General features: G+C 37.1%; 1 protein-coding gene and 1 pseudogene across 2 annotated transcripts; one reads left to right on the top strand and one right to left on the bottom strand.

Annotated features, from left to right (window-relative positions):
• The first annotated feature begins 34,262 nt into the window (after positions 1-34,262).
• Positions 34,263-58,063, top strand: LOC149848373 (protein TIC 40, chloroplastic-like). The gene is made up of 14 exons (XM_089993772.1): positions 34,263-34,591; positions 37,853-37,964; positions 38,086-38,143; positions 38,245-38,262; positions 38,541-38,820; positions 47,142-47,236; positions 47,332-47,392; positions 47,667-47,745; positions 49,268-49,308; positions 49,416-49,461; positions 51,964-52,058; positions 56,623-56,726; positions 56,805-56,852; positions 57,578-58,063. Exons 1-14 carry the CDS (start codon positions 34,366-34,368, stop codon positions 57,635-57,637), a joined length of 1,323 nt encoding a protein of 440 aa, XP_089849898.1. The 5' UTR covers positions 34,263-34,365; the 3' UTR covers positions 57,638-58,063.
• A 5,410-nt stretch (positions 58,064-63,473) lies between these two features.
• LOC149848372 (serine/threonine-protein kinase-like protein CCR4 pseudogene) lies at positions 63,474-65,840 on the bottom strand (annotated as a pseudogene). Its single transcript, XR_016432756.1, has one exon. The product of XR_016432756.1 is annotated as a serine/threonine-protein kinase-like protein CCR4 pseudogene (transcript).
• Between the last annotated feature and the right edge of the window lie 6,249 nt (positions 65,841-72,089).

Below are 72,089 nucleotides of genomic sequence, written 5' to 3'. Positions count from 1 at the left end.
TTTTTGTTACAGTCTTCATATTATGCAGCATGTCTGCAAATCGATTGGCAGCCACCTTCTGCCACACCTTCCTTGCATCATTTTCTTCCATCGTAGTTGCGAAGCGATTCAAAGCCTACAAATATTTTCAAAAAGTTAATAGACATTACTTAAATAAATTAAATATGAAACACATTAACTATGAGAAACAACTGTATACCATGAATGAGGACCACAATCTGTCTAACACATCCTTTGGGTACTCTTTCCATTGAGCCACCGGTCCTGGTAGATGTTGTAGAAGTGAATTCCTAATCTCCCGTACTACTTCTTGTGGCTCAAACCTCGTGTTGCACATGAATTGGTACACAATAAATATCAATATAAAATATTTATAAGATATATAATAATTGAAAACGAAATACTTACGGTTGATTAGCGATATACACTATTTGAATGAGTCTTCTTGTGCCAGACTGAGAAGACTCTGCTTCCTGTGTTGGCTCATGACTTGTGTGATCAACTGGTGTAGGTGGGTCGTGTACAAGCGAAACATCATTTGTAAAAAAATACATTAGACTTTCTCATAATACGCATTTGAACTAATCAAGCATCCAATTAGTTAAATGATATACCTATCACAGGAGCCCGTGAAGATGAAGGTTGGACCTGGCTACTACTGGATGAGCGACCACTGTAACCTCCACGAACCATATTCTAACAAATAACATATGTCATATAATATATTCAAATAATTCACATCAAGTATTACAATACATTCAAGTCATTCACATCAAGTATTACAATAATTCAAATCATTCATATCAGGTACTGCAGTGCATTTAAGTCATTCACATCAAGCATTGCAATGCATTCAAATCATTCACATCAAGTATTACAATGCATTCAAATAATTCAAATCATTCACATCAAGTATTGTAATAATTCAAATCATTCATTGCATAAATTACAATACATTCAAATAATTCAAATCATTCACATCAAGTATTGCAATGCATTCGTATCAAGTATTATAATATATTCAAATAATTCAAATCATTCACATCAAGTATTACAATGCGTTCAAATAATTCGTATCAAGTATTACAATACATTCAAATAAATTTTTTAATCATTCACATCAAGTATTGCAATACAACTCATTCATTCGCATCAAGTATTACAATAATTCAAATAATTCAAATCATGCACATCAAGTATTACAATGCATTTAAATATAGGTTTGTATTACAAGATTTTGCTCACTAGCTTGAGAATTCTTCCTCGTCACTTGTTTGACTTTCTTTTTCTTCCTCTTTTTCTTCTTCTTTATTGTTTGCCCATCCACTTGGTACATCATTTGGATCACATTCCTCTATGAATGTTTCATCGACCAATGGAGATATGACATGCATATCATGTGCAACATCGTGACCATGAGCAAAGTCATAGACATCATCTGATTGATAGTAATCGTTGTCTTCAGCTAACTCATTTTCTTGTAACTGATCATACTCAGAGTATAGTTTGGACTTCACCTTGCAAACTGCCCACCATTCATTTCTATCTGACTTTTTTATACTCGGATATGAAGTATAATAAACTTGTTGAGCTTGCAAGCCTAATATGAATGGTTTATATGTTCCAAACCTGGATTTATGATTCACCTCCACAATGCCTGAAACTTTGTCGATTCTTGTTGCAGTTGGATCAAACCAATGACACTTGAATAAAGTTACCCTGTTATTTATGCCTAAGTAAGTCAACTCCATTATTTCCTCTATAACACCGTAGTAATCATGTTCATTTTCATCGTAGCTGCTACCCTTGACACACACGCCACTATTCATCGTTGATTTGTTTATACCGTAATCTTTTGTATGGAATCGATAACCATTTACGATATACCTGTTGTAGCATTGCACAACTTTGGTCGGACCATTTTCTAAATCACATGTTCCTTGATCTTTAACATCACCATGGCGGACTTACGCACATACATAAACAATGATTGTGATCACGATCAATTAAGTAACTTAGTGTTGTTTATAAGTACAAAATTTATGTTAGCTTCTTTACCAACTGTTTCAACCACTCCACAAACTTAGTTTCACGTTCTTTTTGTACTTCTGCATCAGTGAGATGTGAAACTTCTCTTTGCAAATCCAGATCAAATCGTCTGCAAACCACAAATACTTATATTATCGAGCCATGTATCCACATATAAAACATAAAATAATTTATAATTGTGTTGCGTCTACATATACTTACTCGATGTATGGGTCGATCGTTGAGCAATTAAAAAGAATATAGATGTGTGTTGCGTCTTACTCTCGGTCTGTCAAGAGCCTTGATCGGCAACTACCAAATGCATGCCCAAGTGGTTGAAATATCGACAGCTTGTCAGCTACAGTTACTTGTTTTCCATCATCGTTACGGGGCAGGCATGTGTAACGTGTTGGAATATGAGGTTCAAAGTACATAGATGAGAAATTTGAAATCTCTTCTAAAGTGTACGCCTCACAAATAGAGCCTTCTACTCTTGCTTTATTACGAATCTTTTTTTTTAGGTCGAACATGCATCTGACAAAAATATATATTTTAAATTTTAAATATCTGTCATTAAAGAGACAAATATAAAAAAACATATACCTTTCAAATGGGTACATCCATCGATATTGCACAGGGCCACCAACCTTTAGTTCATATGGCAGATGTATGATCAAATGTTCCATAACATCGAAAAATGCTGGCGAAAAGATCTTTTCTAGCAGACAAACTGTGGTGATGACAGAGTTCTCGAGATTCTTTACATCTGATACTACGACCTCCGATGCGCACAATATTCTGAAAAATCCGCTCAACTCAGACAATACCCCCCATATAGGTTTGTCTAACATATCATGGAATGCTACGGGTATCAATCGTTGCATAAAGATATGACAATCATGGCTCTTCAACCCATATAACTGTCCATCGTCAATCTTCACAACCCGAGCAATATTAGAGACATATCCATCTGGAAATCTCAATTATCTCAACCATTGACATACATGTTTTATTTGATCAGGTCTAAGCACGTACTTTGCCTTTGGTTTCAGTACTTTGCCATTATACTCTTTGAGTTCCAATTCTGGTCTTTTACATATTAATTTTAAATCCATACGGGCCTTCGGATTATCCTTCATTTTTTCTTTAACATTCATTACTGTATTGAGCATATTATCAAACACATTTTTCTCCACATGCATCACATCCAAATTATGTCATATCAATAGGGTCGGCCAATACGGTAGTTCCCAAAAAATAGATTTCTTCATCCAATTGTGATCCTTCCCAAATCTACGAAAGGGTGTAGGACTGCGGGCATCTGTTAATACATCTGGAAAGTATCACAATCTTCTTAGAATCTCTATGCTAAACAATCTTGAGGATGGACCTTCCGTTTCAATTGTGCCTGCTTTAAACGCATTCTTTTGTTGTCGAAATGGATGGTCGCTGGGTAGAAATGGATGATGGCACTCAAACCAGCAAGGCTTCATTCCATGCCTCAATCTAAAAGCTTTGGAATCCTCCATGCAGTACGGACATGCCAACCTCCCATGTGTGCTCCAACCAGATAGCATACCATATGCAGAGAAGTCACTGATTGTTCATAGAATAACGACCTTCATGTTGAAATTTTGTTTTTGGTGGGCATCATACGTGGTAACACCGTCATCTCATAGTACTTTTAGTTCATTAATCAATGGTCTTAAATATACATCAAGATTTTGGCCAGGTGAGGTCAGACCAGGGATCAACAGAGACAATAAAAGATTTTGTCGTTTCATACACAAGCTTGGTGGAAGGTTGTATGGAGTTACAAATACTAGCCAGCATGAATATGGAGTTGATCTACCCCCAAATGGATTAAATCCATCTATACATAGACCGAGTCTAACATTTCGCACTTCCATTGCGAAGTTCTGATGAGTACGATCAAAGTGCTTCCAAGCTTCAGCGTCAACAGGATGCGTGATCTTGTTTTCATCGTGTCGAGCTTTATTTGCATGTCATCTCATGTGTTTAGCTGTCCTTGAAGACATATACAATCGCTGCAATCTAGGAGTGATAGGAAAGTAGCAGAGCGACTTGTATGAAACTTCCTTTGATCTCGTGCTACCATTGCCTCTTGTCTTTGGCTTGAACCGAGAATGCCCACATGACGGGCATACTATGTTGTTTTCCTGCTCCTTGAAATACAATATGCAGTGATTTGGACAAGCATCAATCTTTTTGTAACTCATACCCAGAGCGTTGACCATAACTTTCGCACGATAGAAATTTTGTGGCAATTTCTCATCTTTGGGCAACATACTCTTCACAATCATGCACAAACGGTCAAAACATGATTGACTCAAATTATACTCGGACTTCAAATTCATTAGTTGAAGAACTGCAGACAAGATAGTGTGACTCTCGCAACCATTCCAAAGTGGCTCATCAGCATCTCTAAGTAAATCATAAAATCTACTAGCTGCATCGTTTGGTGATTCTTCATCTACGGCAGTTCTTACATCACTAGAACTCATAGCAGAACCCAGTTCTGTTCCTGCAACATCAAATATCAAATTCGTATATGGATTATCGTGCACCACATTCACCCGTGCATCAAAATTGTTTCTAAATTCTTCTTCATGAAACGTTCAGTTCTGATAATCACTCACAAAACCCTTCCTGTATAGGTGATGTCTAACGCTATGAGGTTCTACAAATCGATTATTCTTACAAATCTTGCAGGGACACCTAATCTGACCTGTGTGATCCACTGTACTGACACTTGCTGTTGCAAATTCTATAAAATTGTCAACACCATCCATATATTCATGCGATAACTCATTGTCCACTATCCTACGGTACATCCATTAACGGTTTGTAGTCATTTTCTTATGATGTTACGAATAATAGCCTAACGAATTAAAAGAGAACAATCAGAATGCTACGACGAAGAAAATATCAAATTTATTATGCAATATATAATGTCATGCAATAACAAGAATTTTGATGCATGCATTAATAACTTAATATTTTTATATGCAAACTATTAATGACACGATACAATCATTTGAAACATGCATTCATTATACAATTTCACATGGAAGTCATAATCAAATTGAAAGTAATTACATGCAAGCATGAATACAATTACATCAAACATTGCAATAAATCGTAATCATTCATATCAAACAAATGACAAACATGTACCTGCAGCAAACACACTTCAATATCTCACTAACTACTACCATGCTTAGCATGGACTCCGTACTCCAAAAATAAGAACACTTCAATATTCATACATTAAAATCATGCTCAGCATGATCTCCGAACTCCAACAAAGCAACCATAAATATCAACAACTAAGTGAGTGTGTGAACAATAAAGTGTTACATCTAATAAATTAAATAACATGTGATACGCGTGCATCACTTACTTACCACAGGTATTTACCCGATTTGCATTGTTTTTGTCACTTACTTACCACAGGTGACAGAGCACGAGCTGGTTTCGTTGAAAAATCTGCACAAAAAAACCCAGTTTTAAAATAAAGTCACCACAAAAAAAAAGAGGTTGTTCCGGCAAGGGATCGACTCTCCTGCTGTTCCGGCAGGGGGTCGACCCCCTTACGGAACATAGGGAGTTAACTGACCCCATGTTCGGGCAGGGGGTCGACACCCAGCCTTTCCGCCAGTGAGTCGACCCCCTGCCGAAACAGCAGAGGGTCGCCCCCCTGCTTGATCAGGTAGAGGGTTGACCCCCTGTCGGAAAGGCAGGGGTTAAACCCCCTGCCGAAACAGCAGGGGGTTAACCCCCGCGTTTCCGGCAGGGGTTAACCCCCGCGTTTTCCGGTAGGGGGTTAACCCCCTGCGTCTTCCGGTAGGGGGTTGCCCCCCTGCCTGAAAACGCGGGGGGGGGGGGGGGGGGTGCCTTCCTTTACCTGTCTCCGGGGGTTGGGACCGACGAACGGCGAGAGCAGCGAAAGAAGAAAAGGAAAAGCTGTCTGGGATTAGGATTATTCGAAAATTAGCGATGGCTTAGCAACATATTAATTCCGTCGCTAAGCCAATATAAATCAAATTTACGGAAAGAGCGACAGACTATATTTCGTCGCCATGTCCGTCGCTATGTAGCGATAGACTAGATTTGGTCGCCAACTTCGTCGGCAAATGGTGCGATCGTAATGACAAAACATTACATCACAAAATCCGTCGCTAAGTAGCGACGGACTATATTTCGTTGCTATTTTTGTAAAGTTCATTAATTATAGCGACGGATGTTTGTCGCTCGTTAATCCGTCGCTAACTAGGGACGGAAAGATTCTGTCGCTAACTAGCGACGAAAAGATTATGTCGCTAACAACGTGTTTTCTTATAGTGACGGCCCACAGTTCGTGTGGGTGCACATGTGCATGGGCCCGATGCGTCAGGTGTCCCAGAGACTCAAATGTCCCCTGTAGGTAATGTGTTCCATTCACCCTATGGATCCCATAAAAGTTTTTTTTTTTTTACTTTTTAACGAGTCAGCTTAGGCTGGGCTCATGTGGCTTGGGCTTGCATGAGCTCGAGCTAAGCTCGATTGGCTTGAGCTAGACAAGCTGAACCCGAACAGATGTACGTGTATACACACACAGGCGTAACAATGGACCACCAAGCATCAGACAGAGGCGTCAGACGTGCATAAAAAATGTCAAAAAAGTATCTTTAGCAGTTATCACTACTGCACTAAAGACCTAAGTTTGGGCGATAATAAACAACATACCTAAATTTAGGATATTGCTAAAACCCCACCAAAGTTTATGCTTCATTAATCAAAGAGAATTGAACATATTAGGTCCCTTTTTTTGTGAGGTCTCGTTAGGTCTCATAGTTTTAAGTGTTTTATGATAGATGCGTTTAACATGCACAATTTAGTAGGAATTGACTTTTGAATCATGTTTTTCGACAAAAAAATATATTTTTATGAGCCAAAAAAAATGATGCCTTCATAGCCATTTATTTTTGGATTACCGGAAAACCTGTACCGGTGATCCAAAAATAGTTTCCTACTAAACAAAACCTATAGATCACATATATGGTGTTAGATGTGAGGAAAAAAATACTTAAATTATGATTTTTGAAAGGGCCTAACGACTCTAACGAACAAGGGCCGGGGGGCTAAGGAGCGTATTACTAGGGATGGTAGTGGGGCGGTGCGGGGGACAAGGTCTCCACCCTCACCCCACCTCAAGAGTAGAACCTCCATCCCCGCCTCCATCTCCGGCGGGGATGGATTTTAACCTCCACCCCCACCTTCATCCCCGTTTCATGTCCTACATCCCTGGTTCAAACGGGGATGAGGTGGGGTGGGGATCATGGCGGGGAAAAGGGTACATCCATCCCTGCCTCCATCCTCGAACGGGGATGGATTTAAACCTTCGTCCCTGCCTCCATCCCTGTTTGATGCCCTTCATCTCCGGTCCAAACGGGGCGAGGCCCCGCTTTCCCGTTCCACTGTCATCCCTACGTATTACTCTAAAAGTAATGATTTATGCCCAATTAACTTAGGTTATCATTAACACAAGTTGAGTTAATAAAATAAAATTATTGATTTACCCTTGTATTTTCAAAAAAATACCTGACTTTAAAAAAAAAAAACACCTAAATTTTTATCGAAAATAAAAAACACATACTAGTCCACCAGCGGTTTAGCCTCCTCAAGAGAGGATGACAGGTCGATACCGTATGAATGGTCTCCGCCTTGCAGCCACCTTACACAGGCAGCACTGCCGCCGGCAGTTATTGATTTTTTCAACGAGGGTTTCATGCGAAGGGGGTTTTCCCTAGTGAAGGGGTTTCCTGATGAAGGATGTTCCCCTTCGAGAGGGGTTTTTCGTTAACATCTCTCTCTGTTTTTTTTCTTTATCGAGGAGGTTAAGACCCACCAGATTTCGACGATGGCCTCCCTCTGATTTCACCCTTTTCACACTACCGTCGCCTATTTTCCTCAGGCAGCACCACTGGGCACAGCCAGCAGTTTCGTGTGGTTTTTTGGCAGTGGTCTTTCACATGATCGGTGTTGAGTCTACACACACCGGTAACCTTGCTCAAATGCTAATGTAAGAAATTTAGGATCGGGGTGTGCGCAATGAGGGAGGAGAAAACAGACAAAAAAATAGAAAGATTTGAAAAACTGCCTGCAGTCAAGGGAGAATAGATCTTGTTCAGGATGATTCTCACTATATAAGGGCAGATAGTTAAATACACCTCCCTTGGGTCATTTATCTACTATGAATGGTCATTTTAATAAAGTTTTTATTTTAAACTTTTTGTGTTTTCAGGAGTTACTAGCCCACTATTTGTGGCTCTTTGGATTCGCACATGCCCGACCTTATGGCCAATTTGGATCTGATATCCAAATCCAACAAGTGTAAACCCGTGGCGCACCCCTTGCCCCATGGAGTCACCCTGCTTCAGCTGAGAAAGGGCTTATCCCTTGCCCTATGCAAGGAATATGACACTTATGGGGATGAAATCCTGACCACTCCTCTAATACAGATAATGTTGAGCACGACTCTCTCAAGAAACCAAAAACTGGAAAAATCCAACTCGATCTTAAGAAACCAAAAATGATAATCTGGAATAATCTAGATACAAAGAGTCCAGATCAAAAAGGAGATTCATGAGCCAACCGATCATTTGATAGTTTGATGATATCAGATTATCAAATATGGTAGTTCAGTTGTAACCATTTTTGATAAAGATTATCGTAAACGATAATCTAAAAATATTCTAGAAAATGTAAACCGTTGTGATCATTTTTGTGATAAGGATTACCATAAACGATAATCCATAACTATATATTGTATTATCGCTTTTTTGATGTTATAAATAAAGTGCTCGACCTCTCGGTGGACAAGAGAGTAGAAACCAAGCTTTTCAATATCGTTGTAGTTTTTTTATGGTATCAGAGCTAGCAACCTCCAATGAGTCGTCAATGGCCTCTTTATCTTCTCTTTCCTCTTTCATGACCCAATGGAATGCAATCACCAGTCTAATCTCGATAAAACTAAATCGAGACAACTACTTGTTGTGGAGATCCCAACTTGAATCAGTTATGATCAGCCAGGACCTCATCAAGTTTGTCAATGACTCTTGTCCTCAACCAGATCCCTTCATTGCCGCGACAAATGGAGGTAAGATAGAAAATCTAAATTATCCTATTTGGATTCGTTCTGATCAATTGGCTCTCAGCTGGATCGAATCTATTGTTTCTAAAGTTGTTCTCGATCAAATCATGAGAACAAAAATGCTCGCGAAGCCTGACTTGTTCTGAAAAAAAAGCATATGGATCTCAATCTCTTTTGCGACTCATGCTTCTGAAGAAAGATCTGACTTTTATCAAGAAAGAGAGTATGGATATATTGTCTTATTTAGACCGTATAAAGTTTCTAACCAACTCTCTTATTCATCTCGTAGAAGATGAAGAATTAGTTTAAATAACTTTGAATGACCTTCCTGTTGAATACAAAAGTTTTGTGACTTCCATTTCTACTAATTCGTCCATATATTCCTTCATAGATCTATATGATCTATTTCTTAACCAAGAAAAATATGTGCTTTTAACTCATGCCAAGCCTTCTGAAACGACAAAACTTCAGCAAACTGCCTTCAGGGGTAGAGGACGTGACCGTAGTTTCTATCGAGGTCATGGCAGAGGACACAAAAGAAATTTCCCTTCAAACATGTCTAATAGCAACTCTGTTTCTCAAACCCAAGGTGGTCGTGGGACTGTCACTTGCCAATATTGTGGAAAACGAGAACACTCTACAAAAACGTGTTGGGATATCCTTAAAGTATTCTCTGCCATGTCTCTTCAGCAATCAACTGATGACTATTGGTATCCTGACATTGGTGCTACGAATCATCTAACTATGGATGATCAACAATTCTCCTATAAATCACAATATCATAAGGGTGAGCAAATCATGGTTGGCAATGGTAAAATGTTTTCTATCTCGCACACTGGTAATCTTATTCTGCTAGCTCATAGCTCTTCATTTGATTTAAAGAATGATCTTCATGTTTCTATTATTGTGAATAACCTTTTATCTATGGACCAGTTTACTGAAGATAATAATTGTATTTTTTAATTCACTACTTTTTAATTCCTTGTTAATGACTGACAGACAAGCAAGATTTATCTCAAGAGACCGAAATCCAGTGCTAGACTCTATCCAATTAAATTTGATAATCATATGCAGGTGGCAACATATACAGGCATAATAACACCTTTTGATATATGGCATCAACGTCTCGGACATGCGAACAAGAAGATCATTTCTTATTTAAACTCTCGTCATTCTATTTTTGTTAATAAAAATAACAAAATAAAAGAGTGTGAGAGTTGTCTTATTGGCAAAGCTCACAAACTTCCTTTTAGTCAATCTTGCACTTCTACAACATCTTCACTTGAACTTTTACACGCCGATGTCTAGGGGCCTGCTCCAGTATCTTCACGTGAAAGATTTTGCTTTTATCTTCTCATAGTGGATGATTTTTTTCAATTTTCATGGTTTTTTTTGTTACAAACTAAGTCTCAAGTGTTTGAGTGTTTTAAGTCTTTCAATCATGTTACTAAAAAGCAACTTCAACTCTCTATTTGTGCTTTTCAAATTGATAATGGAGGTGAATTTACCAATCATGATTTTGAAAGCTTTTTGCAGGATCATGGCATTCTTCATCTATTTTTGTGCCCATATACCTTAGAATAGAACAGACTTGTTAAGTGCAAACATCGACATGTCGTTGAAATCAGGCTTAGTCTGTTACATACTTTCTCCCTATCATATACCTTTTGGGTCGATGATTTTCACATTGTTGTTTATGTCATTAACTGTCTTCCAATACTAGTACTTAATCATAAGACCTCGTATGAACTTCTATTTCATAAACCGCTCGGCTGTAGTCATATTTGTGTCTTTGGTGCACGTTGCTATCCTCTGTTAACTCCCTATCATACCTCAAAATTCCAGCCAAAGACTACCCTATGTATTTTCCTTGGCTATGCCTTTCGTCATAAAAGCTATCTTTGTTTCGACCCCTCCCAACTTTATACCTATATTTCTCGTCATGTTTACTTTGATGAGTCCATCTTTGGACCTTTTTCTTCATCTCCTCGTTCTCTATCACTCAATTTTTTCAAGTGGGGTCTTTCTCCTACTATTGTCTTACCATCTTTCAATCATCTTCTGTCACCTCTCTCTCAACTGACGGTTCCCCTTGATATACCTATTCCTCCTACTTCACTTGCTTTTTCTTCTCCTATAAGCCCTATTCCCAATCTGGCTGACTCTTTTTCGCCAGTATCCTCTACTTCCCATCTTCCTAAAGTCGTTGTGAATCTCTCATCTGATCATACTCACCCCATGATCACTCGCTCTATGAACAACTCTCTTAGACCCCATGTGTTCACCACTACCTGCTATCCCCTATCTCTTACTTGCTTTAGGTCTGCCCTTCTCACACCCGAACTTACTTTGTTTAAACAGGCTAACCTTGACCCCAAATGGCGCACAACTATGGAAAATGAGTTTCATGCACTTAAAATTAATCACACTTGGCACCTTGTTTCTCCACGTCCTTATTACAACATCATTGGGTCCAAATGGATTTTTCATATCAAACAACATGTTGATGGCTCTATGGCTTGTTACAAAGCTCACTTATTTGCTAAGGGTTTCCATCAAGAGGAAGGCGTTGAATTTTTTAAAACTTTTAGTCCAGTTGTGAAGCCGACCACCATCCCTACTGTTCTTTCTCTTGCAGTCTCGTCAGATTGGCCTATACACCAATTGGACTTTAATAATGCATTTTTAAATGGTCTCCTTTTTTAAGATGTTTATATATCACAACCTCCAAGATTTGAAGATCCTTCTTTTCCTCAGCATGTATGCAAGCTGGATCGAGCCTTGTATGGTCTCAAGCAAGCTCCATGTGCCTGGTACCAATGACTCAATTTGTATCTTCAATTTCTCAGGTTTCACATCTCTCTTTATGATGCTTCAATATTATTTATCTTTCAAGATAGAGGTTTGGTTATTTATTTACTGGTTTATGTTGATGATATCATAATCACTGGCAATTCTACCATTGTCATTAAGCAACTGATTCAACAACTCAGACTTGCCTTTTCCATCAAAGATCTTAAACCCCTAAATTATTTTTGGGCATTAAAGTTCATTATGCTTCGTTCGGGCTTCTTCTCTGCCAGCGTGCCTATGCACTTAATTTACTTCATTGCGCTTCTATGGATAATGCAAAGTCTATCTCTACTCCTCTAAGTGCCTCCACTCGACTATCTAAAGATGATACACCTCATTTTCATGGCTTCACTTTATATTGAAGCATTATAGGCGGTCTTCAATACCTCACCATCACGCGACCTGATATTGCCTTTACAGTCAACAAGGTTTGTCAGTTCATGCACCAGCCCATGGTTGCCCACTAGTCTGTTGTCAAACGGATCATTCGCTATATCAAGGATATCATTTATCATGGCATGTTCCTCTCACGATCTTCCTCTCTCCAGCTTAGTGCCTTCTCTGATGTTGATTGGGCTGGTATCCTTGATGGTCGCAAGTCTACAAGTGGTTTTGTTGTCTTTCTGGGTTCTAATTTTGTTTCTTGGTCATCTTGCAAGCAACGGATCGTAGCTCGATCCAACACTGAAGTTGAGTACAAGTCTCTTGCTTGTGTTGCGTCTGATTTTCTTTGGCTCAAGTCTCTTCTCACTGAACTAGGCTTTGCCCCTACTTCTCTACCCATTCTGTGGTGTGATAATCTTGGAGCCTTATATCTCGTTACGAATCTAATTTTTCATGCATTACAAAACATATTGAAATTGATTTTCATTTTGTTCGGGATCATGTGCAAAAGGAGCATCTTCAAGTTTGGTTTATCGCCTCCTCTAATCAGCTGGCTGACGGTCTTACTAAACCTCTTTCCTTTTCGAGGTTTGCTTTTATTCATGACAAGCTCAACGTCGTTAACCTCGTGTTGAGCTCACAGGGGCATGATAAAGATAATGTTGAGCATGACTCTCTCAAGAAACCAAAAATGATAATTTGGAAGAATCCAACTACAAAGAGTCCAGCTCAATCTCATGAAACCAAAAACGATAATCTAGAAGAATCCAAATACAAAGAGTCCAACTCAAACAGGAGACTCATGAGCCAACTGATCATTTGATAATCTGATGATATCATATTATCAAATATGGTAGATCAGTGGTAACTGTTTCTGATAAAGATTATCGTAAACGATAATCTGGAAATATTCTAGAAAATGTAAACTGATGTAATCATTTTTGTGATAAGGATTATCATAAACGATAATCCATAACTGTACATTGTATTATCGTTTTTCTGATGTTATAAATAAAGTGCTCGACCTCTCGGTGGACAAGAGAGTAGAAACTGAGCTTTTCAATATCGTTGTAGTTTTTTCATCCTCTACTGACCAAGGCCCCCTCCACTGTGCCAAACCCCTTGGGACCTATTTCATTGTGTTTTAATCTAATCTTTTGTAATTGTTTGGCTCATGCAGGAACTGTGTTTGGTGCCTATGAGGACAACGGGTCTAAGTCAAAATAAAAAAAGACCATCCCTTAAATCAGTAAACATGATTGTATTTTGATTTGGTCCTGATATAGAACACAAGCTTGGATACATAGTGAATGTTTGCTCTGGCATAATTTTAGGTAAGCGTGTAAATGCATTAGCTAATTTGCTCAGACTAAGGATGATCCTCAGTTTCGCTCGCATTTAAATTCAACATGTTCTGTTTTCATCTTATACGTCTTCAATAAAGCTATTAACTATTTGTCATGGTCTGATCTTTCATTGGGTAGCTTTGTATTGCATATTTTTCAATCATCAATGCTTAGTTCAGGAGTTGAAGTGATTTGGCCATTTTTATAGAAATAATGTGGCTTTTATCATATAAGTGCACTGGCAGACGATACCTCAAAGATAGTATCCACATCTATTGTTGCATTGAGTGCAAGAATATTAGATGCTAATCAATGAAGATAACTAAAAATGGGTACATATTTGAGCGTTCCTGCTGCATTTGCAAATCCCCTCATTCTATTCACCTGTGGTATAAGCCTATAACCCTCATTCAATTACAAGGGTGTTGTCTGTTAAGCCTACTTGTTTGGTTTTTGACACAGGTTATGGTCATATTCTCATATGATTCTTATAATTTCATTTTTCTATTTTTTTGGGGTTTTTAATGTCAGTTGAAGATGGTCTCTCATTTGCCTTTGCTTAATGTCTGTCTTTTAACTTGTCAGGAAGAATTGTTCATTGATGACATTCACAGTGGGGTTGGTGCTGTAAGATGCTAAGTGGCAAGAAAAGTGGCAAGGGGTAATCCCACGGAGTTGTATGCTGCCAGGACAGTGATCGTAAGTACCAGGCAGAGCCAGTTCATGAGGGTGGTTTCTCCATGTAAATATCAAAAAAAAAGATGTGAAGCAGCCAGAACCTTTCTACTGCTGAGAGCAACAGGAAACTAGCAGGGAAAACCAAACCCCCTTTTGTAATTGATGAGGTTAGTCGAAAGTTTGACACAAAATGGGGTCCAACTTATGGGTTTCATTTTCTTGTTAATTTGGCATTGCATTTTCTCATTCCAGGGATGTAAAGTGATATAAACAAGTGATTGTCATGACATTCAAAATTATTGGTCAATGAATCCCACTGCATCTGAGTATGTGCCAAACTAGCTACCTTTAAGGTGGTTACTAATCCGGTCATGCATCTCAATTCCATGTAATTGATCAGGTAGTAGGCTTGAAGCATGTTTTATAATGTCAATGTGTTTTTATCACATTCATGGGTGAGTTTGAATCCCTCAGATCTTGAGGTTCAAGGGTGACTGGATTAGAGATCCGAGGATACCTCTCCCTCTCCCTTTATTTCAGGGATCTCAAATCCCTGAAAGGAGTGGATTTGAGATCCGGCATTCGCATGTCTTGGATATTTGGTCTCTCTCTCTCTCTCTCTCTCTCTCTCTCTCTCTCTCTCTCTATATATATATATATATATATATATATATATATATATATAGGAAAATGAGAATCTACCCGACTCCATCCATGCCCGACCAGTACTAGATGGGTTTTTTTTGAAAATTTCGATATATTTTCGAAATTCTAACCTTACATATGTGTTCTAAGTGCTTGTTTTTCATAGGAATTGGGTCTTGGATCATTTGATTACGATGCATGGATAGTTTTTATAAGGTTCCAAAATCAACGATTTGCACTTTTTTTAAACTTTCAAGGTTCCAAAAATCTTTTTTTATCCAAAATGCATGATCCAAGAGTCTATTTCTAGTGAATCGATCATGCAGAACACATCCATAAGGTTGGATTTTGGAAAAAAAAAACCATTGGGTATGAGTCGGGCAGGGATGGGGTCCGGTATATTACCACTGCTCTCTCTCTCTCTCTCTCTCTCTCTCTCTCTATATATATATATATATATATACCATACATTGGTACACACTCTTGTTTATATAGATCTAGCCACCCAATAGTAGATTTAACCATACAAATATGTTTATAATGGTTTGTTTACTATGTTAGAAGGGTTTATCATGTCTAATACATCATAAGATCTTATTTTTCAGACAATGAAAATCATCTAATCACATGGTGTGCCCCAAGTTTTAGTTTGCCCTCGTGTGCCCCATGGTCAAGCATGCCTCTTTCATTCAGTCTGACTCTATAGATGTGTTCTACATAGTTTGTTTGGTAGGAAATCATACCTTGGATTACCAACAGGAGCTCTACTTGTGTGGTAGGAGAAATTAGTGCAAGTCACCTTGTGTTGGGACTTGGGACGTTGTAAGTTTGAATCCCTATGGTATAGTTGTATAACTGGTAAGGATCTACCTAACCCCAGCTTTCTCTCTTGAAAAAAGAAAAAAAAATCATCTAGGATTGTGTTTTTTGGAAATAAGATCATGATTTTTCAAGTGATGAAATTTTGGTGAATTGTGAGCCATTGATTTTTCTCGACTTCAAAAATTCTTTTTGTGTATCACAATGATATGATTCAAAACATGTTTTATATTAAACAAACTATGTAAATCACATCTGTAGGGTTGTTTTAACTATTTAATAATTTGATTGGGCAATTTAGAGCTGGGGCACACTAAGACTTAAGGCATACCATCTCTCTCTCATTAATGCCCCAGAATTTTAACTTAAAAATAAGTAAACATTTTTTACCATTTTTTTTAATATATAATTCAACTCAAATTAGAGGATCGGTACACAACAAAAATTGTTTTGGTTTGGATTAAACACTATTAGCGAATTACATAGACTAACAAACTAAACTAAACTGGATCCAATTCTCATTTAGACTTGGATGCAGATCCGAACAATAAATAATTCTACGAGGAATCCGACTCCACATGCATTGAAATAAAACCAACTATCATTCCAAACTTAAATCATAAAATATCAACATTTGACATAATATATTCAAATATAAAAGACAAAATGTCTTAGTCTAATTGAGACCCAAAATTACTAAGACCGATGAGTTGAAAGAGTATGGTATTCAGGCCTTTGCATCACACAAGCTCATCACTGCTCACCTGAATATATCCTATAAAACGGGTCAAACTCATAAAAGTTTGATAGGTGAATACACAAATCATATAAGAATTTAACAAGATATATCAAGTACATTACAATCATACATATCACAATCTTGCAACTCATATTAATGTACAACATAATCATCGTGCAAGCTCATAGCTCATCACTGCTCACCTGAACATATCCCATAAAATGGGTTATACTCATGAAAGTCTGGTAGACGAATACACAAATCACATAAAAATTTAACAAGATAGATCGAGTACATTATAACCATGCATATCATAATCATGCATCTCATATTAATGTAAAACATAATCATACAAATCATATTTATGCGAGAAACATTTTATAAGATATCAAACATATACATTTAAACCAGATATCAACATATATCTCATCATTCAACATAATAAAAAATCATGTTATTAAGTCATTGTTTCTCTCAATTATCTGCTCCGGTATACGGGGGTCAAACATTAGAAACAGTTGAGACTACAACGGTTGTTCATTATACAAGATATTCTTTTATTTTTTTTGAATACCTAACTGACCAAATATCCAGAGTGGGTGGTCCATGACCTGGAGTATTTTTCATAAATTCATCTTCATAAATAGGATTGCAATCCAAAACTAGCTGTAATAGTTGGGAACTATCACCTAAGACATATTGATAGCCCCGATCTCCTAAACTTATGAGTGACTGGAGACCAACTGAGACGTCCTTGCTCCCAAAACACATAATATGTCATTTAAGGCTTGTACCACCTACCCTTTTTAAGGTAAACTATGAAAATTTGAATAGGTTATTGGGTTCTTAATTAAGTGAAACATAATCATATATACCTTAAACTATTAGGCAAGTAAGGGCTCCTTAGCTCAAATACCCCTTTAGGGTAACACGTGCATTTGGATGCATGCATATTTACACAACCCAATTTAGTTTGTTAGAGCGCCTTTAGCCTATATGAGCACTTTGCCTATGAAGGAGGTTCCCAAGTTATGTATAAGCATGAATTAAGAACAAAATGGTGCATACTTTCACACCCAAGGGTTAATCTTAGAACCAAGCTTGCACATGAGCTAAAACAGTACAAGTATACTAGATGACTTATAGTATAATACAAAAATATAACTTTTCATGTCACACACACATATACATGTTCAAGCATCGTAACATTCTTGATGTATGAATAAAACCTTTATGACATGTGACATTTTAATAATGATATTAAGTAATGTTCATAAGGTTTATGGTCATAGCATACACAAGCATAAATTTAATGGTTATAGAACACAACAATAACATTTTTTTATGATATATACTCTTGCATAAAATCTCATACATGATGCAATCATCATCATAAGCATTTCAATTGTACCATTGGGTTTTGAACCTGTCATGTCCCAACACACAGTGACATGCACTAGCTTCTCCTACCAGACAAGCGGAACCCCTGTTGGTCAAACCAACTGTTTAGTGAAGTTAGTCATGGGTTGACTTAAATTTTATAAAATATGGCTCTTGAACCCGATGTGTTTGAAGTTTATTCAGAAGGCATGGGTTGGGCCAATGTGTCAATATTGATATCGGCCCTGTATCGTTTGGCCAATGATTCAGGTGAATAGGCCAATACCGATAAGTGAATCATTTAAAATATTTAAAAAATATTATGTATCAATCAGAACATGGTACATGTTAAAACCATTAAAATAATATTACAAATATTTTAAAACTAATTAAGTATTTTTATTACATTTATTAAAAAATAGTTGATTCAGAGTGAAGCGTATCAATTTTCTATCTATACGATATGTATTAGTTGATATGCACCAATACTGACAACATTGGGTTGGGCTACCCACACACATGATTTCTCCAACCATAGTTGCATTGGTACTCAATACAACAACTAGGGTATCAAAACCATTAAAAGACGTATCAAATGTTTAAGAAACTAGTTTCAATTACTTAAGAAAAGCATACCAACTTACATAAAATCTTTTTTGTTACATTATAAATGAATATTAGATTTGTTTCTATTAGCATTTCTACACAAACAACATTTTTATTTTATAAACTCACTATTTTTATTAAGAATTTTGAATGTTATAAGATAAAAAGAATTATTATACAATTATTATGTTTGTATTATGCTTAACTATTTGAATTTGCCTGTATCTTCAAAAAAAAAATCTTCTTATCAACTTTTGGAATCGTATCAATACACATTTTATATAAAAATGTATCTTAAACTTTTTAAGACCTCATGTATCCCTACCAGTATCTTGTACCCACACTAGTGCCTATACCCACTACTAACAACTATGGCTCTAACATCCTATAAAGAGTTCATTCTTTCTCATCCATGCAAAATGGGCAGATTCTAATATATAACCCATTAATAATTTTTGAATTTGGATTTGAATCAATAATTGTATAGGTATAATTTGGATTTGGTTGAGAAGTATGTCTTAATCACTTTTGTCATTTACAGATAAAAACACTACACATGTTGTACCATATCCATGATTGACCTATTATATTTGGACCTAGAATCGCCAATATTGTACCTAAGGATCCAAATCCATATCCATGTCCATATACAAACTTCCAGATTGGTTTTGGACTCCACTAATTTATTAAAAAAAATGTTTTTTTTGAATAGCCATGATCCTACTTTCAAGAGGGATGTAAGCAAGTCAGATTTGGTTTAGATGCCAGCATTACTGAAGTCAATCTATTTGGACATTGCATATTGGGTTCATATTTGGATACGAATGGAAAAAGCTAGAAATTGAATTTAGTTATAACTGACTTAAATAGCTAACTAGATATGGCATTTGCAATTGAATATAATACACAATATTGATCTCATATCCAATTATAAATCGGGTACTTCTTGTAATGCCTCTAATTTATAACTTGATTTTTAGAGCAATTTTTTTATTCAAGGTCTTATCTATGACATCACTCTAACAAAACTAAGTTATAGGGAGTCAGCTTATATGCAATCGCTAGCATTTAATAGCCCTCTAAAACTAAGTTTGAGAAAGAGAAAACCAAGGACGAGAATCATTTATCAAGAAAATAATAAGATAGCAGAAAACATGAAATTAAGAATGTTATAGACATTATATCAAACCAATAATTATTCAAATAAATTACGTAAATTCAAATATCATCTTTCACACTTATTTAAGTAAAATTGTTCATAATAGGCCAGGTTCGGAACCAATAAGCCAATTTGAGAGTCCTATGTCAAAACCCTCATAGCATCCCAAACAACGTTCAGTCGTCAAGTCCAAAAGAAATCATCTAATCAAGCTTTCTCACATAAAATATTAAAATTATATGACGTGAAAACAATGTCCCCAAGTATAAATAAATCCGCACAAATAGGGCACAAACTAAGATATCATCAAATAGTTTTAATTATTTAATAATTTAACTATGACATGCATAAATCAAAACTAGATACAATTTAACAATAAATAGATGTATATCTAAGGAATATCATTTACGTAACATTCAATAATTCACACATTTATGCATGAATAATTAATCAATGCATGAACTTACTAGAACAATTAAACATTTTTCTAAGGCTTGAGTAGCTTCTTATCTTTATTATTATATTTTTTTACTTAGATGATGCATGCAATGCTCTAGCTACATGCACAACAAAAAATTGTTTCTCTATCACAAACACCTATGGATGCTACATAGTTCTCACCGGAGAAGGCAATGACCCATGGTGTGTTTTCAACCAATTTATAACGTATTAACTTGGCCATGCACATCTTTTTGGGTCCTGATGTGGGACGATCTAATGTTGAGAGAGTCCCCAACCCTCCAACCTAATATATCAATATTCGTTCAACTGAAGCACATACATATCACTATGTGGTTACAGTGATAGCCTAGTTCCCTATCTTTGTGTCTAGAAAAAATAATATTTTGTGCTATAAACAAATCTCATAGAGCCTAGAATATCACTTACACTTTCTTTTTAAGCCTCAAGAGAATTAATGCAAATTTTACTTTGTTTAATTAATTCTCTTGTCATGCATGCATAAACATAATTAACCATACACATGGTAAATAACCACCAATTCAGACACAACAATAGCCACCTTTCGGGCACAAATTGTGACGCACCTCGAACTGGTGAAAATTTGAGATTTTTTTTTAAGTAGAGCACAGAGCAGAAAAACAAACATTTATTTCTTTTTAAATATTTTCTAGCACTATGGAAAGAAAAACCTTTTTAACAAAATATTCATTCCATTGATGTATACATTGATTGATTGTAAATTTTAGGGGTGAACTTTCACTGAATCTCTATAAAATTACATCCAAGTATAATTTTGATGAAAAACCAAAATACAAAATACTTTGAGGAAGAGAAGGGCCCATGATTCATCTCAAAAAATATTCTAGTTAAGTACATTCCTCACCGTTAAGCCCACATACTCGTGGATATCTGCAAAAAAAATATGTTGGGGTGAGACAAACCACAAGTCTTAGCAAGAAACACGATCACCCACAATGCAATAGCAAACATGGGTAGGTCACCAAGCCAAACTTGACTCCAACTAAGTCAAAGGCTAACAATGAGTCTCAAACCCCGACTCCTTAAGAGATTTGACTCGTCAAGACCTTGAATTCGAGAGGTCACTCAAACAACTGTGCAGAACATAAATGCATGCATGTATATATTTTTTCCTTTTTCATTTAAGTTCATCTTTTTCTCTCTACCAATGCACATAACAATTAACTAAAGTTTAATTTCATTATTATCTCCACAATGGCACCACGGTCTCGGGTCGCTATAGGCTTGCCAGTCTACGTGGGGGGTGTATATTCAACCATGAGTGATTTAGATATTTTATTTTAAACCTCATAAGAACACATATTCCTTTGTCAAGGAGTTCATTTCCTTGAAAAAGTTGTAGTGCACTATCGCTAGCGTACCTAGCTAGATCTCCAACAACAACAAAAATTGTCTGTCCCCTAAGCCACCGTAGTCAAAGATTATCTACCCTAATGACCAAAGCGGGGCCCACAATAGTAACACACCACCATCAGTTAAGAAGGAGTCTATCGACAACTCAACAAAATCTCACGGGATTGGTGCAAGCTCGCTCTCAAGGTGAGTAAAAAGTTACTCAAGGTAACAAGTTACCTTATCTTTTAGGGCGTAACCAAGATATGTGTATAATACCCATAATTTTTTTATGGTTATTTTAATAAATAAAAATAAAATTTCATGCCAATTATGGCTTTCTAGGTATTCAAATGTGAATTGAGATTAATTATGTTTATTAACTTATAAATTAATCTCAAGTGGGTTGAAATTTTAACTAAAAGTTAAAATAGAATTTGAATTTAACTTATGGTTAATTTCATGTAAATTACAATTTAAATAGAATTTTAATTGGAATTTAGATTTGGAATTAATTATAAATGAGTTTAATACAACAACAACAACAACAACTACGCCTTCATCCCAAAACAATTGGGGTCGGCGATATGAACCAACAAAGAAAATCATTCTGGGTCTTCCACATGAATCCTTCTCCTCCATTCATTTCTATTCATAATAAAAAATAATATAAATTATTAAATATAGAGTTTATGAAATAAAAAACTTAAATTAATTAAGTTTAATAAAATGGTAGAGGTCCATTGGGTGGGGCTTCCCCTTATGTGGGCCCATCTTATGTGTCACCTTATGCTGGAATTTATTTTAAAAGTGTAAGTTAAAAACCTTAGTTAAAATATCTTTCGAAAAGTTTCCTAAAAACAAAATAAGTAAAGAAAAAAATAAAGAAAAATAAATTCAATACTTACCAAATAAGTGTTGTAGTAGTACGATGCTAAGTGGTTTTGAAATTTAGAAAGTTTGAGCTGAAAATTTAGGAATTTGGAATGGTTTGAAAGTGAGAAGAACATTTATAAAAATAGGCCAAGAGGAGCTCATGACCCCTATTGAGATTTTGTAGAGTTTCGCCTATTTTTCTCTCACTTTTCTTTTCTCATTCTCTCTTTTTCCTCTTTCTTTCCTTCTTCCTCCATTAAAGGTAGAGGGTCTCAGCCACCATTGAAGGTGGGCTGAGCAAGGAGTTTCAATCACACAACAAAGGATTTTACTTATTCAAAAACCTGAAAGAGGTAGATACACCAATTGCGTAGACCTAGATTGATCTAAATACATGAGATATACATACGATCAAATTCTAGATCTGAACCAATAGAGATCATACCTGAAAATACCTTTTTAAAACCCATTTTCAATTTAAAAACTCATTTTAGTGAATCCTTGTCACCACGGGATCATTGGAAAAAATAATTTTAAAAAACAAGGCTAGTTTGGCTTCTAAAATGAAAAACGGTTCGAGAAGGCAAAGATTTAATTTTTTGTTAGAACTTATTTGATTACAGCATATCTAAAAGTGTTTATTAGATTAGATTGTGGCCATGCAAGTTCAAAAAAAAATTAAAATTTTTATATGTGCCTAAACCCATGCCCGTTTATGTAAAATCGTTTTGAAAAAGGATTTGACAAAATCGTTTTAGGGGTTTTGTGTTTTATGATTTAGATAGATTAATATGATCATGTTTAGTTAGTTAAGTGCATGTTAGTAGGGTTAATCAGTATGTTAGTGCATATATAAAGCATAATTTGATGATTGTTTAGAGCCCATGTGATTATTAAAAAGATCAAACTTTATTTGAAAAACTCCATGAATGCAATGTGATTTTTGAATGATATATGCTAATGTGTTCATGTAACTTGGCACAAATATGCTTAAATATATGTTGTATAGTGTTGTACGTATGTTTAGAGAAATTGTAATCATATTTGATTAAGATTTTAATATCATCCTTAGTCTTGCTTAATGAATGTTGTATGAGTTTGAAATCTCTAATATTTTATTCTTGTTTTTGTCTTGACCAGTTTAAAAAAAAAAATCAATATATTTAGAAATATGAATCTAATAAATACAAATAAAAATACTATAATGTTCTACACATCCAGGGCTTTGAGTCAGTTTTGAGGATGAAACGTTCATTGCAACAGAGCACATACTTTCTGCCCTATCAGCAGAACTGTTTCAACCAAAGATTCTCAAAGTTTTAAAAAATTAATCAAAACTAATCAAATAAAATTATGAAAAATCTGAGTGAAAGATAACACACATAAAAAGATTTTGTAAAAAGAATTTTGTCAAAAGAGTTCTCAGTAAATCTTAAGAAATTCTCTAATTCGAAACAAAGTTCAGGGTCTCTCTTATATTTTTCCTAAATAGGGTTCAGTCTCAAAACTTTCATAATTTAGTTACAACTGATTTTGTAGTTTCATTTTTGAGGTTGTGTTCCTAACATGTTAGGACAACCCTAGCTAAATTTTTAGAGCTAAAACTATTTTATGGGATTTTTGGTAGCTTTTCCAATATTAGGTTAATAGTGATCCAAACTGCATAATCACCATGTGTTAAGGCCTAGTCATTTTCAATATTATGCATCATGTTATATGATGATTAAATCTTGATTAATGGTCTGATATGCATGCTAACTGAATGTTATTCATGTTGAATTATAAATGTTAAGAATGTATGTGTGATACACCATGATATGCATTATGCATCATGAAGCATGCTCAATAAGAAATGCACGAATGCACATGTTAATTCCAAATGAAGCATTGACATAACTGAATTATGCATGTATTCTTTATATAAGCACGTGGGCATATGATATGGTGTATGTATGATATTAATGAATGTGTGGTATGAGCATGAACATGGCTCATAAGTGAGCCTGAGTTTGTTGGAATACATAGGTAGTTATTAAGCACTAAGGAAAGAAAAGAATGGACAAGCATGCACATAATCACATAATGGCTTCAAGGAGGTCATGCTCAAAGTCACCCAGAGATGTGGTTCAAACTGCGAGCAATTTGAATGGGTTAAAACAACCTTGTGTTATAGTTTCTTCCTGAGTGGAGATTAAGCTAGTAAGCATGTGTGCTGAGAGCACTTGAAATTAATTCATGAGTTTAATATTAAATAACACCTATAACTCATTCAAACCTGGGACCACCTTGGAGAAGGTGGTGGTATACTCGACCGGTTGACCGTGGCCACTTTGGAAAGCTAGACGCCTCCCTTTGTCCCCAGTCACCAGTTATAGGAGGCTGGACTACCGTGTGGCGTAGGTGATATGTCATAAATCTCTGTATAGTAGGAATTGATTCTATATAGACCACAAGGAGACTCTCTCAGTCATAATGTAATACCTAAAAATTTTAATGTTTAAAAAAATCTAAAGATTATTCAAGTTTTGATTTTGAATTGGTCTGGATATGAGTTAAAGCCCAAAAACCCTGATTTATTAGTAATTAGTGGATCTAAATAATGATTTAAATTTATATATGAACTCTAGACATATCAAAATAGAGAATTGTTCAAAATATGAAATTCAGGGATATTTTTATAATTAATTAAATTATCAGGGGTGAAATGGTAATTTACTAATCCAAAAGAATTTTCTAATAAATTTTCCAACTATGTAGGGTTAAAAAGGTAATTTTTTTATCAAGGAAATTTTCAGAAAATTAATAAATTTGTCAAGAATAAAACTTTAATTTGCCACCCCCAATGGTAGGTCCGATAAATTTCTAAACTATCAAAGGGTAAAAGAGTAACTTCTCAATTCTAAAATGGCATCTCTGAAATTTGGGATATGATCAGGGGCAAACCAAGTATAAAATTTATGTATTAAAATATAATATATTATAATATTAATATTTTATATTATTTTATTAAAAAATTCATGGTTTTGGGAAAACCACCTACCCAAAACCATGGGCAGCCATAGTTTTTCAAACCCATGGGAACTAAGTGTTACTTTCATAGAGGAGATGTGACACCCATCTCTCTCCTTTTTTTGACATTTGGCAGAGAAAGGGGCGAGTCATCACCCCTTTTTAAAAAATGAGGACACCCAACCTCAGGTGGGACCCATAGGGGAGGGGGAGGCACCTCCTCTCTCCCCTATAAATACCCCCTCTCTCTTTCTCTACCATGTTTTGATCCTAGATCTTTCTCTCTCTAGCTCTCCCTCTCCTCTGTTTCTCTCTCTAAACCCAAACCCTTCTCTCTACAATTCCAACCCGAACCTCTGTCAAAACCAAAAAAAAAAAACTGACAAACCCCTTTTAGTTTCTTCCCTCTACTCACAAATGATCTTCATTCTCTCATAGGAGCTCTGACGAGCCATAATCGGCTTCTAAATTGTTGTCAGCAGAAGTTATGCTCAAAATAACAGAAATTTTTAAATAGTATTGCGGAAGCGCTGTTTAGAATTTTCTAGACTAGGTTAGTACTTATATCTTTCCTCTAGAGCCTAATTTAGGTTTGTAGGACCTCCTATTCTTCTCATGCACTCTTAGAACTTCTATCTGAATTTAAATTACAGTAATTTTGCCAAAAAATTAATCCAGCCCTGCCTCTACGTGGGGGAGGTTCTATTAAAAATTTTCTAAATATTTTTAAGTATTTAGAATTATTATACCAGTAGTTCTGGCAAAAAAAATTAAAGATTTTTTAAAAAGAAAGCTATTATAGTAGAGGTTCTGGCAAATTTTTTCTAAAGATTTTTAAAAAATAGAGTTATTATAGCAGAAGTTTTGGCAAAATTTTTCTAAAGATTTTTGGAAAATAGAATTAGTATCACAATAGTTCTGGCAAAAAATTTCTTAAATAACTTTTGAATTTTTGAATTATTTTAATCAAAACTTTGGCAAAAAAAATCCAAACATTTTAAAAAATTCAAATTTATTTAGTATGATTTATGTCAAAAATGTATAGATATTTTTGAAAAATTTGATTTTATAAAGAGGATTCTGTCAAAAAAAATTAAATCCTTTTTAGATATTTGAATCAATTTTTGAAAAAAACAATATAAAAATATTTATGACACAAAGTCATGTCAGAATTCTTTTAACTTGAATTCGAATTCAAACACTTTTTCGAATATTTGAGATATTATAGAGGAAACTCTGTAAAAAAATTATAAAATTTTTAAGATCATTTCAAAATAGTTTTTTTAGATTTTAAAGATTTCTTAAAAAAAAATTCTTTAGTTTTATAGGGCAAATACTGCCTGAAATTTACCCAAAAAATATAATCTAATATACTAGAATTTTTACCAAAATAAATCGAAGCACCAGTGATCAGTTATGTTATACCTCAAATTTTTAGAAATCAAAGTAAGTTATTCTATCAAAATCTTATAATTTTTATATTAGACATGTTTCTGATGCATGCATGATTATTTGAGAATTTAATTTGTGCTCATATATAAACTTCAGCAATTGCATAAATAGATGACTGTTCAAAATGACAAGATTTAAGGTTAGTTAAATTTTATGAGTTTTGAATTAAAAAAGTTTAAAATTTTTTATAAAGAATTTTAGCCAAATAGTGGCCAAGTTTTAAAACTATTCTTCTGATTATGTTAAAATGAGAAATTTTTAAGTAGCATGTTAATTCATGAAAAAAATTGTTATACGGGTTTTCTAAACTCAAGAGGTGCAAATCAGGCACCCATCTACTACATGAGTCACGTCTACACACAAACTTAAATAGTTTTATCTTCACAGGTGAATGCTCATTTTATAGAGCAACACTGGATGGGCTGAGTACATATGACCCTAGTATTTATTTTAAATGAGTATTTAGGCTATTGAGCCTAGTTTTGAAAATGTTAAGTCCCATAAAAGAACTCTTCAGGCTCATTCAATATTAACCTACCTTGGAAGGGGTAGTGGTACAACCAAGAGTGGCACTGTTATATTGATTTTGGGAGCGATAGATTCTCGTAGGCCTCGTGTCACTCGGGTTGAGGAAACCAAGGCTATCGATATGTCCTAGGTGATAGGCCTCAGACTGCCGCAGTCAGTGGATGCATCTGTTTCTCTTTTTAAAGTCATTGCAAGACTCTTCCCGGTCATTGACCGCTTACTCTGAGAGTCCAGTTTAGTTAGGTATCCAGATAAAATACAATGGAATTATATACCCTCAGAATGCTTCGTCTGAATGCGAATGTCGTCCCCCTACGTACCAGGTTATGATTGCAAATATCGAAACAAAAATCTTTTCTTTCATATATATTGATATGAAAATATGCCCTATTAATGTCACACATAATCATGTTTTAAATCAAAGTATGCATTTTTATTTGTTATAAAAATTTAAAATTATTGAGATCATGCTTAATATTTGAATTTTCTGATTTTGATAATTACTTATCAGACTGTCATAAGTGATTGGCCAAACAAATTTTTTTTTATATAACTAAGCATTCAACTTAAATAGGCCAATACTATTTTTTTTATAATGCACATGAGCAGAGCGTAAATCCAAGTATGCAAAAAAATGGATTTCAAAAGCAAATGAGCAAGGACTATTCATTCATAACAAAATTTTATTTTCAACCACATACATGTGACCAAAAGCAATTCATTTAATAAAAATGAATATGGGCAGGTTGTTCATATCAATTTGGAATGCATATAAACATGGTTGTTTGCCTTTGATAGCCACTCAAAAATAAAAATGCATATAAGTCGGGGTGATCATATTTGTGACAACATCTTATAAATTAAAATCCATGAGTGTTGCTGTCATAAAATGACAACAATTCATAAAAGGTATATTTAAACAAGTGATGTTCATACTATGACAACAACTCATATAACTTAAATTTAATGAGTAGATTGTCATAATATGACAACAATCATAAAATGAAAAATGTTTATATGATCAAGGTTGTTAATATTATGACAACATACTCATGAAAATTTCCATTAGCATGCTGTCATAATATGACAACAATCATATAATGAAATGCATATATTAACTTGGTGTTCATATTATGACAGCAACCTATGCATAGTTGAAATCAAATGAACAGGGCAGAAAGTATGCAAAAAAAATTATTTCAAGTGCAAATGAACAAGGTTGTTCATATTATGACAACATCTCATTTAAACAAGAGCAGGGTTGTCATAATATGACAACAACTCATACATAACAACATTTTTAATCTTACATGCAAGTGAACAATAATGTCTATAACAAATTTTTTTTAAAATATAAATGCAAGTGAGCAACTATGTCACATCCAAAACATATATATTTTATATCTAAATGCAATAAATAGAGCTATCAACAATGGATTAGATTTATTAATACCAAGAAAAAAATACAGTTTCAAAGAAGACAACAGGTTCATATTTTATATTTTTTCTTAGCATGAAAAAAAATACAAATTCGAAGCATATATATTCATGCATATAAAAAAATTCAATGGCTCAAGCACAACAAAAACAACCACATGGTATATTTACCACAAAAAAAATTCTTCTCTTGAATCATGTGAACAAGTAATGCAGATTCAAAAATACGGTCTCAAGAAGAGACGTGCAGATTTAGTAAAACATTTTTTTTACATAAAAAATGTGCAGTTTGTTAGTATACATACCTATATTTCTTTTTCAATGGCTTAACCCAAACCATATTCTAAAAAAAAAAAAACTCAAACCAGTTCTTAAAATCTACTCAAAACCAATTTCTAAAATCACACTTATATCTATTTTTTTCTAAAATAAAAACTCTAAAACAAGTTTCTAAAAAAATCAAAACTAAAAATTGGTTTTAACAAATATATATAACAAAAAAATCATGCAAACTTTATTTCTAAAATCAAGTCTCAAAATCGTGCAACTTAGTTTCTAAGAACTCAAAACCGAGTAGCTCAGTTTCTATAATGTAACCTATTATATATATATATATATATATATATATATTACACAAAACAAAAAATCAGATTTCAATGCTCAACATGTTTTCTTTTTTAAAGAAACATAAACTGTGCAAACTCAGTTTCAACAATCAAACTTAAAATCGAGTAGGCTCGATTTCAAGAATCCAAACTCAAAACCGATCTAAAATAAAATAAAATAAAAAACAAATCGTGTAAGAGAATATATATATATATATATATATATATATATTGTACCTTTAACTCTTTCCTCTATTTTTTACTTTTTTTCAGATTTTATCTAGTGAATCATCTCAACAAAAACAACACAAAACTTTAACACTCAACAAGGTTTTTAGCCACCAATTTTTTTTGTCAAATCCTAACTCTAATCAGGCCTAACGCATGCCACTATCACGAAGAAGGGGTCAACACCTACCTTTGTTCCCAAAATTTCGACAGACACAATCCCTAGGCACTGTGAAACTCATCTTCTAGCTTGGTTTCCTTAGGAGTTCTCCGCCTTAAAATCATACTATACAAAAACAACAAGGAACCAAGGAGGAATAAGAAAAATAATCTCATAAAATTGAGAAAAATAGCGAAGGAAAGGAAACAGAAAGGTCGACCTACCTTGGTTGACTTGTCCTTTAGCCCTAGGCTGGGTGTTCTCCAAAGACTTTAAAAATCCCCAATCTCCACAGTTGTACCCAAAATAGTTGGTTGAAGAGGCACCGTCCAAAACCAAGGCTCAAGCGAACAAAAAATATGATAGTGTGTGGGGGGAAGAGTGAGAGAGAGAAGGACATCCCCCTCTCTTCGTTCTTTCTAAACTAAAAATGCCCTCCTCTCATTATTTTCTCTTTAACTTTTTTTTTTTATTTTTTCATTTGCATTTTCATTCTTTTATTATATTTTTTGAATCATAAAAATTGATTGGTCAGCTTGGGCGACAAGGCCTCTACACTCTTCTATAATAGTAGCAACCTGCTGCCAATGCATGCAAACCAAGCTCTACATGCATTGACCTAAGAAGAGGTGATATAAGCTACTTTATTTCATTTAAATTTTTTTTGTGTTTTTTTTCTCTAATTTTTTTGAATGGACAAAATGGGCAGAAGTCATCCTACAAGTGGGCTCATCATGATGAGCCCACTCCATGATTCTAAGGGCTGACAATGCATGCATACCAAGCTCTACATGTGTTGGCCCAATGTGAAGTGCTTTTGAATATATCTTTTCTTTTTAAAAGTCTTTTTTTCTACTTTTTCAAATCAACTCACACAACAATAAAAATTAAAAACCCCTCCTAGTCAAAGTTTGGTCAAGGTATATGCGACCAACATGGGTCTCATGCAGTTGACCTAGTTAGTCAACCTTGCTTGAGACGATTATGTCCCTTGAGGTAAAAAATACTCTTATAAGACTCTAAATTTACTCGAATTGCCCCCAAAACTTGCCAAGGGTATTTCGAAGTCAATTCAAACTCGAATTCGATTAAATAAAAGACAAGATTCATCAAAATTTTATTGTAAATTTACTCTCATCCTAGAACACAGGGTTTGCTGGCCCTAAACATTTGAATTTATTTTAGAAAAAGAATTACAAAAAAATCAGTGTTTTTACATAGACATTATTACCTTTTGGGTACAAACATAGTCACCTTTTGGACTTGAGCATGTATTAATTCAAACATAGCATCAACACGCAAGTCACCTCATGTATGCATTTCAACATTCATTCAATCATGCATTAAATGCATATATGCATACTATCATGCTTTACATATTTTATATAATGTGTTATGTGATCATATTATAACATTATACTGCATTTCATAACATCATGCAAGCATATTAACATAATATGTCATCCATTTTAGCATTATAACAGAAAAATATAACATAAAAATAAACACATATTTACAAGCGAAAGCACAATCATACAGTCTCATTAGGCTCACACATTGTACTCTAATAAGTCATGTGTTCATCTAGTTCAGCTATCTGATCAAATCATGTCCAATTGATTCACTTTTGAAATCATAACATGTAAGAAAATATAAGTTTTAAATTTAGAATTACATGAACAAAATTTTTCAGTCATTAAAAATTATGCTATAACCTAAATAAAATAAATTTAAATCTAATATTTTTACTATAGACACACACACATGTTAGATGTCTACAAGAGAAAATGTAGACCCAAACTCATTATGGATCAAAGAATAAAAGTTTTGGAACCGTTGACTATTTTCTATTCATACAACAGTCTTGTTTGATTCAATCGTTCTAAAAAAATATCAGTCATGCATTACACATAATGAAATAAATTAGAAGTTTTTTACTGAGTTTAGTTGGGTATGGTGGACACAAACTAAAAAAAAATGGATTAAATCTCATTCTCTATAGAGAATTAAAATTCATGCAAAATAGGTTATTTCTATTCTTTGACATACTATTTTTAAAAAATTATAGGTTCAGGAACGATATTGTCTGATTTCTAATTTTCAAACCATTTAAATCAACACACAAGATTTGTTCATGTGTTTTTCAATATACTAACTAACATACATAAAAATTTCAATTATAAATCCTGAATATATTGGGAGCTATGATTTTTATAAAATCGTAAAGCCTACATAAATTTTCTATCATGACAGAAATTCTGTATCAACTTGCATAGATCATATCTCCAAACCAAGAACTCATTTGAGCCCAATTTTTTTTTTCTGATATTGCTTCCATAGTCTGAAACATCCCTATAAATTTTTACGATTTATGGGTTCACTATTTTTTAGAACCAGATTTTTCTTTAAAGTGGGTCAGAATAAAAATCTAGGACAACATGCAATTTTCAAGAAAATACATCGAGAACTTTATGTTTTATTTAAAATACCAAGAATATACATCCAACAATTTTTATTTATCAATCACACATCATATTTATGCATATACACATTTAAACATGTTGTAAACATAAAAACATTATACATATCATGAATCAAACACTTGATCCAATATTTTTATATAAAAAATAATATTTTTCTCAAAAATGATTTCTAAAAAAGATTTAAAGATTATAAAAACCTTCAACAAGATTTCTAATCTACCAAAACCATATTCAATCAAGGCATAAGCATTTACAACATGTTAAATTGACAAGATAATACAAGATTTGAATTTAGGATAATCTAAAATCTCAAACTGCATTATATAATAGTGTTGTTTTGCATAGTTTCATGGAAACCGATGCAAAACATATTCAAAGACTCAATCCATGGTTTTAAACCATGAGCTTGAATCAATATCTGGATTCACTTGTGACAGGGTTCAAATCAATTCAAGCTTCCTAAAAAGAAATCATAATCCATATAAGACTCTTAATTTAATAGGTCTCTTAAGTAACCTAGCTAATTAGGTTAAGTAGAATAGAAGGAATGTGGGGCATCCCACCTTGATTTGGGATTGGTTCCCACCTCTCATAGGTTAAGTTGACCCTCTTTGGATTCTCATTGAAAGTGGATCAACTCCAAATGGGGCGTCCCACCCCATGGGTCCCATTACCTATTTAATCCAAATTAGATTTAAGGTCAACTTTACTATATAGTACGGAATGTTGGCTGCCAAGAGACATCATATTCAAAAAATGAGTGTAGCTGAGATGTGTATGCTGAGATGGATGTGTGGAAATACAATAAAAGATAAGATTCAGAACGAGGAGATACGTAAGAAGGTAGGCGTTGCACCCATTGAAAATAAGATGAGAGAGAATCGTTTACGGTGGTTTGGACATATTCGACGAAGGCCTAATGATGCTCCAGTTAGAAGGATGGAGAAATGGGAAAATATATTAGTTAAAAGAGGTCGGGGTAGGCCTAGGAAGACATGGATGGAGGTGATAAGAAAGGATATGAATGCTTTGAACCTCACCGAGGACATGACATTGGATAGAAATGAATGGAGGAGAAGGATTCATGTGGAAGACCCATAATGATTTTCTTTGTTGGTTCATATCGCCGACCCCAATTGTTTTGGGATGAAGGCGTAGTTGTTGTTGTTGTTGTTGTCAAAACTTCAAATTCAAACTCAAATTGCAATTAAGTTTCAAATTCAAATTCACATTTAAATCTAATTCAAATTCAAATTGAAACTTAAATTTAAATTAAAATTAAATCTCAAATGAAATTCAACTTCAAATTGAAATCAATTCCCAAAATAAAAATCAAATTAACCTGAGATTCAAATTCAATTATAATTCAACCTAAATTCAAGACATAAAATTCATCTTTAATTATATATTACTTATGCTGCCAAATCCAACTAAAAGGATTCAGATTCGGTGGCATATCCAACATGGTCCAAACCATTGTTTACATCCCCATGTTCAAACATATCAGTTAGAAGACGAATTGTGGTTGATTCCAAACCAAAATTGATATTTAATTAGCAACTTTGAATCTAAATCCAAAATTATGCATCAGATCCATCGAAGTGCAGTTGAAAGTTGAAACGGGGACAGAAAACACATCCAGATTCTAATTTTTAATATCCATGTCCGAAAACAATATACGAGATTTGTACATGAGGTCCGACTGAACTCGACCCAGTTTAGTCCCTAGTCCGCAATATCAGGACAAGATAAAGGGTATTTTAGAAAAAATATCTTATTTTCGTCATCTCTTGACGCATATCCTTAAAATTATATTTAGAAAAAAAGACTAAAAACAGAGGATTTTATTTCCTCTTCTTCTTCCCCTCCTCTCTGCGTACTCACGCAGAAGCACAATCTCTCTCTCTCTCTCTCTCTGTCTCTCTCTCTCTTTGTGCTTCTGTCGATTGTTCTTAGTATAAATGGAAGTTTTTTCCCTATCTTACTCAAATCTCCCTCTCATCTCTTCCCTAAACCCTAAAAACGGGGTTTTCCGATCCCCATATTCGCCCTTCCTTCCCTGGCGGCCCTACTCTCTTTCCATCATCGGAAAGAGAGGGAGGAATTCAGCTCACAGCTCGATTCTCGCTTCCGAGGTTGGTGCGGGAAGCGGGAATCGCAGTTCCTCTCGGAATTCCTGTGAAAATGGTGAGTTGCCATTTTTTACTGTTCTTCTGTTGATTTTCCTCGTTTCCCTACGTTGGGTTGCTGCTTTTCTTTTAGATTGTTTTACTGTAAATTCGCGGAGAATTTCTGGGAAGTTCGATTATGATCAGTGTTTGATTCCTTGATATGAGCGATTGCTACTCTATTAGTTCTTTCGTTGTCTCTAACGTCCGATTTCATGTTTTTTATTTTTTTGGGCGGTCTCTATCTGCTTGTTCAGAAGTAGGCTTCTTTTAGGTAATTCATATTTCTCATCAGTTTGAGAAATATATGTGGTTCGTTGTTGTTGTTATTATTAATACTACTACTAGTGCTGCTCCTACTACAAGTTGATTACAAGTAATGTTTTTGGGATGGTAAAAATTTGACCCTTGTAGGAACATTGTCTCCTTGGAATGAAGTTACGGGAAGCTTCTAGAAACCTCGGAAGCTTGCTTTGGAAGCGTAGAATACATTTGTTTCATGCTTTGTAAAGTTTATGAGGAGCTCACTTGCAAACATTCCAAAGAATGAAAAGCCTGTTCTTTTGAGCTTGAAACCAAACATCGTGGATACTGGAAATGTATTTTCCATTTTGGAAGGATTTTATTTTTTTTGCAAAATTATGTTTTTGTTATAAAACCTACAAATATTAGACATATTTTGGAGCAAAAGGCTTAGAAGATGCAACTAAGTCTAAACACATATTTTATCTACTTTTTTAATGTTGCTTCTGACTTGCATCTAAGTTGCTCATGTTGTCACTTCTGTCTTGCTTCCCTTTGTTCTTCCTAAACACTTCATGCTTCATCAATAAGGCATCACTTGCTTCTGGCTTCACATTTCGTACATCACTTTTGGGACCCACTTCTTCGGTAACTAGGGGTTGTACATGCAACATTCAAATTTTCTTTGTTGTTTAGAATGATTCACGCACACAACCCTTGAAATTGAAGAGATCAACATAGCAGTAGGATATCACATCTTTTGTCCATGTTTGGGTTGTCTGATCCATAGCCACAATTATCATTCAAGTCAGGATTTTTTTCCCAAAAAGTGTTTTTTAAGGAAAATCTTCGATGCTTTAAAATTTTCAAAATATATAAAAAATTAAAAAGGATAAGGATAATATATTTTAACAGTATTTTTTATGAAAATACAAAAGAAACAATTAAATTTTTTTTTTAAGATTGAAATAAACAAACAACAACAACAACTATGCCTTCATCCCAAAACAATTGGGGTCAGCGATATGAACCAAAAAAGAGAATCATTTTGGGTCTTCCACATGAATCCTTCTCCTCTAATCATTTCTATCCAATGTCATGTCCTCGGTGAGGTTCGAAGCTTTCATATCCTTTCCTATCATCTCCATCCAAGTCTTCTTAGGCCTACCCCGACCTCTTTTAACTAATATATTTTTTTCATTTCTGCATCCTTCTAACTGGAGCATCATTAGGCCTTCGCCGAATATGTCCAAACCACCATAAACGATTCTCTCTCATCTTATTTTCAATGGATGCAACACCTACCTTCTTACGTATCTCCTCGTTCCGAATCTTATCTTTTATTGTATTTCCACACATCCATCTAAGCATATGCATCTCAGCTACACTCATTTTTTGAATATGATGTCTCTTGGCAGCTCAACATTCTGTACCATGTAGTAAAGCGGGCCTAATTGTCGTCCTATAAAACTTTCCCTTCAACCGCAATGACATTCTATGATCGCACAACACTCCAGTTGGACTTTTTCATTTCATCCACCTAACCTTTATCCTATGGTTTACATCTCCATCAATTTCTCCATACTTTTGAATGATAGATCCCAAATATTTGAAACAATCATCCACCGGTATTTCTTGCTCACCAAGCTTCACTACACTCTCATCACTACTTTGTTGCTTACTAAACCGGCATTCCATATATTTTGTCTTACTCTTATTCAACTTAAAACCTCTTGCTTCCAATGTCTGTCTCCATAATTCTAACTTAGCATTAACCCCAGCTCTAGACTCATGAATCAAAACAATATCATCAGCAAACAACATACACTACGGCACATTTTCTTGAATTGATCTCGTAAGCTCATCCATCACTATAGCAAATAGGAAAGGGCTTAATGCATATCCTTGATGTAACCCAACCGTTATAGGAAAATTGGTTGTCACCCCTCCACAAATGCGGACATTGGTTACTACTCCTTCGTACATATCTTTAATTATACTAATGTACTTGAGAGAAACACCTTTCTTCATCATAAATAGGAAAAATGTTTATTTTTATATATCATGATGCTATCGCGATATATATCCTTTAATATTGGCTGACCTGTTTTTCTTGTAAATATCAAGATATTTTCAAACGATCAGTATTTTTTGTGTTTGTGGTCTGACCAACTACTTGTACGCAAGGAAAGATGAGAATACAGGGTGATGTGGACCAACTGGGGTCCGGAAGAGGTGTGCATAAAATTCTTTTCCCCAAAGAGTAGACTACTTAGGGAGAGGCTGGATCAGTGTTACCATCGATCAAGTGGAAGATGACATATGATAGGGGGTCTATTTGCTTCATAATTAAGCTTTATTGAAACATTAGCTTGGGAAATGGTCAAAACGGGTGTGGTTATCAGTTGGAGGTTGATAGGTGAGAGGCTGGATCAGTGTTACCACCAATCACGTGGAAGATGACATATGATGAGGTCTATTTGCTTCATAATTAAGCTTTATTGAAACATTAGCTTGGGAAATGGTCAAAAGTGGTGTGGTTATCAGTTGGAGGTTGATAGGCGCTGAAAGATCCTGATAGGCTAAGATATGATCATTATTTAATATATTGTAGATGGGCATCAGGTGGCTGTTCTTTGAGGTAAAAAAAAAACTTGCATTCCAAAAGCTTCCTTAGTTGTAGTTTTAGAAATGTTTGAGCTTAATGTTTTATTGGTGGAGCCCTTTTTTTATTCTCTTGTATTTTTTATTCTTTTTGACTTTGAGAAGATGCGATGGGATTGTGGTGCACTCAGAGTTTATAAAATGAACCTTCTCGGAGGGTTAAGATGTGTCTCTGGTCCATTTTCCGTCAATGACCCTAATACTTCTATAATCCTTTAGTGTGCCATATCTGAAACTATCTTCTTGGTCACAAGGCACTCAACATCACTTTCTTAAGTGTAATTGCATAATTTCCTCTTGTTCTTGATGTGCTTCCCTGCATTGAACTGTATATCTAATGCTTGTTGAATTATCGTGAATGTTGTAATGCTAGATAATCACAGGTTGGAGTTTTTTGGTAGCATTTCATCTTCTAATAGTGGTAAAGAGACAACTTCTGTTGGTGTTAACCCACAGTATCCGACACCACCTCCACCATCCCAGATGTATGTATGGTGTTTCCTTTCGGTGGTGATTAATTCAAATTCTAGTTCTTTTATTTGTGTTCTGTAACATTGCCCGATTATGTCATTCACAATTTAGATTTTTCTAATATTGTATTGCTAGAGGATCACCTCTCTTTTGGGTTGGAGTTGGTGTAGCACTGTCAGCATTATTCTCTTGGGTGAGGAAATAGTAAAAAATTATGTTTACTTAATCATAGTTATTATAGTTTGTCTTTTTTTAACCATGTCTCTCTGATTTAGAAACGACTACTTTTTGCAGGCAGCGACAAAATTAAAGGTGTGTCTCTTTTCCATTTAACCATCTAATTTTAGTCAAGTGTTTGTAGAATTTATTTGTCTACTATAGTTCAGCTCTCTATTGTTTTGGTTATAGTTGTAGTTGCTGATCTGTTTAAGGATATTCATATCCTTTTGTCAAGAATATAGACAGGCTATGCCTGTTTCTCTTTACCTGGCGTAGGACGCAAATGAGGGTATTCTTTATCTGTGTGCACATAACGGACACTTCTGTGTTCTCTTTTTAATTTTCTGTCACCAATAAATTTTTTTCTTCAGAACTATGCAATGCAGCAAGCTTTCAAGACCATGATGGGCCAAATGGCATCACAAAACAGCCCATTCAACAATGCTGCTTTCTCTTCAGCGCCACCATTTCCTTTCCCAACAGCAACAACTCCATCCGCTTCACCCCCCTCACCTGCTTCTGTCCTGTCACCTACCTATGTTACAGCAGAACCTGCAGCAACTGTAGATGTCACAGCAACGAATGTGGAAGCACCACCTGCTGAAGAGGTTAAAGCTCAGACAGATGCAAGGAAGGAACCCAAAAGATATGGTATGCCTTTAAACTATTGTTAGGAACAATTGATATTTTTTTTACATGCACTAATTCAAGCTTTATTTGGTCCCATTATCTAATTTATAATACGTCAAATCATGGAGATGAATTTATTGTCTAACTTGGTTTCATTTTTTCCACCTTTACCATGCACTGTTCAGAATTTGAATGCTAATGAGGAGGTATTGCTGGTACTAATTTTATCAAGGTCTGGTTCCAGTAAATTTTTCTTGTATCTGATTTTCATGCATGTTTAAAAGCTAACATTAAGCATCCAGGAGGCTTATAGCTTGCATTTGGTTGTTTGGGCCAAAAACAACACAGTTAGTTTGGTTAGGTCATAAAACATTTCTTGTGTTTGGTTCTCACAATTATCTAGTCTCATGGTCAACTTTTCTCAGTCATAGCTGCCTACTCCAAATGAAGAAGGTAATATCCACAACAAGTTGTCCTAGAAAACATTGAATGGCTGGAAAAACATCTATATGCTGGTAAAAAGTCTGGAGGGGAAAAAATGCAAATGCTAGGGGAAGCATTTGTTATTTGTTTCTTTAGTGATTGGAGATATGATGTGATCTTTGGCCTGTGTCCTCTTGGGCTCAGACTGACTTCGAGAATAGTTACTGCCTTGCTGATTTCTGCTGACCCCCCTGTATCAATTTTCATTTAGAGTACTGTTTTACATTATGTGCTCATGTTGGGCATATCCATGATGGATATGGCATGTTGAAATTTGTTGAACTGCTGCTTATGGGGGTATCCAGCCTTTCTTTTTTTAAATGTTTTCATGTTTTTGAGTTTAATGGGCCTATCATTTAGATTTAAAAATTTGAACACAAAGGTTTAATGTGTTGTCACAGACTCACAAGTTTTGTCCTCAGGATATTCGTGGCAAAGGGATATCTCAGGGTATTTTAAAATTTTGATTTTCTAGGAGTTGTATCTGGAAAAACTGGGCAATTTGAAAAAAAAAATTAAAAAATGCTTCATCAAACTATTCTTTATTTCATATTTATATTATTTTAAAAAAATAGATACTATTAATATGACATTGTAGGAGGTTGGTTAGAAATATGGACCATTCTACTCATTAAATATAGTAATTTATATTTTTGTTTTTGTGAGTCCCATTTCGATAGTAGGTGTGTGGCTGCTTGGATAAAAAGAAAAACTTCTTTGGGATATTCAAAAAGTTCACTTTTCAAATTGATGGTGGTGGGTCTTATGAATAAAAGAAAGGCCCTGGACTAGACTCTTGGAGACAAAATATAACATCAATGACAAACCCTGGAACTGGAATATTTTGAATGCTCAAAAGCATGGATCACCTATTTTGAAGGCTATAGGTATTTCTGGTCTTTATTGCTTTGCTGGACATAAAACTGGGAAGTGGCTGCTGCTTGCTGTTTTGGAGAGATAGATGGCTGGGTGAACAGATGTTAGGGGATAGATTTCCTAAATTTACAGCCTTGCTATTAATAAGAACATAAAGGTGAATAGATGCTAACGGTCTGGAGAAGGTTGGTTTATGCTTTATACAGTTGACAAGGTATTCTTCAGAAGGTGTTTCAAGGATAATGAATTTGAGGATTGGATGTGCTTGATCAACAAGTTGTCTGTGTGCGTACTCAATCAAGAGAACAACTGAGTTGGATGGAGATGTGAGAGGGTTGGGGCCTTTTCTGTTAGCTCATTTCATCGTGCATTCTTTCTGCCTGGGGTGGAGTTTTTTCTGTGTTGAACCATATGGAGTTTTCACCCTCCCCTGTAGCTAAGATACTTGCTTGGCTCACTTCATTGGAAAAAATTACGTGAAAGACAATCTGCAGAAGAAAGATCCCAATTAGCCAACATTTGCTTAATAGGTAAAGCTGATGGCAAGACAACCATGCATCACCTTCAGTCCTGCCCTTATTTTCACTCTCTCTTTCAGCTGGCCTATCCAGGTATTTCATTTTCCTCTCACTTTCCTCCTGTATTCATGTGTTACTGTGGGGACCAATTCCATTGAGAACCTCAAGGGGATGGAAGTTCATATGGAAATGGTGGCTATAATCTGCGTGGTGGTTCACGTGGTGGAAAGGAAAGATGGGATCTTTCAAGAACTTCAAAACCTGGTTGCAGTAATTGTATTCAGAAAGATGTCGTGATTTGTGTTGCCAAATGGCTAGGCACCAACTTATCTTGGGATGGGTCCAAATAGAATGGGATCTGTGATCCTCTGATATCTTCTTTGTAATTTGGTGACTATTATATGTTAGGCTTTGATCATTGGTTGATTGTTTTCATTCAAATTTTTTTATTCCTTAAAAAAAAATTGGTTGATTTTTTGAGACTTCTCTTATCCTTATAGTGGCATCCATCTATTGTATTCAGTTGTTTTTGAAAAAGTGTATATTGTTTCGGGTTCGGGTCTGGATCCTATACCAGACCCGAGTTCATTGTAAAACTTAAACTTAAATGTTTTTCTTCTGGGTTGGGTTCGGATATTATATTAGACCCGACCCGACCCATGTTCACTTAAAGGTTTTTATACAATGCATTAGGTCACGATTTCTGATATACAGAAATCGTGACAGCCGCAGGGCTCTTTTGGTTTTCCCTTCTCGTCTTTCTCTCTCTCTCCCTCTCTTTCTCTGTTTTCTCTCTTAATGCAGGTGCAGATGAAATTCTAACATGGTATCAGAGCATAGATCCTTCTAGAGGTGACCACGATCAAAAAAATTTGAGGTTTTCTCCTTCTCACTCTCTTTCTGTCCTTCTTTCCCTTTTGCCTCTTTTCTTTCCCCCTTTCTGAACCTCCCTGTGTACTCACACCTCACGTGAGTTACATTTTTGCGAACCTGTGATTCACGGGCCCCTATCCACGTGAATCCAGATCGTAGATTGACTACGCTTCACGTGAACTGGTTCACGTGAAGGATCGGTCTTCTCCCAGATCGTGAGTTAACGTCTCTTCACGTGAATTCGTGAACTGATTCACGTAAAATGTTAATTTTTCTCATTAATCGTTTGATTTTCCTTTCATTCTGTCTTTTCCAAAATATCTCTGCATATTCGAATGTTATTGTGCTTCCCTTTGATTCCCTGTGCTCTGTTGCATCTTATCATTCCTGATTTCCCTTTGCTGAAACAGTCAAAGGAGGAGTTTCTTAACGTGTGATTCTTTTTACGTTTTTTTTTTGTGCCCAGAAAGGACCAAAGTTTCTTCATATTCTCATTTTAAGAGACTACGATTCTCTGACAGCAAAAAAAAAAAAAGAGTATTGGGAGAAGGTTGATTTTTTGTCTATTGATTCTGATTCTCTATGGATCCCTACCATCCTCAATCAAATCTTTCCTCAAGTTTTCTCAACCAACTTGTTTCTGAGAAGTTGAATACCTCAAATTTCTTGATCTGGAAGAGGCAGATTATTCATTTCATAAGGAGTCAAGGCCTCTTAGGTCACTTGGATGGAACCACTTCAGTTCCACCAGAATTTAGCCCGAGAGAAGAAAAAGATGACAAAGGAGTGAGTTCAATCGTGTATGTCAAAAATGCTGAATTCCTCAATTTGGAAAGAAAAGACCAATCAGTTGTTGCATACATCACATCCACCCTGTCTCAAGAGATCCTACTTGCCATTCCTGACAATTGTACAGCTCTACAACTCTGGGAACGACTGGTTCAGACGTATTCGCAGGTTTCTCAAGCAAGAGTAATTTTTTTAAAGAGAGAATTTCAGTTGTTAAGGAAAGATTCCATGACCATCATGGAATATTTGAACAAGATGAAGACCATTACAGATCAACTTGCAGTTATAGGGTGTGCCGTTAGTGACAGTGACATGGTGCAACAAACCCTGAGTGGATTGGGATCTGACTACAACATGATAGTCACTTCACTATTGTGTCTCCCTGTTCTTCCTACCTTTGATGAGCTACGAGCCAAATTGATCCAATATGAAATGACTCTGAAGGGATTCTCTGAAGAAACTCATAATCATTCAAATTCTCAAGAAGTTTTTACTACAGGAGTGACCTATGGAAGAGGACGAGGACGAGGAGGACAAAGGCGAAGTGGACACGGAGGGCGTGGTTTGCTTCCCACTCCAAACATGTTTACTCATGCGCAGGGAACAAGATTCATTCCTACTTGCTTCCTTTGTAACAAAAAGGGGCATATCAAGGCGAACTGTTGGCATAATCCAGAGAATAAAGGAAAGAGTCCACAGACAAAAATCAAGAGAAGGTTCACAAATACCAGAGACAGTGGAGAGATTAAAGATTTGCTGATATCTGCCTTGTCAGAGTTAAAGTTGAAGCAGAATGATGAAGGCACTTGGTTTGTCGATTCCGGGGCAGCGACTCATGTGACAGACGATGCAGGTAAAATTTCTAATCCTATTCCTTATTTTGGAAAAAGTAAGATTGTCACTGGAGATGGATCCCACCATCCTGTTTCCCATGTTGGAAAGACTGTTATCCCCATGTCACATTCCACTCTTACTCTTTCTGACGTTCTTCATGCTCCTGACATTAAGAAAAATATTGTCTCCGTCTCTAAACTTATTGATGATAATAATGCTTCAGTTGAATTCACTCCCTTCTCTGTGCAGGTCAAGGACCTACGCACGAGGGAAACATTCGCTGAAGGAAAGAGACGAGGCAACATGTATGTCTTTGAAGAAGCTCCATGTCGTGATGTTCGCCCTTCTCACCTAGTTTCGAAGTCTTCATCAGAGTCATGTTCCTCCTCTTCTGCTAGTGTTTTTAGTATCTCTGAATGCAATAAGCCATCCTTATGGCATAGTAGGTTAGGACATTGTGGGAGTCATTTTATTGAGAAACTTGTTTCTAATAATCTCATTCCAAAAGAAAGTCTTAAAGGGGATGAGAGTAGTCATAAATGTTCCAGTTGCCTTTTATTCAAGAGTCATGTATTGCCTTTCAATTCAATTAATAAGAGAGCTTCAAAACCTTTTGAGATCATTTGTTCTGATGTGTGGGGACCAGCCCCAATTGTCTCTGGGTCTGGAAGCAGATATTATCTAATCTTTGTTGATAGCTATTCTCGATACACTTGGATATATTTCATAAAAAATAAGTCAGAAGTCTTCTCCTTGTTTCAAAATTTCTTTTCCTTGGTCAAAAACCAATTTTCTGAGTCCATTCAGTTTTTCCAATGTGATGGAGGTGGGGAATTTTCATCCCATGACTTTATTTCTTTTCTTCGAGATAACGGAATAGGAAGAAGGGTGTCCTGCCCTCACACTCCTCAACAAAATGGGATTGCTGAACGAAAACATAGACATATCGTTGAAAGTGCCATGAGTATGCTTCATGACAGCAATCTTCCCATCAACCTATGGACAGAAGCCTTTCATTCTGCCGTGTATGTGATAAATAGATTGCCAATGGTCATTCTGGAAAACAAGTCTCCTTATCACTGTCTCTTTGAAACTCATCCTAGTTATCATGATCTACGTGTTTTTTGATGTGTTTGCTATGTGCATGTTGATCGGTCCCTGAGAAACAAGTTTCAAGACAAGGCCCAAAAGTGTAGGTTTGTGGGATACGCAGATGACTACAGAGGATATAGGTGCTATGATCCCACCAACAAACGCATCAGAATATCAAGAAATGTTGTCTTTGATGAGCAAAATTTTGATGACAAAGCTGATGCAACCAATATACCAACTGAAGTTTACTATCCTTGGTTGAGTTCAGAACTTTTTGCTAGCACCAGCGAAGCATGTTCACCAGATTGCGTGCAGCAAGAAGAAGAGATGTCTGAAAACACTGAGACGTCGGGGTCACAGATTTTAGAAAAAATACCTGGTAGATACAAAGGCATTGTCTATTCCAGACAGAGACCGATGACATCAAGCCATTCAGATCATGCTTCAGTCAACAATCTGACCCCTTCTCACACTCCTGAGATCAGAAAATCAAGCCGCATACGACATCCCATTGACAGGTGGGTCAGCTATAACAACTTCTCCTTGGATCTTCAGCTGTTTTTAACTGCTCTCAATAAAGAAGATGAACCCACTATGTACTACCAGGCAACCAATTCTATCAAGTGGGTAGAAGCTATGAATGATGAAATGCAAGCTTTGCATGAATGTGGAACTTGGGAAGTCGTTCCCAGACCGCCTGACAAAAATGTTGTTGGATGTAAATGGGTCTACAAGATAAAGTACAAGCCAGATGGAACTATTGAGCGATACAAGGCAAGACTCGTAGCAAAAGGATTCACTCAAGAAGCAGGGCAAGACTATGATGAGACTTTTAGTCCGGTTGTAAGAATGGGAACAATTCGAATTATTATTTCTCTGGCTGTTGAACATGGGTGGAAGTTGAGTCAGCTTGATGTAAAGAATGCCTTCTTGCATGGGGATTTGAAGGAGGAAGTGTATATGGAGCAACCCCCTGGATATCAAGAACAAAATTGTAAAACCCATGTGTGCAGGTTAAAGAGAGCTATCTATGGTTTGAAACAAGCATCTCGCTCTTGGTTTGATAGCTTCTCACTAGAGATTCAGAAACATGGATTTTCACGTTCCATGCTGGACCACTCATTGTTCTTTTTTAGAAGCCAGACTGTGACCACTCTGTTATTAATTTATGTTGATGATATTGTTATCACAGGAAACTCTGTGGTTCACATCCAAGAAGTGAAAAACTTACTAGGTCAGAGGTTCAAAATGAAAGATCTTGGAACTCTACGCTATTTTCTTGGTGTAGAAGTTGATAATCAAACTCATGGCTTGACACTCACACAGCACAAGTACACTGTAGATGTTCTCCGCAAGGCAGGTATGAAAGACTGCAAACCTCTGGGAACTCCGAGTGTACTGCATCAAAAACTTAGTGCTCATGATGGAGATTTGTGTGATGATCCCACTAGGTATTGAAGCATAATAGGAATGTTACAGTATCTGACCTTCACTAGACCAGATATTGTTTATTCAGTTAATCAAGTATCTCAATTTATGCATGCACCACGTACTGGACATATGGAAGCTGTCAAGAGGATCCTTAGATATCTGAAAGGGACTATTGGGGATGGATTGACATACTCACCACAGTCATATGAAAAAGATGAGCATAGACTGACTGTATATTGTGATGCAGACTGGGCTGGGGATCCTGATGAACGAAGATCTACATCAGGATATTGTGCCTTCATTGGAAGAAATTTAGTCTCTTGGAGCAGTAGAAAACAAAAAGCTATCGCTAGATCAAGTACTGAGGCTGAATACAGATCTATGGCTGCTGCCACTGCCGAAGTCACATGGATCAGACATCTACTGACTGAAGTAGGAGAAAAGATCTCCCACACTACCTTGCTATGTGACAACCAAAGTGCTATTAACATGTCATTCAATCCAGTACATCACAGTCGTGCTAAACACATTGAGATTGATCAACACTTTGTGAGACAGAAAGTTGAAGAAAAAGAGATTGAGCATGAGTTCGTCAATACTGAACAACAAGTTGCGGATCTGTTTACGAAAGGATTAACAAAGGATCGTTTTTGGACGCTCAAAGGCAAGTTGTGTATGGTTTACAACCATGCTCAACTTGAGGGGGGGGGTGAAAAAGTGTATATTGTTTCGGGTTCGGGTCTGGATCCTATACCAGACCCGAGTTCATTGTAAAACTTAAACTTAAATGTTTTTCTTCTGGGTTGGGTTCGGATATTATATTAGACCCGACCCGACCCTACCCATGTTCACTTAAAGGTTTTTATACAATGCATTAGGTCACGATTTCTGATATACAGAAATCGTGACAGCCGCAGGGCTCTTTTGGTTTTCCCTTCTCGTCTTTCTCTCTCTCTCCCTCTCTTTCTCTGCTTTCTCTCTTAATGCAGGTGCAGATGAAATTCTAACAGTTTTGAAGTATGATTTAACTTTGTTTCTTACACTTCATAAACTTTTTGTTCTGATTGTGATTACTGCAATATGCTTTCAAGTTTTGAGTTGTCAACATCAGTTACTGTTATTTCCTTTTCAATTTTACTGCCAGACAAGGTTTCGTACTTTTCAAGTGAACTTGAACAAGTGGCCTCTTTGACCCTTTTCTGTAAGCATTCATTTTGTGAATGTTTCCCTGTTATTATCTCCATTAAGGGTATCACCAAACTGTTCTATGCGATAGCATTCTTAGTTTCAGGCTTGAATCTCATGCAATAAGACATATTTGGTCCTTTTATGTATGAATGGGATCTGAGTGCTAGTTTATGCTTATGTTTGATCTTATTCAGAATGTTGTTGAGGAAATTTCTAAGAACTCTTCATGTGGAATTTCTGAGTACTCTTTATGTGCAGAGTTTGTAGATGTCTCTCCTGAAGAATTGATACAGAAACAGCCTCCCCAATCAAGTGATGATAAGTCCGCAAAGGAGATTCATTATGCTGAACCAGTGAGTTTAGTATTTTAGCTTTTTTACTGACTGTGGGGCTTTCATGTCAAAGAGATTATTTGCTCATTAGAAAACTGTGCAATTATTTTTTGAAGGTTCCTTCAAATGGCTCTCTCCCACGGCAAGGTGCGGTAGAAGATCGTTCGCATGCCACACGTAAGGAATTGTGCTTTCTGTGACTGAGTTGTCTTTTATGAATAAGCAGTCTTCTCCTGAGTGAGAAATAAAGCTTATCTGGAACTTCTTTCAAACATTTTGCAATCTTAGTTGTAGTCAAAATGTGAATAATCTGTGACGTGCACATTCATGAACATGCTCATGTCCACTGGTGTCTGCAATAACTGTTCCATTTCTTTTTCGTGACCCCCTTTCCATCTTCTATTGGATTATTGTTATCTTATACATTTGGTTTTGCATTTTCATCAAACAGGAAAATCAGGCTCTCGCATGTCAGTGGAGGCTTTGGAAAAAATGATGGAAGATCCAACAGTGCAAAATATGGTTTATCCGTAAGACAAATTTGCCATCTTATGTTCTCTTGCTTCTTTCATTTTTTTTTCTTTTTCCAAATATGAGACTGAATAGTGTTGCAGCTTCTAGGTCTCATTCATTTGGATGGTCTTGCATAGATGTGTTTCATTGGATGACATGATGCTAACCAGCGGCTTGCACATGTGAACTACTGAAGCTGCCAAATTACCAACTAGTACTAAATGAGTTCTTCTCAAGATGAATGTTCTCAGAGAGCATAGTTAAATATTTCATGCTAAAATGCGAATAACAAATCACTGCAGATGAGTTTGAACTTATACTCAACAATTTATATTCAATCAAATGAAAAAATTTCATTCTCCTTTCCTGTAATTCTTTAGTTGTGGCTTGTTCCTCTTCAGGTCTTTAACAGCATAATAGTTGCAACTATATTTAGACTAAAATTAAGTTCATCTGAAATTGTTCCAATTGAAATAGTATTTTTTTCACAATATTAACCAGCTTGAATTTTTCTAGGGAGGTGAAAATTGGTGTTGGTTCCTATTTAGGCTTATTGGGAATTTGGATGAACATGAGAAAGCTTCAAAATGGTTCCTCTTCTATGGCTCTAAAATTCCAATCTTTCCATTGTGTATGCATGTCTGGTAGGACCGGAGTCGTTGGAGGCAATTCTTCTTATCACAGGAATAGGTGGTCCTGAGGGTTACTATTTTAATGGGGATGCATGTCCTGTCCTTTACTGTCCATGGACAGGACAGGATACACAGTCCAGTGCCCTCAATTTTTTTTTCTCGTGTGTCCGGTGCTGTCCCATCTTCCCTGCTCTTTGGGGGGGGGGACAGCAGCAGACACTGTTTTCCCGTCCACAGGATACACCAGAAACGTGTCCCACGTTTGCGTGGGTATACAGATGTGCACTGGGCATCCCACCGACACACACCATCCTAACAGAAGGACGATTGTACTAACGGTGGAAAACATAGGGACATTTTTTGACAAAATGCATAAGGTAGGGACATTTTTGGAAAATGCCGATAAGGCAGGCACTAATTTGCAAAAAACTCTAAGAAAAACCCATCTGGTAAGTGCTCATGTACTCGCTAAAATATTCAAATTATTTCAACGTCTCTCTCTCTCTGGCCTCATGGTTTGTTAGAGAGTGGAATGGAGGTTCGATCAGGTGATATGACACAACCCGACTTACCGACAAACTGACCAGCATCCTCTACCCATCGCCCCATGATGGTGTCCTCTTTACAGTTTACTCTCTATCCCTCTCTTACACACATTCAGAGGTAACTTTTGCACTTACCCTGTTCATCTATCTATTGTTTAGATTGGAATTATCACATAATGTTTTGTTTTAGGAAAATAAATTCTTTGTTCTACCAATTGACATTTCTTTGAGTCTGTTAATATGTTTCTGTTGGGCAAGGTGGTGCATATCTTGCATGTAGGTTCTATACTGCTTTGTAGGTGTTGCCATGTCTATTAATACTTTTACTGAAATACATTGTGGGCACATTTTTTTTTTTGCAGTTATTTACCTGAGGAGATGAGGAATCCTGCTACCTTCAAATGTAAGTCTTTTGTTTATTTGAACTAGATTTGTTGAGTATTTTTTCATGGATCATGCAGAGGTGATTTAGAGTGCATAATATGTATTGTAATTGTAATTACAATACAGGGATGCTGCAAAATCCGCAATACCGCCAGCAGTTGGAAGATATGCTGTAAGAACCATATTACTCGGATTTGTCGTTGTGATGCTTTGCTCCTAGATCTGATCATTCACTATGTAATTTAATTTGGGTGCATGTGCTGATTGTTAGTTCATTCTTGTCTTTCTTGTTAGTCCTTAAATTCTTGAAGCTAATGTGAAGCAAAGTTGCATTAATTATGGATGCATATATCTTTTGTTTGACTGACATGATGATGACATAATGTCTGTTTATCATGTAAGATCGGTTTTTAGTTTCTTAGAATTTTAAATATTTGTGAGGAATCTGCAAAGTATAGTTACAAGTTTTATCTTCATTATTTACCTGGTTTCGCTGTCATTCTGTAGAAGCATGGGATTAGATTCTGTTTTGTCCAATCTATGATAGAAACAAATTGAGGAATCATGTAGATAATTAACTTCAATATTCAAATGACTGGCAGTGCATGATTGGTTCCTGTAGCTAAATCGTCACTGCTGATTTGAACTCCTTGTGTTGAAAATCCATATCAAGAATGAGGCAGCCTGGTGAATAAATAGGGTGAGCAAGGGTGACCCCATTGAAGGCTTGACAGTGATGGTCAAGGATCGACAAGGGCATATAATGTGGTCTTGAACTCGAGGAAAGGTCCTTCCATACAGAAACGGCAACATGAATCTTCATCACTAGTGTGCTAGATTCAACCTTGACTTGATTTTCAAGGTTGATAGTATATTATTTCAAGTTAATAGAATTAAGTGGACTGATCAACTTGGTTATAAATGGTATTATTTGCTCCGTTGATGATTCAAGACTAGTGGACTTGATCAACTTGGGTTCAAAAGATGCTAGTAGATAGTCCTACCTACAGTCTAAGACTCTAAATAATACTTGGAAGTACGATTTGGCAGTTATATAAGTGCTTTAGTATCTCGGCATATTTAAGTAGATTTTCTTCAATAGTCTATGTGCATGATGCATGTTATTCCTGTACCTTCTGGTGAGTCCATTCAAAGGAAAAAGAATCAAGTATGATGTAAAATTTGGATATAAGCAGATAAATTTTCAGATAGTTGTGCAACATTCTGTTGTGTAATATTTGTTAATGAAGCAATATCCATGGGTTGTATAAACTGTGGATCAATCTCAGTCATATCCAGTTGATGCTGCACTAAGAATTCCTCAGAAGAAATTTAGAGCTAACTAGTGGGATCTGGATTCTTTATAATTCCTAACAGGTTCATTAGAAATTATTCTTTTCTGTAAAGTGCTGAGGTGCTCTATTCCAGATTTGATATACTGGGCTACCAAGGTGGGTGGGGCCCTATGTGTGTGTGTGTGTGTGTGCCCTGGGGAGAGTCAAGATTTTCAAAAATTAACAAAGGATAATAGAATAATTTTAGTTTATAAAATTAGGACATTTTTTTTACTTGAGTAAGAACAGATTTTCAAAAGTGCCACCACCTTTGGGTAGTGTGGCCAAACCTATTTTATTTTCAAAATGAAGGTATCACAATAATATCATGATCTTATCATTATATTAAGTGGTCTTTTTTAATGTATTTTTATATATTTTGAAATCTTTCTTTACTTTAGACCTTACATTTTTGCAAAATAAAATAATTGCTAAAACCTATTCTCTTATTAGTATTTATTTGAAGTCCTATGATACCTCAAGAATTTGCCATGCCTAGATATGAGGCACATGCCTGCGGCCACCAAAACACACGCACCACAGACAGAGTCAAAATTTTCTTTTTTATTATTTGGGCCAGAGTCAAGATCCGATTGAACCTAATTAAGTTTGTCTCCAATTTGATTAGGTCTGATCCACTGGAGTAGACGGAGAGAGAAGAATGGTTGTCCTATATCAAATAGACATGCTTATTTGCCCTTGTATCCATTGGATTCAGACAAACTCACAAGACATTGTACAAGTCAGTGTGGAGACAGTTGTACTTGCAAATTTTGTGCTTGATTTTATAATTTTGAACAATATGGAGTAGTGTTTCTACTCTTGGTTTAAAGTTGGCATTGTTCATGAATTTTTTTTCTCTTTTAATAGGCAAGCTGGGGAGTAGCCGAGTAGCTCCTGGTGGGGTTTGAATCCAAGGCCCCTACCTTAAGATAATGCCTCTGGTGCAACTAATCTGAGTCTTGACTGACTTGTAAAGTTGCAAGCACTTAGCCAAAGCCTTAAAAGGATCTAAAACGTTCAGACCAAGTGTGGGTCCTGACTCCTGAGCCAGTCCTTGACTTCATGATCCCCACTTGTTGGATTCAGAATCTGCAGTGAGGATTTGTTCAATTGCGATAAAAATGGTTGTTTGAATTTTGCAAAAATATGTGAACCATGAAATCTTTAGTACAAAGGTTTGAAATAGGTCTCTGTATTCAAATATGGCTACCTCTGCTGTATTTTCCTTATTTTTCCTTTTTAGTTTGTTTTGTAGCCAGATGCTTTATTGAGCATTTTTCCATGTAATGTTTGTTACCTGACCTGAGTCCTGACCATTATTTCAATCCTTTTTTCAGGAATAACATGGGGGGAAGCGGTGAATGGGATAACCGATTGATGGATTCACTGAAGAGCTTTGATCTTAGTAGCCCTGAAGTCAAGCAACAATTTGGTGAGTTAATGCCAGCTACAGTTTGGATGTGATTCCATTAATCCTGGATAAAGGTAAAACAAAATGGAGAACTGAAAAAATAGGTTACACAACTTGTTGCATGGAAGCAGCTCTGCTAGGACCTAGTAGAATATGTAGTAACCCCAGCCCTAGTGTAATACCGATGAGTCTACTTCCTTGAACCAAATAAATGTAAATAGCAACCATTTGCACAGATGGACTATGAATCTTATAAAGTGCATGAATTTATGAGAAAGATGATGCATCATGGACCATATAGATTTTAGGGACGGTTCAGATTTGGAGGCCACAACCTCAAACAACCAAAATTTCAAACCATTACTCCTGCAGCAAGAAGAGGAATAAATTAGAAACTGCTGCATCTCTTTACCAAACTGCCTGATTTTGGCTAAAAAAAATTCTAGAATCTTCCTCTAACTGCTATATATAGACCGAACTTTCATTAGGCACCTTATTTCCCAATTGTTCATAGAAAGGGTGGCATCACAAGGTGGTAGAAATGGACCTTGAATCTCAATCTCAGAGCTATACCAAAGCTCTAATGCCATATTAACATATTTTTTACTATATTTATAATGTTTTAGGATGAAAATTGAAGGATTGGATGGTGAGAAAGAAAGAAATAGCAGAAGAATTAGGGCTTAGGATCATGCCTTTCTCATTCCATTCAAAACTAATGTGTCATACATCTAAGAAACTTTTCTGGACAGAAATGTTCCTGTAAAAAAGCAAAAATTCTCCGTATACCAAATTAATGACAAGTACAATTAATATGCTCTCTCTAACCCACAAATCCCATGAAGAAGTCCCGAGTCTAAAGTTTCATAGATAAATCCAGCAGTCTAATCCAAAGAGGCATGGGTATCATAACTTCCAACTTCTGCTCCATTCCAGACCATCATTTATTTACTATGAACATACGACCAGTGATCTTCCGTGCCCCTCTTCTCATGACAAAATGCATCTCCTCCTCTGGGTTCAGTCTGATCAAGAACATGCCATATTGCAGAGCAGAAATTCTCACATTTGGAATATTTGGCCTTAGTCATGTGAGCCTCTTGTAGATTAAACTAAACTCCAATCAGTTATATTCTTCTCCTCCAGCAAAACCTGTGATCATGGTCTGCTCCATTGCATTCATCTCATTGTATTGATTTTGTGGAATGAGCAGTTATCTGCGGTTATCCAATGTTATCTTCTCAAGGGCCTGATTTTCTGCACATTTCGTTGGGGCGTTCCCTACTGAGCGACGCGCTGTACTCTATAGGCCCGGAGGCAGTGATAAATGGGCAAGGGTTGCTAGGTCGTCACTCGGAAGCGACGCGTCACACCGGCGCCTGGGTGTGGTGTCAAATAGGCAAGGGTTCCCTCACTTTGTTGGACGGGTGGGGGTAAAGAAGTTAGTCCAAGACCATAAAATTAGGTTAGCTACTTGGAACATAGGATCTTTAACTGGTAAGTTGGTAGAGTTAGTATATGTTATGTGTAGGAGAAAGATTGATATTTTATGTCTACAAGAAACCAAATGGGTAGGTGAGAAAGCAAAAGTGATAAAACCTTGGGGATATAAGATTTGGTATACAGGAATAAATAGGAATAAGAATAGGAATGGAGTAGGGATTGTTATGAGTCGTGAGTTTATAGATAATGTAGTTGAGGTCCGTAGGAAGGGTGATAGGATTTTACTTATTAAATTAGTATTAGGTTCAAATATTATTAATATTATTAGTGTTTATGCACTTCAAGTAGGTTTAGATGATTCCATTAAACGTCAATTTTGGGAAGATTTAGATGGAGTAGTACAAGGGATATTTTATGGAGAAAGGCTTTTCATCGGCGGTGACCTTAATGGGCATGTAGGCATTAGTAGGGATGGATTTGAGAGTATCCATGGAGGCTATGGTATAGGAGAAAGAAACGAAAGTGGAGAAAGGATTTTAGATTTTGGTTTGTCCTATGATATGATCTTAGCAAACACTTGGTTTAGGAAGAGGGAGTCTCACCTAGTAACATTTAAAAGTGGGGTTAATACGAGTCATATAGATTTTTTCCTACTTAGAAAGAGAGATAGGGGTTGTTGCATCGATTGTAAGGTTATACCGGGAGAAAGTGTAGTTACACAACATATAGTCTTAATTTTAGATCTTAGAATTAGACAATGCCGCAAAAGGGATAGACATAGGATAGATCCTAGAATTAAGTGGTGGGCACTGAAAGGAGCTAAACAAGGAATATTTGTAGAGCAAGTAGTTAAGGAAGTTGATTGGTGTCTCGAGGAGGATTCAGAATCAATGTGGAATAAGATAGCGGGTGGCATGAGAAAGGTGGCTAAGGAGGTATTGGGTGAGTCTAAAGGCGGGGCACCTCTAGGTAAGGATACATCGTGGTGGAACGAGGATGTCAAATTAGCTATTAAGGTTAAAAGAGAGTGTTATAGAAATCTAAGTAAGAGTCGTGATAATGAGAATTTGGAGAAGTATATGATAGCAAAGAAGGAAGCTAAAAAAGTAGTTCGAAACGCGAGGGATAAGGTATATAAGGAGGTTTATGACAAGTTGGATACCAAAGAGGGCGAGAAGAAAGGTGTTTCTCTCAAGTACCTTAGTATAATTAAGGATATGTATGAAGGAGTAGTAACCAATGTCCGCACTTGTGGAGGGGTGACAACCAATTTCCTATAACGGTTGGGTTACATCAAGGATTTACTTTAAGCCCTTTCCTATTTGCTATAGTGATGGATGAACTTACGAGATCAATTCAAGAAAATGTGCCGTGGTGTATGTTGTTTGCTGATGATATTGTTTTGATTGATGAGTCTAGAGCTGGGGTTAATGCTAAGTTAGAATTATGGAGACAGACATTGGAAGCAAGAGGTTTTAAGTTGAGTAAGAGTAAGACAGAATACATGGAATGTCGGTTTAGTAAGCAACGAAGTAGTGATGGGAGTGTAGTGAAGCTTGGTGAGCAAGAAATACCTGTGGATGATTGTTTCAAATATTTGGGATCTATCATTCAAAAGTATGGAGAAATTGATGGAGATGTAAATCATAGGATAAAGGTTGGGTGGATGAAATGGAAAAGTGCAACTGGAGTGTTGTGCGATCGTAGAATGCCATTGCGGTTGAAGGAAAAGTTTTATAGGACGACTATTAGGCCCGCTTTACTATATAGTACGGAATGTTGGGCTGCCAAGAGACATCATATTCAAAAAATGAGTGTAGCTGAGATGCGTATGCTGAGATGGATGTGTGGAAATACAATAAAAGATAAGATTCGGAACGAGGAGATACGTAAGAAGGTAGGCGTTGCACCCATTGAAAATAAGATGAGAGAGAATCATTTACGATGGTTTGGACATATTCGGCGAAGGCCTAATGATGCTCCAGTTAGAAGAATGGAGAAATGAGAAAATATATTAGTTAAAAGAGGTCGGGATAGGCCTAGGAAGACATGGATGGAGGTGATAGGAAAGGATATGAATGCTTTGAACCTCACTGAGGACATGGCATTGGATAGAAATGATTGGAGGAGAAGGATTCATGTGGAAGACCCAGAATGATTTTCTTTTTTGGTTCATATCGCCGACCCCAATTGTTTTGGGATGAAGGCGTAGTTGTTGTTGTTTGTTGTTGTTGTTGTTGTTGTTGTTGTATTCCTAGAGCCACCCCCTACAATGTCGGACCACATTATCATCGATGACCAAGAACTCCCTATGCCTTCTCAATCTCTACTACATTCAGTTCTACCTTGAAGGCTATCCCAAATCCCTGGGAATACCATTAGCTATCAACTCAGCACTACTCTCTCCCATAGTTATCATGCATTTGTGTATTGTATACTTCCAATTGGATTTGCCTGTGTAGTGTTTGTGCATGGAATGCATTCTTACTGTACCTGAAGTCTTCTGCATCACCACATGACAAGTGTCTGAACTACTTAGCTATTATCTTCCTACTTTTATACTGCAATTGCATCCCATGAGATGTGCATGTGTTCGACAGGGTGCCATTGGGCTAGCTGAAACCCAATAAGGCCTGGCTTGTCAGTTTTTTGGGGAAATCCGAACCCAACAAGGCTGGACTTTTAGGGTTTGGAGCCACTAGGCATAAAGCTTGGCCATTGATCTGCCTATTTAAACTACTGAGCAGGGTAATTGGGGCCAGATAGGGCCAAAACCCAGCCTGAATCTGAGGTGATTTATAATTTTTAGTTCTCTAAATATCAGCCTGGTAATTGACCTGGTCTGGACGAGCTTTGATTATTATTTAGCTGGGTTTAGGCCTAAATACTGATCCCTGGCATGTCCACCATGCTGGCCTAGGGGCCTGTTGGGCTGCCAAACCTGGTGCCTGCCTCTTGCTGTCATTAGAAACCCTTGCCAATGACAAGCTTTCTGCTGGAACGTTGGATTGTGATTTGGTTGATTAATGCATGGTTGTTATGTATTGTTGATGCATATAGAATTGCATAGATTACATGTGAGGTATTGATGCACACTATTGATTCCTAACATGATTTCCCTGCTTGGCTGTTGTATTTTCAGATCAAATTGGGCTTACACCAGAAGAGGTGATCTCAAAGATAATGGCAAATCCTGAAGTTGCTATGGCATTTCAAAATCCAAAAGTGCAAGCTGCAATAATGGATGTATGTTATAACTGTCTCATTGCCAGTGAATCCATTATCATGTCCTTTAATTCATCCTAAAATGCAACTCTTTTGCAGTGCTCGCAGAATCCCTTGAGTATTGCAAAATACCAAAATGATAAGGAGGTAACTTCTTGCTGTCTTTATCCTATGCATCTAAAAAAAAATCATGATCAATACAATATCCCAGTCCATTCACCACGCTTCAATGAGAATTGGATACCTGTCCAAAATATCTACTCTTGTTATATTTACCGAGATACTGTGACACTTGGGTTAGGATGGATGCCCTGAAAACAGATACATTTTATACTGTTTGCAGTGCTCATTGGAAATTCAGGTTGTTCCTGGAATCTCATGGGTTGACATCCGCCTCCTAATTGGTGGAGAAAAGGAATTTCAACTCTTTGATGGTAGATCGTAAAGAGTTACTATGTAATTTTTAGGCAGTCTGCAGAAGTTTTGTCAGTCCTTTTGCCATTTGCATAACTGTGTGCGTTTGGTTTACGTGACTGGGTGAGAATCAGTGATGAGTGATGAAAGGTGGGCAATGTGCATGTTATTCAGAGCAAACAAGAGGCATTGGTGAGGACAGTTTCACTGTTGCAAGCATATGGAAGAGCTTTGCTCGTTTCTATGAAACCTATGGTAGTAATCCTTGCAATGGGATGATTTATTTGGTCATTCTTCTAGTTTTGCAAATTTGTGTGCATATACAAAATACTTGCGCACTTTATCTTGAAATTAACCTTAAAAAAAAGAAGTCAACATTTGATTGTGTGTGTGCATGTATGACCTTTTGTAATCTCGAGTCCCTTACAAAGTCTCCTTTTTGTTTTCTCCTTTTGCAGGTGATGGATGTATTTAACAAAATATCTGAACTATTTCCTGGGATTAGTGGTCCATTGTAGCTCTTCCGCACTACAGGAGAAACCGTTCTTCACAAAATGTGAATATCGTTTATCCAGTTTTTCCTAGCTCAAGCACCCACGAGGATCCATCTGCAACTATGGTGTATTTTGAGCCGAAGCGCCTTGTTCACAACACCATCTGAGCCCATCTTGTTGTGCCCTTAATAACTTGCATCTTTGAGAAGCTTTTCTTCCGGTCTTACATGTTGACACAGTTCGGAGTTATGCTGGAAGCTTGTTTTAATTTTGTTTCCTTTTTTTTCAATGAAATCTATTATGCATAAGAAACTTGCTGTCTCATATATTCAGCATGAAATCTATTATGCATATATGTCCACAAGCTGGGTCAAAAGATATAAACCAACATGTTGGAGTTGCCATAAGTCAAGGTTCTAGTGGAATATGAGAAATAAAAAGATTTTGCAACATCTATGCGTAAAATTGGGGTGCCCACCTTTCTTTTTTCTTTTTTCTGTTCTGTAGTTATGCTATTATTTTCTCTGGTTCAACGGCCTTTTGTAGATTACTCTGGGGATTTGATTGCAAGGTTTCTGTAGCAAATTTACTCTAGATTTTGTCTTTGATATTGCTAGATGTGCTCACATTGCTACTGAAAAAGTTATGAACAGAGAGAGATCTGTGGAACCCTTTTTTTAGAGGAAAATGCTGGGGGATAAGTCCCCCACCTGTAAGATCTTTAGATCCTTTCTTTTTGGTTTGAATGGGATAAGGTGATCCAGATAAACCCCCAAATATCGAGTCTTTATTATAAGGTGGTCAGCTGTAAAAATTCCGGGATAAGGTCATTACTTTATTTTTTGGCCTGCAGACCTGCTGAATTAAAAAAAATCTTTATTGAATTAACAATAGTAAAGACATTGACGATAAAAGAATTTGTGGTAAGACACCCTTATTTAGATTTGCTTTTGACACAATCTAACCTCATAATTGTGTTCAACATGAACAAATTAGTAGGAATTGATCCTTGAATCATGTTTCTCCAACTAAAAATCATATTTTAGAGTCAAGAAAAATTAATGCACATGAAGCCAACAATTTTCATTGCGGGAAAACCCTAATATAAGTTTTAATTCAGTGATCCAACTGGAAATAGGTTCCCTAGAATATGAGAACTGAAAATATGTGAACTTTAGTTTCAACCAAGATTTTCATGAGCTTTTTTTATTTCTGACCATATAGATGTGATCTTCCTACTTGGTTTTATAACAGTCCGCTCTTGAATCATCCTATTACATGTAAGCATTTGAAAATCAACTGTCCAACATTTTCATAGATATTCAAGCATCTAAAAGTCATGTTCCTTCATTGAAAAGGTTTGAACTAACAGATGATTATAGTAAATGGACCATGCCAAATGCATCCTCAAGGTTGAATTTGCCAAAAAGGAGTCTAAAATGCCTAGTTGAAGTTTGTATATATAGAGAAATTGCTTCATTAGCAAACACACACTAACTATATTTATTTTGGCAGAAACATTCATCTTTGTCAAAAGGAACATTTTTGGTGTGTTTGTAAGCTACCACCGAAACAAGATTTAGATTGTCCGATCACATTATATAAGTATATTTTTTTAAGTGCTACAAATTTCAATAGCCCACAATGCATCAAAATTCCACCAATGACAAAATCATCTTTTTACTTAGAAATCACTCTATTCAAAGTGTCTCTTAGTAAATGGATCACATAAATGCATCTATGGAGCCAAATTGATCAAATAAAGTTCACACACACATATATGGCCACTAAAATATGAGAACTATATTGTGAACCAAGATTTTCATAATTTTTTTGTTATTTTCTCTTAAATCTTATCACATGGATGTGATCTGATCCGATCTGATATATATATATATATATATATATATATATATATATATATATATATATATATAGAGAGAGAGAGAGAGAGAGAGAGAGAGAGAGAAAACTTCAGTGGAAAACCCTCCCCAATGAAAGTTTTATTTAATTTTTGGTGTTTTTTTCAAAATGCTGACCATACATATGTGATCTATATGCTTATTTTTATAGGAATTAGTTCTTGGAGCGTTTGGTTTCAATGTATAGATAGATTTTTATAAGTTTTAAAATCAATGGCATACAATTTTCATAAATTTTTTAGGCTCCAAATACCATTTTTTCTATCCAAAATTCATGATCCAAGAGTCGATTTATAGTAAATCAATCATATTGAACACATCTGTATGGCAAGAATTTTGAAACAAAATTCCATTGGAGAGGTTTTCATTCTCCCAATATATATATATATATATATATATATATATATATATATATATATATATATATATATATATATAGAGAGAGAGAGAGAGAGAGAGAGAGAGAGAGAGAGAGAGAGAGAGATGAAAACCTACCCGATAGAATACGTGTCAACCCTACGCATTAAGATTTTTTTTTGACATTTTTTTGAAATTCTGACCTTACAGTTGTGTTCAGCATGATTGATTTGCTAGAAATTGACACTTGGATCATACATTTTGGATGAAAAAGTATATTTGAAGCCTCAAAAAATTATGAAAATTGTACACCGTTGATTTTTGAACTTTATAAAAACCTACCCATGCATCCGAATCAAATGATCCAAGTGTCAATTTCTAGTAAATCAATCATGCTGAACACATCTGTAAAGTCAGAATTTTGAAAAAACACCCAAAATTGACGGTCCCAAGCAATCGGGTACCATCTGGTAGGGATGCAGTCGGTAACTTCCCAATACCCTCTCTCTCTCTCTCTCTCTCTCTCTCTATATATATATATATATATATATATATATATATATATAGAGAGAGAGAGAGAGAGAGAGAGAGAGAGAGAGAGAGAGTCATGTAGTGGACAGGTCAGGGTTTGGGCATGGCTCATCAGTTTTTGGCATGCATTGTGTTGGGTCGGGTGGGGCCTAATGCATGTCCACCCCTAATCTTGACGTACCAAAGTCAAGTATGATGATAACTTCATGCTAATTCAATTAAAATGATGCTAAATTAATCCCATACATCAGAATAAAAGCACTTGATCCAATGAATGAACGTTCTGTTCATTTCTTAATCGGGGTGGATCATGTGGATCCAGCCTAAATCCATATCCAGATTCAGATAAGCGTATCTTCTTTTGGTCCATATCATTACCTCTCACACACATATAATGGCATTTGCTAATGTTATTAACCTTTTCTTATTCTACAACTCAATCATAATAAGTATTCAGCGTAGTTATTATTCTTTGGCTTCTCGATTAGAGTCATAAAATCAGTGGTATTTTTTTAAAATATCGTGATTTTATCCTGATATATTAAAAAAATGAAGTCTATTATTCGGATTGGGTTAGTTATGATCCGAATCCAAATTCAACCAAACCCAGACTTTCTTCAGTAGGTCAGAGTGGGACTGAACCGGATTATTGACTTCCCAAGCCAGCTTTGGCAGGTCATGCTGAAAAAACAAAGCAGAAGGTACAAAGTCAAAGTTAACGTATACTATAAGACTATAAGTTATAATGGAATGGTCAAGAAGCCATCCTTGACAAACTTCTAGAAATGCCAGCCTCAAAAAGAATCACATAAAATAAAAGCCAACAAAAAAACAAAAGCCACCTTTAAATTAACCAATGTTGTCAGTATCGGTATCGGACATGAATCGTTGGGCCACCGATTCATCTGTATCGGGCAGATACCGATACTCAACTGAATATCGTTATGTATTGGCCAAAAAATAATTAAAAATTATTATGTGTCAATCCTAACATGATACTTGTTAAAATCAGTAAAATAATATTAGTTTTTTTGGTATTATTTTACATTTATTAAAAAATAGCCAATTCGGGCCTGCAGTGTATCGAAATTCTGCCGATACGATGTGTATTGATCGATACGCACTGATACTGATAACATTGAAAGTAACTCCAAAGGTGCAGGTGGGGGAGTCCATCAGCGTTTGGTTGGATTTACTTTCTCATTTGAATGAGAAAGTGAATCTGACTTGTATAAGTAGCCGAACGTGAAAAGTTAAGCGGTGAGAAAGTGAATCTCATTTGCCTTTGCAATAATTTGCTTGAGATTCAAAACCAGGTGAGTGAGACCCCATGTGATTCTGAATCTCAAGCAAATCAGAAAGTAAATCTGAATCATGTTTTTTCAAAGGAGCAGCGGTACATACCCTTAGTGTGCTGCCGCACCAGATCAGCACTCTATCTTTTGTTGGGCCCTACAGCCTAGGGCTGTATCTTAGAGATGAAGGGCAGTCATGTGCAGCGAAACTCTCAGAGATTGCACCTGATCCGCCCTTGTATGAAAGTCAGTACCATCCCGTTAAGGACATACACATTGTTCATATATATCAAAGGCTGGTGAACCACAAGCTGATTTGAGAAAAGCCAAATATGCAATTGACCGCAACCGTATCCTACCCTTTTCCATTCCTACTTGCGTTTCCATTTCCTGCAGAAGAGCTAGTCTACTGTATATGGCTGGAAAATTGATCTTGTGACCATAACGAGGAATATCGCTTTTTTTTCAAAAAAAAATTATGAAAAAGAAAGAAATTGGCTGGCCCTAATATTTTTTGATAAAAAAAAGCCAAAACTTAATCTTTTATTTTGCAAAATTTTAAATTTTAGTTTGTAAAGTTAATTAAAATTAGTTTTTTATTTAATAATTTTGCCTTTTTCTTGCCAAAAACACAAAAAAATCAATTTAGCACGAGAATTTGTGTTCTGATATTTACCCAAAAAATGCTCTCTCTCTCTCTCTCTCTCTCTCTCTCTCTCTCTCTCTATATATATATATATATATATATATATATATATATTCTCTCTCTCTCTCTCTCTCTCTATATATATATATATATAGAGAGAGAGAGAGAGAGAGAGAGAAATTGGTAGCTACTCAATCAATAGGTGTCCAACCTGCACTCAATCGTGCTGACTGTCCATATGCTGGCACATGATAGACGGTCAGTGTGAAAAAAATGAGCAAAAAAAGCACAAAAATGCTTTTCTCTTAAAAAGCCGTTTACCGGCACTTTCAAAGCGCCACTAAAGGCATCAGGGGGACGTGCCCAGTATTTTTTTATTTTATTTTTAGCTCCCTTTGAAAGCATTGCTAAATGTTATTTTTTGCATTTTTGGTGTTTTTTGCGTGATGATTGTTCATCACGCGCGCACGATGAACGATCAGCATGCTTGAGCTCGAGTTGAGCACCTATGAATTGAGCACATATATATATATATATATATATATATGCGCTTGTGACAACCTCGTTGACTTGAAAGCAAGTCCTAGCGGGATAGAAAATGTGAAATCGAACAACAAAGCTTTTTTGTCTTCAAATTGTGACCCTTATAAGAAGCGTGAATGAAACCAACAAAAGTTTTTTATATTTAAAATGTGGCCCAAAGTCTTAAATGAGTCTCAACCGTCCACTCATCTATCATTATCTCTTTATTTAACTTTCTCATACAAACCTTTTTATTGTAAATCATCACATCTCTCACCCACTCATCAACTTATGTCCAATCATAATGCACCAAGTGTCAAATCCCAACCTAGTTGATGCCTCCCTTCAACCTCCTTCCACCATTTCAAACCCTCTTTTTTGACTTCTTCTTCCAGCACTAAAAAGAAAAGGGAACTATCAAAAGAAGAAATATGAACTCATATGCGCAGCTTTTACTTGGTTCTCTCTTTTACACAAGCAATGAATGAAGGAAGCAAAGAAAAAAATTATATAAAAAAAAAACAAAGTGGCCAAAAATTTACACACAAATGGTCCACTCTTTGGAGAGGGTACTGCCCTTCCCCCCCTTTCTTTTTTTCTTGTTCAAAAAGTTGCCCACAAGTGCAATGCATGGGACCGTGTTCACTCTGAGATTTGACTTCTGGACCTGGAGAGGGACTGGGTGCAGAAGGCAAGGGCCTGTTCTAGGCTGCTGACCACCTCGGTCATCGAGGGTCGATCCTTGCCCTCCAGGTTCACGCAGTCGGCCGCAAGGTATCCCATGTAGGTGACTGCCTCGATCTCATAGGGCGTTGGCGGGGGCAGCTTCGGGTCAAGCACGTAATGGATCTTGTCTGAAATTATGCTGGGGACAGCAAAGTCGACCACATTTCTCGGCGCGGACCCATCCTCGTCCTTGTGTATGGCCTTTTTGCCTGTCAACAGCTCGAGCAGCAGGACCCCGAAGCTGTACACATCGCTCTTTGTGGTCAGTTGCTGGAGCCTGTAGTACTCCGGATCCATGTACCCGACGGTGCCTGCAGCCCGGAGGGATAGGTGCCCGGACTCATCGGCAGGGCCCATCAGCGACAAGCCAAAGTCCGAGACCTTGGCTGTCCATGTGTCATCCAGAAGTATGTTGGCCGACTTGATGTCGCGGTGTATGATTGGTGGCACGGCATACGTGTGGAGGTAATCTATGCCCCGGGCCGTGTCCAGTGCTATCCGGATCCGCGGCACCCACCCATGCAGCGGCGATTGCACGATCTTGTGCAGGTGGTCGTGGAGAGCCCCATTAGACATGAACTCGTACACCAGCACCCGCTCGAGCCCAGCGGTCTCGTCTTCGCAGAAACCAATCAGCTGGACCAGGTTCTTGTGGTTGAGCCGCGACAAGAGGGCGAGCTCTGCCTGGAAAGCGTGGTCATTGTCCTGGTGGTAGTGCTTGAAGTACACAGCTGAAGGCGAGGGTGCCTCGGCACGCTTGATCGCAACGTGGCGCCCATCCGGGAGCTTCGCCTCGTACACGGATCCGAAGCTGCCTGTCCCAACCCGGCAGCCAACAGAGAAGTTGTCTGTGGCCTTGAGCAGCATTTCAAGTGGGAACTCCTCCAGCTTGGCTCCACACCCAAAGCTTAGCAAGTTACCCAGCCCCGGCTTCCGGCGCACTTGTTGGCCAGGCTGGGTTGCAGGCACCTGCTGGATCTGTTCCAGCGGGCCAGAGTCGTGGACCCTGCAACCCTGCCCTTGACAGACACGTGTGGCCAAGAGGCATGCAAGGGAGGCTACCCCAATGGCGGTGCCTGCGCACCCTACTATCAGAAACACTAGTCTGTGCTTGTGAGGGGCAGCTGGATTTGGTTCTGGAGAAGGACTTGGAATCTGGGACCCAATCTCACAAGGCAGGCATACGGACCTACCCGCCGGGCACAGGTTGGCGGAACCCGGCAGGACCTGGCATGGGCACTCTGAGACACACGGCCCTGGCAGCACGTACTCCAATGCCATTGAGGGGTGGGACCCACCCCTGGCATCCCAGCAAATCACGGAGTAGTTATCCCACAATACCCCACAGAACATGCTGCCCTTCCCTGATACGTGAAGGAACTGGGTCCGATCCAATGAACCAGGCAGCTTGAATCCAGCGACCCCCCAGCACACCATGGTCCGGTTGCATGCCCGCAGAGCGCAGCTCCGGTTCTCTCCGAGCACCAGCTGGTCGAACTCGAATGGTGCATGCTCTGGCACCTGGTGCCCAGCGTCAGCGCCCGGTCCCCAGCACACCACCATACCCGTGGCATTCACACCGCAGGCGTGCCGGCTTCCAGCAGCCACCAACCGCATTAGACCCGCTGGCGTCGAACTCCAGTCGCACCCCGGACCATAGCACCTGACATCGCCGGAACCCCGCAGCGACCCGCAAAAGAACCGGTCCCCCACCGCGATGCTGGACAGATTCCATGCCCAGTCCGGCCGAGTAAACCCGCGCCAACGCCACCAATGGAGTCTACCAGCGGCATCGAGCGCGCACACCTGAGACGAGCCCTTCTGGAAATCGGTGATCCCACACACGCCGGCGGAGATCCGCCTAGGGTTCCCCGGGGATCGCAGGTCCCAGCAGTATACGGCCGAATTCGACGACCGGACCGCGCAGGCGAAGCCGGCGCCGGCGGCGATAGAATCGAAGCCGACGCCGGGGAGGAGAGGGAAACTGCGCCTCCGGTCGTAGCTGTAGCAGCTGATGGTGGCGATTATCTGTCTGGGAATCAGACTGCAGACAACCGTTCCAGTCGAGGATTGGGAGATGGCCAGGGATGAGAGAGCGGCCGAAGATGGACAGCAGAGGATGGCTAGATAGAGAAAGAAGAGGAAGGAAGAGGAGAAAGAAGCGTGTTGGTTATCCATGAAATGCTGGAGGAGCTCATCGATCTCCTTCTCTCTTTCAACTCCTTTACTTCATGTTGATGTGGTTTGAGAGGAAGACGAGAAACGTTGATGGCGTTATGAAGGGAGAGTGAGTCCAAAGACGCGGTTTCGAGAGGAGAGTGTGGACCAAGTCGATGGGGTTATCTTATTGTGTGATGACTTTATGATTGTTGGTCAAGAACGTGGTTGTGGGCCGTTCATCTCGGCGATGGATGGTCGTGGAACGTGCTGGATTTTTTTTTTTTAAATTTATTTCGTGTTTGTTGTTGGACCTGTCCTTTCCATGAGGTGATGGCCGTGAAGCTACGCTACTTGACTCACTTGGCTGGCTGCGGGCTGGAGCCGTTAATGAGATTGGATATGGCCGGATCTGTGCTGCCCCAAATCCAAATACAAAATTTTGTATTAGATTTGGATCCGATTCTAAATTTGAATATCACACACAATGATGGAAATTGAACCCAGATCCGAAATATATATGGTGATTCTGGATCACGTAAAAGAAGGCCGACCGCCAACTTACTTCAAAGGTTTTACTTATAAAATGTGCAGATGGGTCAGATTAGATCCCAATCCGGTTATAGATCCAACTTAAAACATTGAACTCGAACCTAATCCAAATCCAAAAAACATTCGAAGTGTATCAATCTGAATATGGTCCTCGTTCCCTTTCACCTTTCTTTGATACGTCAACAATTTCCATCTCCTCCGGAGAGATTGGCCATCCTGCTTGGACGCCAAACAAAGCATTAGGATCTTATTTTAAGATTCCATGTCCTTATCCAGAAATAAAGTATTGGATTCAAATCGGAGGTCTGACCAAACCCGATCCACTTCTACCCTACTTCGGATCCACATCTACCCTAATGAGGGTAAAACATTATTGGACCCAGCCTCTGATATAGGAATGTAAACTGTTCGGGTACGTGCAACCCGATACTCGACCCAAATCTGAGTCCATTAAGCAGGTTTGGTAGCCAAATCTGGATCTGATTAATAATCGGATCAGAGTTTGGTATTAAGTTTTGCATTCAAACCCAAACCCGAATCTGACTAATTAAAACCCATATCCAACTAAAAATCTAAACCAATTAAGTGTAAATACTGGGTTTTAAACTAGTCGGATACTGGTTTGGTTTTTATCTTTCTCCATCCAACTCCAATCCTGATTATGCCAAACCCTGTTAAGTCGGACTTGGTAATGTCTATATCCGACCCGAATCCAAACAGTCTACATCTTAACTCTGATATCATAATCTGACTGAATTATTGACCCTTTAGCAGAAACGAAGTGATTAGCTTCATACCCTAATCGGGTAATGGTTTCAGATCTTTAGCGGATCTCAAGATTTTGGATTTATAGGGTTTGTTCTTGGGAACCATAGTTAGTAGGAAACCAAAAGGAATACAAGAAGGGATATGTGAAGAGAGAAGCTAGTGTTAAAAAAAGTAGTATGATACGGTTGTGAACCGATTATGCAAGCACATGAAAAATGCAAAAAAAAAACATGTAAAAAAAATATACGGTGGGAGAGAAGCAAATAAGAAATAACATGTACACAAGTATAAAACCATATATATATATATATATATATATATATATATATATATATATATATATATATATATATATATATATATATATATATATATATATATATATATATATGAGTAATGCGCTCCTCCTGCCCACCTCTTAGTTTTGCCCAGTTCGGACCCTTAAAAAAATGTCATTTTTGGGTTTTTTTTTTCTCACATCTAACACCATAGATGTGATTTATAGGTTTTGTTTATTAGGAACTGGATTTTGGATCACCATAATCTGACCTGTATACAGGTTTTTTCGAAGATCTAAAATCAATGGCTATGAAGACATAAAATTTTTCTGACTCATAAAATCATATTTTTTTGTCGAAAAAACATGATTCAAGAGTCGATTAATTCTCAATAAATCGAACATGCTACACACATCTAATGGTTCAAATCTATCATAAAACACTTCAAAATTATGGGGCAGAATGAATAATGGGCCCTAATATGTTGAGCTCTCTCTCTCTCTCTCTCTCTCTCTCTCTCTCTCTCTCTCTCTCTCTCTCTCTCTCTCTCTCTATCTCTATCTATATATATATATATATATATATACACATGGAGAATAAATTTATATGTATTTTTCAGTCAAATTAATGCATATGTTAAATACTCTTAAATTATACCGGTTTGTGACACTATTTTTGTGACCATTGATAACTGAAGCCTGGACCTGAACCCTGCTGCAGGCTGTTTGAAACTAATGGGTCAGATATCCGACCCGTTGACAAACCCACCTTATAAGGGGCAGATATTGATTTCTTTCTTTCTTTTTTAACCTAGCATTGGATGGAAGACCCGTATTAAAAGGTTAGTGGACTGCACCAAATGATTAAACGGAACCATAATAAAAGCTCTCAATAAATTGACCCTATCTTCTTTCCAGAATCGTTGACCAAACTATACCTAAAAACTGAAAATGAAGCATCCTCACTTTGCAGTAGAGTTGTCAATAGACCTAGTTGATTTGACCGGATCCTACCCATATCCGTAATGGATCTTGTGAGTAGGGTTCAGTTGGACCGAAGCCTGACCCAGTTCACACTGAATCAACATGGAGTATGATATGTCCGTTCAGACCCAGATCTCTCATCCTATGTCATGCTAAGATTTTACCGGCTTTCATTTTTTACAACATAACCAGATGTTATTCAACCTATGGATCTTGATCCACCACCCGGATCTTGCAAAGCCCATTGGATCCGTTAAGGTTGGACCTATTTGCAGTCCTAATCATGGGTTCTGCTGGCATAGGGTCTTGGGCAGTCTCATAGTCCACAGGGGTTGGTTTTCAATAATGAACCTAACCCATGGCATAGTTTCAAAACTCCACCTAACAGATTGTCAGTTCCATTCTCATACCTAACTGATACCCTTTAAATAATTTGTCCCAGGTTCAATTCCTACCGGGTGTGTGGGTGCCTTTAACTGGTGGGCTCCATAGCGGGGCTTCGGTGTAGGTGACCCTACCCGGGGTTTACCTCGCAGAGGAGCAGGCCCATTTAGTGGCGTTAATGGGTCAGGTTTGATCCAGACCCGACCCATACCAAACCTAATAGGGTCAGGGATTGTTGATACATAAGAAGTCCCGATTAGAATCCAGGTGGGAACCGAAGGGTCCGATTAATATATGGAGACGGGTGTAGTTTGTGAAATTTCATACCACACGCAGGCTCAACCAGAGTTCCAATTAAGATCTGCAATTTTTCAATGTAAAAATGATAAAAAAAAAATTTACCGGGTATGGTCCAGGTCTGGTTCATGTAATCCTTATAGGATCCGGATATGGTTTCCCTTATGGTGGGTCTGATTAGACCCCGGTCCCAACCCGGTGCTATAATCTCAAATCAGGTTTGGGTCTGATTCTACCTGTGTCTGAACCAAACCCGACCCATTGACACCCCTGGGCCCATTAAGTGCCTGGTCCTTAGCGAGGCTTTCTTGTCATATAAAAGAAAAAAAATACCCTCTAAATTATTAGAAACAAATATCCAATGAAATTACTTGTACTGGACCCATCCTTCAAACCCAAGGATGTAAAAGTCTGACTAGGTTCGGATCTAGACGTTACTGAATCCAGCCTAATATGACGCTGATTTGAATTCAATTAGCTATCCCTGATCACGCTGAATACGGATCCAATTAGCTAATTGGATGGATTTTATATTTGGGTCACATTGTCCATAAGATTCGGATTTGGCTTGGGTTCAAATTCAGATCCGGATGCACATCTGTGTACCAAATCTGAATGCTTTACCAAATCCAGCTAATCAAATTCAGATTCAATAGGATATATCAGACGCAAACCCAAACCGTTGAGATCCCTATTGAAAGACTCGTTTACAGGTGTGCAATTTGGTCCAAGCTCACACGGACCCGCCAGGATCGCACAGCTCTGAGAACCGTAAAATTTTACAGCACTTTTAGTAGGTCTTGACCAAGTTGGCTCAGTGTGTTTCTGTCTGCTGCCATGGAAAACTTGGCTCAGAGTCTTCAGACTAGGCGTGCGAATGGATTCGATCGGGTCATGCCTCTGATCAGAATCTGATATGCTTTTCTCGATTATGGATCTCCAAACCAGATCTGATTTTGTATTCAGATCCATCAGTTGGGACTTTTTCAGATTCGGACCAGTGGTTTTTGTTGGATCTATATTCAAATTCAGATTAAATCTGTTGTCTATAAATTTTTACATGCAAAGTGCTTGTTTTCAATATTTTCTCACTAGATCGAGTATGAGCAGGTAAAAAAAATTGGATCTGGGTTCAACTATGTGTTGTTGGATGTTGTCCTGATCCGGATTCAGCCCACATCCAGCTAATCTGGCTAGACAAGCCAAGCCACCTGTGAAGCCAGCAGGCGGCTCCATTCGGCTCAGCTAAGCCAATTCCATAAATTTTCAGTCAATAGTCAAACGACGTGGCATTTCTTCCAGTTTCAAACCAATTAAGAAATTAAATCTCTACCGCACAATGCTCGTACGGTCAGGATCCGATACAAGAAATGTCGAAGATCCAAGACGTACACGTCAATTATTAACCATATTAAAAAAATTAGAGAGACTTTAATTTATGGTCAATAAGTAATAGTCCAAAAACGTTCTTGGTCAATATGACCTTTTGGTGGAGTTGAGTCCAACAAAGGGTCAAGGTCCATTATGGGTCATGGACCCATTCATTGTCTCTATCCAACTAGACCACACGTAGGGATGTAATAGTTCAGATTCGGATCAAATGTGGCTAATACCATATTCGACTAATCGGGTGTTGGCTAAATGGATTTGAATTCAGATTCAGAATCAGATGGTGAAAAGCTCATACCAAATCCGCTTTTCTACATATAAGTGTATTCGGATATCCGTCAAATTCAGATATTTTGTAGGATTTGGTAGCAAAAGATCAAAACCATACCCACATGCGGTTATAACCTGATCTGGTTTTGGCTTACCAAATTCAACTAATCATAATCAAATTGGATCGGATATCGGATAAAATTTGATTCATAGGTATCCCTAATCATATGTGTTGAAGTCCTAGACAAACATATCATATGCAGCTTCCTATCAAATCTGGGTGATCCGTAAGTGCCCGACTTGTTACACCCCAACCAGTGCTAAAATCTATTTGGATCTGACTAGGCCCTGGTTCACAAATTTGAATCGACCCGAATCACTGGACCTGGATTTGGGTCGTTGGCATCCTTAGGAGCAGTTGAATGATGGCCTTAGCTACAAGGGATGGACAGGCTCAAATGAACCCAATAAGCATGGTACAGTTCGAGTGGAGCTCAGCCCAGGGGATAAGATACAATTAGCTACTTTTAAATACTCGGTTATTTGAATGAGCATTAGGAATGGAAATGGATCGGATACACTGAAGTATTCTTTATCTGGATATGGATCCAAGTTTTGTGAACTAGATCCAAAATACAAGTATATAACTGAATAATATCTAATGATGTAGGTATCCGGATTAGAAATATACATGGCAATACTGGACCCGGTAAAATATGGCTGTCAAGGTTTTCACATGTAAAACTGTAAATGGGTTATATAAAGTACTAATCTTGACATACAGCGACACAAAAAGATGATATGAATCTGATTCAAATCCAAAAATAACCCGAATACATAAATCCGCCTCCGATCTAAATACACCTGTGGATCTTACTTCAATGATCGGTATTTGAAAATCAAGTGTTGGATTTGCATCATAGTCCGGCTAAACCCAATCATTTGCACCCCAAATGGGTGTGGGCATCACTATTGAGTCTATATCACATGGACACGAGGAAGAGGTACAGGATGGCAGTGAATCGGGGCGGAGGCGGGGGACAAGGTCTCCACCCCCACCCCGTCTCAAAATTCTGCCCTCCATCACCGCCTTCATCCCCGCACGGGTTTTGATTTTAACCTTCATCTTTGTTTCATGTCCTCCATCCGCAATCCAAATGGAGCGTGGCGAGGCGGGGCAGAGCCCCGTTTCTACCTGGTCCACTATCATCGGTAAAGGTATTTTACTAATGGAGACGAGGCAGGGCAGGGTGAAGGAAAGCATAAGTCCATCCCCGCACCGGTTTTGATTTTAACCTCCATCTCAGTTTCATGTCCTTCATCCCTGGTCCAAACAGGGCAAGGCGGGGCCGGGCCCTGTTTCCCCTCAGTCCACTGTTATCCCTAACCACATCCTTAT

This window comes from Nuphar pumila, chromosome 1 (genome assembly GCF_984573655.1).
Source record: "Nuphar pumila chromosome 1, dmNupPumi1.hap1.1, whole genome shotgun sequence".
In the NCBI taxonomy this organism is placed as follows: Eukaryota; Viridiplantae; Streptophyta; class Magnoliopsida; order Nymphaeales; family Nymphaeaceae; genus Nuphar; species Nuphar pumila.
This window is presented reverse-complemented; position numbering and strand designations above follow the sequence as displayed.

Excerpts from the sequence above, each read along its gene's own strand:
- LOC149848373 (XM_089993772.1), top strand. The coding sequence starts at position 34,366 with ATGGAAGTTTTTTCCCTATCTTACTCAAATCTCCCTCTCATCTCTTCC. Across the intron at positions 52,059-56,622 it reads TGAAGTCAAGCAACAATTTG|ATCAAATTGGGCTTACACCA; the intron begins GTGAGTTAATGC and ends TTGTATTTTCAG. Across the intron at positions 56,853-57,577 it reads AATACCAAAATGATAAGGAG|GTGATGGATGTATTTAACAA; the intron begins GTAACTTCTTGC and ends CTCCTTTTGCAG.